The sequence below is a fragment of the Thamnophis elegans genome, chromosome 1, assembly GCF_009769535.1.
Source record: "Thamnophis elegans isolate rThaEle1 chromosome 1, rThaEle1.pri, whole genome shotgun sequence".
NCBI lineage: Eukaryota > Metazoa > Chordata > Lepidosauria > Squamata > Colubridae > Thamnophis > Thamnophis elegans.
The window spans coordinates 184,545,521-184,617,609 of record NC_045541.1 but is presented as its reverse complement, the minus strand read 5'-3'; the positions used below and the strand labels follow the sequence as shown (position 1 = coordinate 184,617,609).

Sequence of the window (72,089 nt, the reverse complement as noted above, 5' to 3'; positions counted from 1 at the left end):
AAGCATCTTCGTTGCTCTTTCTCTGCACTTTTCTAGGGTCTTGACATCAGTTTATATCATGACAACAGGAACTGGATGTAATATTCTAAATGTAGCCTTACCAAGACATTATAGAGTGCTACTATTATTTCTCGTGATTCTATCCCTCTATTAATGCATCCCTAGGACTCAGTTACCTTTCTTGGCGCATATTTAATTAATTGTCCACTAGGACTCTCAAATCTCTCTCACAGTTACTGCTTTTGAGCAAAGTTTCACCTATTCTACATCTATGGGTTTATTTTTTCTTGCCTAAGTGTAGAATCTTACTTTTCTAACTTCTAAATATAATTTTGTTAAATAGGGTCACATGGACAAGTCTATCAAGATCCTTCTGTATCCTGATTCTCTCTTCTGGAGTGTTGGCACTTCCTGCCAGCTTGGTGTCATGTGCAAATTTGATGAATTTCTAGCATTAGCACTCAGCTTACATACTGCTCCATAGTGCTTTACAGCACGCTCCAAGTGGTTTGCAATGTCATCATATTGCCCACATCCACCTGGCTCCTCATTTTACTGACCTTGGAAGGATGGAAGGCTGAGTCAATCTTGAGCTCATCAAGATCAAACTCCAGACTATGGCCAGTCAGCCTGACATACTGTGTTCTAACCACCGCATCACCATGGCTCCTCAAGTAAATCACTTATTAAGGTATTGAAGAATACTTAAGACAGAGCCTTGAGCCACTGCGTGCTTGCCTCTATGGAGTTGCAGTTCCATTAAGGACCACCTGTTTAGTGTGGCTGGTCAGCCAGTTACTAATACATCTGGTGATGATGCTGTCTAATCCACATTTTTTCTATTTTAGCAAGTAGTAGATTGTGGTCTGCTTTATCAAATGCCTTACTAAAGTCCAAGTAAATTATGTCCACAGCTTTTGATTGGTTTACTAATTTAGTCACATTGTCAAAAAATGTGATAAGATCTGTCTAGCATGATCTCTTTGGGAAGCCAACAGAAAAGTTCAATATTGGTGATCACATCACTACTGAATGTCACAACCAATCGTAGTTATGATCTTGTTGGCAAAGTCCCAAATACTTTTCACTGATATAATGGTCAGACCTTTGTGGAATAATAAGAAGTCTTGTTATTCAGTGGAACCTTTAATTCCAAGTTGCTTTTCTCTTTGATTAATTTCCATCCTTGTTTCTTGTCCTGCCTACAGATGCTTTGATAAATAAGTTAACACCCTCCTCTTTATGGCAGCCTCTCAAATATTGGAATACTTCTATCATGTCCCCGCTAGTCCTTCTTTTCTGTAGACCGGTTGAACCCAGATTCTGCAGCCGTTCTTCATATGTATTAGTTTCCAGGCCTTTACCGTATTTTTCAGAGAATAAGACGCACCAAGATTTTGAAGAGGCAAATTTTTTAAAAAAGTTTTTGCACTCTGCAGACCTCCCCAAAATTGTTTGTTTTTCATGAAAATTTGTTTTTTTTCCCCAAAAAAAGGGCATAAGTAGCCTGATGTTCCTGATGTCCAGATTCACTCACTTGCACTTATCTCCTAAAATCATGGCCACTGTGGAATGCTAGAAGCCATCATTTCTCATTTCAACCACCCCAGTGTCAGGCGTGCAGGCATATTCCTTTTAGGATCTTTGGCCTGCCACACTTTCTATTATTTACTATGCTGTTTCATTAGTGGGAAATAGGGAGGGGGAAATAGTAGGGAGAAGAATGTGTTGTTGTCAAAATAAAACATTACTTTCTGGAAGCCCAAGGTCATTTTTTGTCTCCGCACCTGACAGGAACTAGATGGGTGGAAAAGCCAGCATGGGCAGATGAAGATTGGACCATGTGATGGACTTGTGGGTGTGGGGGCAAGGTTTTGACCTATCAACTGGGTGGAAACCAGTTGGCCTGCCACACTTTCTATTATTTTACTATGCTGTTTCATTAGTGGGAAATAGGGAGGGGGAAATAGTAGGGAGAAGAATGTGTTGTTGTCAAAATAAAACATTACTTTCTGGAAGCCCAAGGTCATTTTTTGTCTCCGCACCTGACAGGAACTAGATGGGTGGAAAAGCCAGCATGGCAGATGAAGATTGGACCATGTGATGGACTTGTGGGTGTGGGGGCAAGGTTTTGACCTATCAACTGGGTGGAAACCCAGGAAGCTTCCAGATTCGGGTTTCCACAGTTTGTACTAACATTTCTCTCTTATTAAATTGGAACTTTGATGGAAGCTATGCCTTGAACTCTGATTTAATTCTGGATGATATTTGGAATGCTGACACATGCTTGCACTTATCTCCTAAAATGATGGTCACTGTGGAATGCTAGAAGCCATAGTTTCTCATTTCCAATCACCCCAGTTGCTAAGGATCTATTTTTTTCTTTCAGCTTCTTGCCTGTTTGAAGAATGTCCGATTCAACAACAGCTTTGGAAATGAAGTCACAATTTCGGAAAATGGACTTGGAACAGTTCAGTATGACCTTCTCAACTGGCTTTTCCTCCACAATCAGTCTTTTGTCCCCGTGAAAGTTGGGCAAAAACATCCTAGGCTTCCCCCAGACAAGGATTTTACCATCAACTCTGGTGCAATCACCTGGGCCAAAAAGGTAGGCTAGAAGGAAATGTTATGAATTCAGGAAATGATTCATTCTCTCCTAGTGATGCAGAATTTTCTTTGCATTGGGCGGCGGGGGAATGGATTGAACCAGAAAAATTGACAGCCAAGTGATGAAAGATCATTCCATGAAGTGGATTCAAGTTTGATTTGTGCCACGGCCAAGGAGGGGTTGCATTAGGAAAAAGTAGCACTAGCACTTATATATTTGTATTTGTATTTATTAGTGCTTATAGGCCGCCCTTTTCCCTGAGGGGACTCAGGGCGGCTTACATAAAATAAAGGGGGGGGGGTATACAGACAATAGACACAACAATACATAGAAGTAAAATAGTAACAACATTCATTCATCATTCGGCTTCACAGTGCTTTCCAGCCTTCTGTAAGTGGTTTACAGAGTCAGCCTATTGCCCCCAACAATCTGGGTCCTCATTTTACTGACCTCGGAAAGATGGAAGGCTGAGTCAACCATGAGCCAGTCAGGATTGAACTCCTGGCTGTGGGCAGGGTCACCATTTGATAATGCATTTCAACCACTATGCCACCACAGCCTGCCCCCCCTCATTCCCTCCCTCCCTCCTTCCTTCCACCCTTCCTTCCTTCCTTCCTTCCTTCCTTCCCATTTAGCATTTAAACTTATATACCACTTCACAGTGCTTTACAACCCTGTCTAAGCGGTTTACAAAGTCAGCCTATTGCCCCCATCAATCTGAGTCCTTCTTTTACTGACTTTAGAAGGGCAGTCAGTCAGGATTGAGCTGCTGGCAGTGAGCAGAATCAGAATGCATTCTAGCCACTGAGCCACCACGGCCCTTCCTTCCTTCCATCCTTCCTTCCTCCCTGCCTGCCTGACTGCCTGCCTGCCTGCCTGCCTTCCTTCCCACATAGATTTATATACCTCTTCATGGTTCTTTACAGTCATCTCTAAGCAGTTTACAGAGTCAGCCTCTTGCCCCAACAATCTAGGTCCTCCTTTTAACAACCTCAGAAGGACGGAAGGCTGAGTCAACAATGAGCCAGTCATGATCGAACTCTGAACAGTGGAATGCAGAGTTTGCCTGCAATACTTCATACTAACAACTGTGGCACCATGGCTCTATCATAGTTGAAACGCTCTTGTATCCTAATTGAAATCCAGTATGTAATTCGAGAAGGCAACTGTGAACTCCCTGGATCATTCCTGTTCAGTTGGAACATTATGATTCTTTCTTTTAGAAAAAGCTGCAGCTCGGAGGCAGAGTGTGCTTTGCCACTTCCAGCTGACCTTCACCATCTTCTTCTTCCAGCTGCTGAGGATGCAAAAACCTGGCCTGCCTAAGTCGCTCATGGTGGTTCACTCAGGAGACCTTGGGAATGAGGACTTGGGTAGCTAACAGCTGCGTTGTGAAGGGCTAATCCTGACATGCATCATCAACAGCAGGAGGCAAAATATGGTGAAGGTCAGCAGAGGTGATGGAGTTCTGGATGGTAGCAGGTGAAGAGCAGGGCTGTGTCTGGGCCTACGTACCATGCTTCTGGACTGGGATAGCTGAGCCTTTATGCTGTATTGTTTGGTGCTTCTGGGTGCATTATGGCTCTGGGTCTGCTTGACATACTGTGGCAATAACAGTGCTTTCCCAGATGCATGGCACAAGGCAGCAGTTCTTAATTACATTAGAAAGCCCAGCATATGGGATGAAGAACATAATAATTTGCCCAGGAGAACAGGAAGGAAGGTCCATTGTGGCATTAGAACAATGAATCCGTGAAACAAGTTGCAGCCAGGAGTTGTGGGTGCTCCAACACTGGAAGTTTTTAAGATGAGATTGAAGAACCAGGGTTTCCTGCCTGAGCAGGGGGTTGGACTAGAAGATCTCCAAGATTCCTTCTAACTTTGATATTCTGTTATTTTGGAAATTGAATGATGCATGTTCATTGAATGGACCATCTCAAGCATTTCTCTTTTCTGTCTTAGAAGGTGCCCTTTGCCAGGTGTGGCAAGAAGAGGTGCCAGGCAGGAGAGAGAAAAAGTGTTCCAGAAGGCAAGGAGGTTTGCTGCTACCAATGTGCCCCCTGTCCAGAAGGGGCCATTTCTAATCAGACAGGTAGAGTATACATCATACCTAGATCTTCCAGGATCAAGGAATGAACCCAAATATGAAGAGGTTCTTGTTCATGTGTGGTAGATATAACCTGTTTCCCAATAGGGATGAAAATTATTCCGATCCCCTGTCTAATTGTCTATATCTGAGGAATGAGGATAGGCAGAGCTGCTCTCCTGATCCAATTCCACACAGGGTAAACAATCAAGGCAGACATTTTTCAGATTTCTTGCTGTCGTTTCCCGTCCTCCTGTCACATACCAGTGGGGAAAACAAACTCCTGATCACTTTTCTGAATGAATGACACAGAGCGGTGGTTGAGAATTCAAATGTTGTTTTAAGGACCCGCCTCACTCAGTCCCTCAGGAAAGCAAGACTCTTGAATCCATTAAGTGGAATCAAAAGAACTTTCACTGAGAGAAACTGATTGCACGAAAGCAAGGCAAGATCTGGAAAATCCTACACAAAGCACCCAGCATTCTTTCATTTCCCAAAACCCAGCCCCACTGACCAGTCCACTGGCAGCCAATGTGATATCGCAAGATTGTGATGGAAACTCTGAGGTGCTAAGGAGATAATGGTTCACTCTTAGGCCATGACAGCCTTGAAATCAGGCTGTAACTTATAATGAGCCACAGTGGCACAGTGGTTAAAGTGCAGTACTGCAGGCTACTTCTGCTATCTGCCGGCTGCCTGCAATTCGACAGTTTGAATCCCACCAGGCTCAAGATTGACTCAGCCTTGCCTCCTTCTGAGGTGGGTAAAATGAGGACTCAAATTGTCAGGGGCACATTAGGCTGACTCTGTAAACCACTTAGAGAGGACTGTAAAAGCACTATGAAGTGGTATATAAGTCTAAGTGGGAAGGAAGGAAGGAAGGAAGGAAGGAAGGAAGGAAGGAAGGAAGGAAGGAAGGAAGGAGCGATAGGCTAACTCTATAAACCACTTAGAAGGGGCTGTAAAGCACTGTGAAGTGGTATATAAGTCTAAGTGGGAATAAAGGAAAGAAGGAAGGAAGGAAGGAAGGAAGGAAGGAAGGAAGGAAGGAAGGAAGGAAGACGCCATAGACTAACTCTATAAACCGCTTAGAGGGGGCTGTAAAGCACTGTAAAGCAGTATATAAGCCTAAGTACTATTGCTGGGAGTGAATCTGCTCCATCTCCAAAGACAGTCCCTGTCAAGCCAGCCTCCCTCAGCAACCAAGAAAGAAACCACTTAACTCCATTTCGCAGAATTAAGAGTACTTTTACTGGTATGAAAAGATAGCAGCTAAGCAAAGCAAGATCTGAGGCAAAAGCGCACAAAATCATAGATATCAATATGTGACCCAAGCCCCTCCCCCTGGTAACCCCAACTACAGTCCAATCTGCAAATCCCTTAGGTGTCAAGTGAGTTCCATCTGCAAAAAGCATCACAGTTGGCCTTGGCGGCTCCCATCACTATCTCCAGCTTGTGCAGTAGATGGTGAGAACGAAACTCCCTTTACACAATCTCTCCTGTACTTAAAACTTCCCTTCCCAAATACCAGGCTTCCCCTTTCCCATTTCAATGGCAGCTGAAAGCAAGTAGCGAAACAGAGGCTGACAGTCCCTCTCCCTAATTCCGAAGCAGTTACAGTCAAAGCAAAAGCATGTGAAAATGCCAGCAAGCTTCCTCTCCCCCTCTTCCAGCAGAAGGGCAGGACACAACGGTGGACCTGACAGTTGTGTTACTTGTCATGTGCTGCTTCTCTCAGGACTATCAGTCTCCCTGGAAACTTTCAGGCCTGTCAGAGAGAGATTAATCTGCCTGTGTTTCCTATTTACTCCCTGCAAACGAAGAATCTGACCGAATGATGGGAGAAACTGATTTCAATTTGAGGAATTGGCTTGGCTCTCCCACCTATTGCAGATCTCTCCCCCCCCTCTCTCTCTCCCTCCCTCCCTCTCTCTCTCTCTCTCTCTCTCTCTCTCCCCTCTCTCTGTCTCTCTGTCTCTCTGTCCCTCTGTCTCTGTCTCTGTCTCTCTGTCTGTCTCTCACTCTGTGTGTGTGTGTGTGTGTGTGTGTGTGTGTGTGTGTGTTGCACATATTTGCATCAACTTATGATCTTATAACACACAAATGACAATGTAATGAAGCCGAGTTCCTGACTGGCAGGTCAATCTTCTTCAACGTCCACTATAAAGGGGAACAAAAGGTGCCTATCTTTTTCTGACAAAAAGGCCAAAATAACAAGTGTCCAGAGATTGGAGTGGGAGAGATGACAATCTATGACAAATGCTGCCCAGGCTTATTTTCTACCAGGATGATTTGCCCTTTTCAGGGACCTATGTTGACCAGGGGCCCTTCCACCACTTTCCTTTTGAGTTGGCCCCTATAGATGGGAGTCACACCTGAGAAACTAAGTGGGAGCGATAAAACTCACTGTGGATGCCCATGAAATACTGAACCAAAGAGTCTTCATTTCAGATGCTGTTCGCTGTGACCTTGCCCAGAAGACCAATATCCCATCAAGGACAAGGACCAATGCATTGCCAAGAAGATGCACTTCCTCTCCTATCAAGAGACCCTGGGATACACTTTAACTTCTCTGGCTCTCTTCCTTTCTCTGATGACATTAGCCATATTGGCAATTTTCCTTAAGCAACGCGATACACCGATTGTCAAGGCCAACAACCGAGATCTCTCCTACATCCTCCTGGTCTCCCTCCTACTCTGCTTCCTCTGCTCCTTCCTCTTCATTGGTCGACCTGGGAAGTTCACCTGTCTCTTCCGACAAACCACCTTTACCATTCTTTTTTCCCTTGCAGTTTCCTCTGTCTTGGCAAAAACTCTCATGGTGGTTCTGGCTTTCATGGCTACCAAACCAGGGAACAAGGCAAGGAAGCTCTTAGGAAAACCACTGACCAACTCCATTGTCTTAGTCTGTCCTTTGATACAAGGAATTCTTTGTGTCACCTGGCTGATAACCTCTCCCCCATTTCCCAACTTGGACTTCCACTCCTTGGAAGGAGAGACCATCTTGGAATGTAATGAAGGCTCAACTTCAATGTTTTATACTGTTCTTGCCTACCTGGGTTTCCTGGTTTTTATCAGTTTCACGGTGGCCTTTCTGGCTAGGAAATTGCCTGACAGCTTTAATGAAGCCAAATTCATTACTTTCAGCATGTTGGTATTTTGCAGTGTTTGGATCAGTTTCCTCCCCACCTACCTGAGCACCAAAGGGAAGTCTATGGTGGCCGTGGAAATCTTCTCCATCTTGGCCTCTGGGGCTGGTCTCTTGGCTTGCATCTTTTTCCCCAAATGCTTCATTATTCTATTGAGACCCCATTTGAATTGTAGGGAAAATATGATAAGGAACAAAAATCTCTAACTGATGCACGCATGGAAGACATTTAAATTTATCTTTGAGGCACATTTAGTATCCTATGAGTTTTCTAAAACATGCTGACCATGAAACAGGAACATATCCATTAAATAATGCCTTATCAACTATGATAACTGGTTACAAAAGTGTTGCTTGCTTGAGGTGCACAGATATGAAGATTGAATGAATAAGTAAATGAATAAGTAAACAAAAAAACCTGCTATCAACAGCAATAATGCAGACATATATTTGTTTCCATAGTTTTCTGACTCTTTGTATCATTTCCTGCTTGTATTCCTTTTCTTAAGATATAGATTAAATTTTAATGAAGCCAAATTCATTAGTTTCAGCATGCTGGTCTTTTGCAGTCCTGGTACCTTCCTCCCCACCTACCTGAGCACCAAAGGGAAGTCCATGGTGGCCGTGGATATCTTCTCCATCTTGGCCTCTGAGGCTGGTCTCTTGGCTTGCATCTTTCCCCCCAAATGTTACATTATCCTACTGAGGCCCCATCTTGACTTTAGAGAAAATATGATAAGGAATAAACATCTCTAATGCAAGAATAGGAAACATGTATATTTATATTGAGTCATGTTTAATATACGGAGATATTTCTAAAAGATAATGACAGAGAAGGAGGAACATGTTGATTAAATAATACCTTATCAAATGCTAAAACTGGTCACATTATATCTGATGTCAGCAACCATCACCTAGCCTTCCCCCCTCCCCATGTCTTCCCATTGTCCCCACTGAGACCAAGTGCCCTATGTGGAAATAATGCTTGGAGTTAAATATATGTTAGTTATATTAAGGAGGATATTTTGTTACTTTATTCATTTAATTTGTATTTTTACTACAGTGTTTTAAAAGGTTAAGATTTGGTGTCAGTGGTTTTAAGCATATATATATTTATTTGCATAGTTTCTTGAGGCTTTGAGAATTCTCTGCTAGTGTCTATGAATATTCTCAGTCATCCAGGTCTTGGCTGTCCCAAAAGTGCTTTTTAAAGAGAAAACTGGACTTTCTTGTTTGTGTTTGAAGAGGTTTCGCTTCTCATCAAAGAAGCTTCTTTAGCTCTGACTGGATGGTGGGGAGGGGAAGGAAGAAGAAAGATAATGGCCAGTCTTTGAAAACAGCAACACCCACATTTTGGATAGTTAGGACTACTGGTTTGAACATGTCAAAATTGATCAGTCCTCTCTCAACAGAGGGGGGAGGATATGACATCATATATTTCCTGTCCACAACACAGTCCTTTAAGCAGTTCTAAGAAGGCCCAACCCCCATTTGCACCACTCAGGTGACTCTGAGGACAAGGATAAACCTACAGGTGGCCTCAATGACTCTCTAAAAGAACGCAAATGACCAGCTGTCTACAAGGAGTATAAATCCTTCCATTCCCCACCATCCAGTCAGAGCTGAAGAAGCTTCTTGGAAGCTTCAAAAAACATCTTCAAAAAACAACAACAACAAGGAAGTCCAGTTGCCTCTTGAAAAAGCATTTTTGGGAAACCTGCTGATCAGCAACAAACACTTCCTATTTTACTTTTCATGGATGTCAGTTGTCCCCAGTGAGTATTTTTGACCCAGGAACTGGTCTTTTGGCTTATATCTGGTCCCCCAAATGTTCTGTTTTCTGCTAAAGTTCAAATAGAATCACAGACAATGTAACAAAGAACAAAAATATCTGACTAATGCAGGGATTGGAAACTTTTGTTTTGACATTGGGGCTTGCTTAGAATTAAAAAAAATTGGACAAGGGAGGAAAAGAGGGTGAGACTTGCTCATTTCACAACTGACATTCAACCGATATGACTGATCGCAATACATTTGTTAGCCACCCAGAGTCACCTTGTGTAAAGCAACATAAAAATTTAATAAATAAAGAGTCTGCAAGAGTCACCCACCCTTTAATTTTTCATGAAAGCCACTTGTTCCCAATGAGGTTGTCTTTCCCAACTTGGTAATATAGGTTGACTTTGAACAAATGGATGTTGATTTCCAGCAGGAACTTTTGTCCTTTTATTTGTTTTAATGAAGAATCTTTGAAAAGAAGAGTCAAGTTGTTTTACCATGGCAAAGAAAATTCACACAGAAATAATAAAACTAATATTGAGAGCATATGTGTACACATGGATACTTGGGGCTATGCAGAATTCTCTATTCATTTCTTCATTCAAGTATTTTTTAGTGTATAGTTTGAATGCACAGGGTCCTAAAAGACCCTCAATGGAGTTTCAGGAGATGACTGTTTCATGGGGGAGGTGTCAGCCCAGAGCAGGATGAAAATCTGGGTGTGTTTGTGGAGGAAGCTTCAATGGGGCAGCTTAAGTCCTTGTGGGGACATTTCCAGAACCACCTCAGTTTCTCTCAGTATGTTTGCTGAATCCAACCTGTTCCAGTCTAAAATTCATCAGGCTTTTTTCCATCAATGGATAAATTGTGGACCTTTATGTGAAGGGGCAACCCAGGGCATCCAATTCTGTCCACATGGCCCCACTTAGTTAGATAGCAATAGCACTTAGACTTTTATAACACTTCTCAGCCCTTTCTAAATTGATGACAGAGTCATCCACAGAAGGATGGAAGGCAGAGTTGACCTTGAACCAGTCAAGATCAAACTCATGGCAGCAGACAGAGTTTGCCTGCAATATAGCATTCTAACCATTGTGCCACTATGGATCTGATTTCTGCATTCTCCTCTGTTTGTTTATGATAGAAAATCAGGGGAATTACACACCATTTTGAAAGAAAATTCCCTCCCTCTCTTTTACTGGGGTGGAGTCAGGGCAACTGAATAGAGCTGAGCATTTGCTGGCCGGATGCCCTTTCTGATGCCTATGCAGAGTTCACAGCAGATATTTTCTGTTAGTGCCCTGATAGAGAAATATCTGTCGCTGCCTAGGATTGAACCAAGCATCTTCACCTCTAGGCCACTATACCACTCTCTTTTTAAAGTAATCATTGAATCATTCCTAAAATGTATTTGTCAGTTGTAAGACAAATTTACATGCAAAGACTTCAGAATCAAGTAAAACATGGAGAAAACCAAACAATGAAATTTGGAGTTTGGCATTAAAATCCTTATGCGTAGATACTATTTCATAAAAGAGGAGCTGAAGAAACCATGATACAAATTCCCAGTCTCAAGGGCAGTTGCACTTGGTGTTAACCCTGATTGCTTAAATCTCTCCCAATGTTGCTGTAGACCTTCTCAGACTTAAACCCATCTGCTAGAATGAGGGCCATGATAGAATGATAGGAGCCATGTTGTCTCATGTGTGGCTTTCAGCCAATTGCTCCAATTTCAGAAGGTCCCTTTTGTTTCAGCTTCTTCCCTATTTGAGAAATGTCCGGTTCAACAACAGTGCTGGAGAAGAAGTCTCCTTCTCAGAAAATGGGCTGGGATCTGCTCGTTATGAACTTCTCAACTAGGTTTCCATTCACAATAAATCAATGGTTCTTGTGAAAGTCAGGCACATTGATCCTGGGGCTCCACCAGGCCAGGTTTTCACCATTAACTCTGATGCAATCATCTGGGCCACAAATGTGATTTGAAAGGCAACATTATAAAATCAAGGAAAGTTTCATTCTCTCCTCTCCAAGGGAGGCAGAACGTCCTTCTAACTGGAAAAACGGCTTTATTGGATCATAAAATATGGCAGCCATTTGGTGCAAAGCCTGATTTGCACATAACACATTTTAGGTTTGATTTGTGGCAGGTTAAGAAATGGTTGAGATTGGGAAAAACTTCTTGAAGGTCAGGATGCTATTAGGGTGGGAAAAAGTGATTTCAATGGAGAGAAGGAGGAGCCACGTCACAATGTTACAACATGCAGTCAAGATACTCAGAGACCGCCGTTGATACTTTTGCTGCTGGGGGAGTCCATTGAGACCTATAGAGATGGTGATCAGAAAGACGAAGCCTTGCTGGTCTCAAGGATATGGCAAAATCCCTGATAGACCCAAGGGAAGTGCTTCAAGCCCGCTGTAAAAGGCAGCCCCTAGGCTGATGAAATCAGGACGCTCCGGAAGGAAGGAAGAGAGAAAGTGAGTCCATCTGGTGAGGTATTTTTTCTATTTTGCTAAAGACTGCCCAAAGAAATGTTTCTTTAAAGCCAAATTAGATCCTGAAACAAAAGAACTGAGCGGCAAAAATAATCCTAATGGGATCGTTGTGGAAAGATTTTTTCCCCTTTGTCATTCTAAGTATTTTTTGTGGATTGAAATGCTCGTCACATTCTCCATTTTTCCTCTTAAAGTGAACAGATTTATTTTTTTTCTTCTGCTTCTTGTTGCTTTATTTTTTGACTTCTGGATTCAATCCTTCCTTTTTATTTTAACAATTCTTCCTAATACTTGTTATTAAACCACACTAAAAGAAATCTAAAGAACTTTGTTTCCTACAGAAGGTGAAAATTAACTGCGACTCAGAGTTTTTTTGAAACAACCTATCACTCTTCTTACTTGACTTCATTAACTTTGCAACTGAAGGGTTTACAACTTGTTTACAAAAACTGATAAAGAACCAAGGGCAGGAACGGTTTTCACAGGTGCCTCTGAGAATTATTTTGGCAGGGAAAGAAAGAAAGGAAGGAAGGAAGAAGGAAGGAAGGAAGGAAGGAAGGAAGGAAGGAAGGAAGGAAGGAAGGAAAGGGGGAACAGAACCCTTTCCTTTTGAAGAGCATAAAAGAACTTTTGTTCAAGTCAATTTAAAATAAAAGTAGAGAGGCCTGGAAGACTAGAGTGGCAGTCATTATTAGTTTTTTTTCTCTCTTCTGTTTTGGAAACATGGATCAATATTCAGATGAGGAAACCTTAACATTCCAAAATATCTTGGCTGGAATTCAAAATCTATTGGAAGGATATGGGAGAATTGAGAAAAAGTTGGAAAGAGAAGTCTTCCTCACAGGAAAAGATGATGGGGTTGGAGCCCAAAAAATTAAAAGGGAGAATGAATATATAGAAGATAAAGATAAGACAATAGATGAATTTATTAATGGAGCAAATGTGGGTGAAAGTGGAAAGAAGGGATTATGGAAAAGGGAATTCGGAGAATTGGAGCTGTACCCCAGATTACAGGACACATAAGAAAAAAAATAGTAATAATGATGGACTTAAGAAGAAAAAAATTTTCAGAAGCAAGATTGACAACCAAAGACAAACTAATTTTAGTAGCAGCTGGTGGGCAATGAGATTACCTGAGAGATCCTTCAGGCAACAAATTGCGGAGAGAAGTCTATAAAAACCTTATAAAGGAGATAAAAAGAAGACTGACACCACAATTGGCAAGAGAGATAAAACTGTTTTGTTACTGGAAAGATACAGGTTGACAATGAAAGTTGATAATAAAAAAAATAGTTGATTAATAAGTAGGAATTTTGTAACTCTTAGATTGTTTTAGATTGTTATCAAATGTTTATTCGCTAACAATTAATTAACTATAATAACAACAATGAAATGATAATGGATACAGTGTAATGATATATACATGTATTGGCAATCTAGTAAAAGAAATTTTATTAACAACATTTTATTTAGATCTTGTTATAAAGGTGGAAGGTTTTTTTTGGGGGGGGGGTTTGATGAGAGGAGATGGGACATAAATAGTAAATGATTTTTAGCCAATTATAACAACAAGGAAATGTCAATGGACATTGTTTAATAATATATACATGCTATGGTATTGGCAAAAGTAACTTGGATATAAATTCTAAACTGTGAGTTGGCGGGAAAGGGGGGGGGGGAAGGTTTAGAAACTTTATTAATTGACTTTTACTTAAAATATGTCATAAAGGTGTAATGTTATTGGAGGATTTTTTGAAATAGCTAATGTGGTTGTGTCTTTAAGTATGAATGATTTGAGGTAAAATCATGTTCAAATAATTGTAGTCAAATGACAATTGTGGTACATTGATAGTAAGATATTTATTTATTTATTTATTTATTTATTATTAAAATTTATATGCCGCCCAATCCCGAAGGACTCCGGGCGGCTTACAAAAAAGAAGAAAAAAGAGAAAAAAAAAGAAAGAAAAGAAAGACAGTTTAAAATCACAAAACTACATGCATTCATTCTAATCGGGGCTGGACCTCAACAATGAGGTCAACAGCCCCAGGCCTGCCGGAACAGCCAGGTTTGAACAGCTTTCCTGAAGGCCATGAGAGTGGGTATGGTCCAGATCTCTGGGGGTAGCTGATTCCAAAGTGTCGGAGCAGCCACAGAGAAGGCTCTCCTCCGGGGGCCCGCCAGCCAACACTGTCTGGCTGACGGCATCTGAAGGAGGCCCAGTCTGTGGGATCTTACTGGCCGCTGGGAGGTATGTGGCAGTAGGCGGTCTCAAAGGTATAAAAAGATTTTTGATTTAAAGTGTATCATCTAATATGAACTATATGTAATGACTGTGGAAGAAATGCACGAAAGTTATCTGTAACCAATCCACACACTTTCTACAAGATGTAATGAAGGATTATTCTTTTTTGTGTTTTTGTTCAATTAAAATAAAAATAAAGAATAAAAAAAATTGGAAGACTGCTGTCATCTCATCCCTAGTCTTTTTCATCAAACTAGAGATACCCAGATCCTGCAACTGTTCTTCATTTTTCATATGTTTTAGCCTCCAGTCCCTAATCATCTTTGCGAAATAAAATCACTGTTGTTGACTCCACCTGAAACTTCATCTTCGGTGGAACTCCAGCATTTTCCGCAACACTCCACAAACAGCAAGAGGGAAGCAGAATGAATGACCTTGTCACACGGCCACATGGTGCAATTACAGAGGTGGCCACCATTTTCCATGTGACACCAGCTGAATGACGCCATTTGTCCAGCCCGTATTTGACATATGTGTAGCCATTTTATTTAGCTCTCTATATACTCATTTATTCCTTTTCTTTCTCTTTACTATGTAAGGGGGATTTTCAGGCTCACCACATTCTTAAGGTGGGGGAGGGACGAATAGATAGTGAGGATTGTTTTGACTAGGTAACCTTCTTTTCTGTGGGAACAGAGGCTGCTCCTGGTGAGAATGGAAGGTGGAGTTTGAAGACACCGGTCAATGTGGATGGAGTGTTTATTGGGGATTTTCTAACTTTCAATATTATGTAGTGTAATTCCAGTTTGTCTCAGATCCGGAATTACAACCGATTTTGCCAATTTGATGTCTACCTAAATTTAAAAAAAAAATGTTTTCAACTTTGCACATTTCTTCTTGGAATGGGTTTCATCACTTGGAAACCTGACACCATTGGTGGCTGCTACCAAAATCATGCTGGAAGTGCTTGCTAAGCACATCTGTCCCAACACTTATGGAACAACATCAGTTCTTTATGCTTTGTTGACCTGTGAACATTGTCAATGTGTAGTTTAGGACAATTGGCTATAGTCACTTCGTGCCAGCCCCCTCATCCCAGCTGTCCCATGGCATTCTTCTCTCTCTAGCTGCTATGGTTCATACACCCCTCTTTGCAAAGTGAAGATGAAAAAAATGGGGAATGGTCTCCAATTCCAGGTGTCAGTAGAGGAGGAGGAGGTTGTTGCAGAGGGAAAGACCTTCTGAGAATGGTTTTGATCTGGGAACAGTTGAGACACGCAGGACTAATTGTCCCATATTGCAAATCTGCCAGGGCAATTTGTACTGCAGTCAACCGGCCAGAATGAGACAGTGATTGGAGGGTGGCTGGGGACCAGTGGTTAGGGAGAATCAGTTGGGGGAATGATTGGGAGGGGATAACAGGAAGGGACTGATGGGGAGGGCTGGCCACGGTGCATTAGCTGAAATGGGGAGGTTGGGGTGAGGTGCTTGGGGCAAGGCGACTGCAGCCAATTGTTACATCCTCATCAATGTGATGGGTTGTGAAGTTACTATTTCATCATTGTTGCTAAAAAAGGACTATCTGTAATGTTTATGTAGCTATCACAACTGCTTAATCCTTCAGGCTTCAAATGCAGGACCAAAAACCAATAATCAAGTCTCACAGCAGTATTGCTTGTTAAGAGTGTGCTTGGGATACATTTTCTCCAGAGAATAGTGGGAGGAACGCTTGAAGATCAAAGGATGCAGCCATATTCATGCATTTGAGAAGGGAGGAAGAAATGATATACTGTATACATAAGGAATAGATGATGTAATCATGCATATTCATAATTAACAAACTATCAATTATGTTGCCACTCTTCTATTGTTACTAACTTCAGTAGAGAAATATTACCTTAATAAAAAAAAGTATGTTGGTTACGTTGCCATAGACATTTTAATAAAGTTTATTGAAAACCAGAGAATTTGAGCTTGCTATTTTATGATGATAATTCGCACACATTCCTCCTATGTTTCTGTTTCTCACAGGAAAGGCTGTCTGATGAAAATGGAGATGTTATCCTCAACATACCAATTCTGTACGACCCAGGATTAAATGACCACTCTGTGATTTGTAGCTGCCTCCTGACTTTGGTGACTATCATACCTAGTCATAACTTGAATGACATTAGTGGGAACTTGTCCTCATTGAAGACATTTGATTGTGATGTTGGGCATAGATAGAGCGATTCCTGTGGAGAACTTCTGTGCACACAGATCTCACAGAATAGCGTGATTTACCAGGGAAGTCCACAAGATGAAATGTTACAAGAGATGATTAACATGCTACATACAAATATGACATTTATTACTCATTCCTCTCAGGGAACTTCTGCCCAACATTGATGAGGCCGTACTGCAGATCTGGAAGTGAGGGGGATTTAAACTCTGCTATTTCAAGAACAACTGAATAGTGATAGGCAAGTTCTATAAAGCCTCAAACACCTGAGGAAACAGCCACATATGTATAAAAACACTGACATTGAATTCTTTAAAACATTACCTTAATAATAAACTAAATAAAGTAAGGAACAAAGTAAGAAAATTTCATCCTTAAAATAATAAACACATCTTTTTTCCAATTTCACATTTTTATTAGGTTATAAGATAAAATACAAAATACAAAAGTAAGTAAGAAGAAAATGGAGAGAGAAAAGTGAGGAGAAATTGGGGAAAAGAAAAGAAGAAACATTGACTTTTGACTCCCTCTATTAAAGTAAAAATAAAGCATTAACATCAAGGTACAACTTTTTGTTTTTCTCTAATAATGTTAGCTAGCCATTTCTATAAAAACATATAAATCTAATCGGTAAAACCTAAAATCAAATTTTCATTTTTTTCCCCACCTCGAGTACAAAGTTCAGAAACGGTCCCCATGTGGAAACAAAGGTACTTATATTCTTTCCTTTAACCAAAACGATCAATTTTGCCACTTCTTCCAACTCCATCAGCTTCTGTAGCCATTCATCCATAGTGGGAATCCAAGTCTCCTTCCATTTGTGGGTCTATAATAGTCTTGCTGCTGTCAATAATATCAAAATTTTTCTCCACATTTTTTCCATTAAACCCAAAAGAAAACTTTCTGTTTTCATTTTTATTTTAATTTGAAGAATATTCTGTATTATAATATGAATCTTACTCCAAAATGTCTTTGCTTTATCACATGTCCACCACAAATGGTAAAAGTTCCTTCTTTCTTTTACACTTCCAACAACATTCATTTGAAATACCTTTATACATTCTGGATAACTTATCCAGTGTTAAATGCCAGTGATACATCTTATAAAATTTTTATTTTATAGTTTAGTGTAAATTTTAAACCTTTCATCCACATATTTTCCCATTGTTCAAGCATCACATAATGTCAAAAATTCCTTGTCCATTGAATCATACAATGTTTATTTATTATGCCATAAATAACCATGTCATCCAAACCTTAATTTGTGACCCTCTAATTCAGGTAGCCTCTTATTATGGAGGTTCACCAGCTCATTTAACCAGGCCAGACAACATGCCTCAAAATACAATTTCAACTCAGATAAACACAGCCCCCATTTTTCCTTAGCATCTTGCAGTAGTTTGAATCTAATTTTTGTTTTTTTCCCCTTTACCATATAAACTTGGAAATATCAGAAATAATAAACATATATTTAATAACAGGTTTTCCATCTATACAGGGCATTGGACCTCATTAAGGTGCTTTGAAAACATGGAAAACAAAGAACTGACCACAGGAATATTCTAAGCAGTTGCAGAACTTGATAAGAAATTCTTTTTGGAGAAATTCCTCCTTCACGTCATCATTTATTAGAAATCTTATCGCATTCTAAACATGCCATAAAGAAAAATATAAATGAGGAAACTCCTTGCATTAGTTAGAAATTTTTGTTTCTTACTATATTTTCTCTACAATTCAGATCAGGCCTCACCAGAATAATGTAGCATTTGGGGGAAAAGATACAAGCCAAGAGAGCAGTTCCAGAGGCAACAATGGAGAAGATCTCCACAGCCACCATGGACTTCCCTTTGGTGCTCAGGTAGGTGGGGAGGAAGGAGATCCAAACACTGCAAAAGACCAGCATGCTAAAAGTAATGAACTTGGCTTCATTAAAGCTGTCAGGCAATTTCCTAGCTAGAAATGCCACTGTGAAACTGACAAGGGCCAAAAGTCCTAGGTAAGAGAGGACACCATAAAACATTACAGCTGAGCCTTGCTTACATTCCAAGATGATCTCTCCAAACAAGGAGTGGAAGTCCAAGTTAAGAAATGGGGGAGAGGTTCCCAGCCATGTGGCACAAAGAAGGGCTTGGACCAGGGGACAGGCTATGACAATGGAGTTGGTCAGTGGTTTTCCTAAGAGCTTTCTTGTCTTGTTCCCTGGCTTGGTGGCCATGAAGGCCAGAACCACCATGACAGTCTTTGCCAAAACAGAAGAAACTGCAAGGGAAAAGAGAATGGCAAAGGCAGATTGTTGGAAGAGACAGGTGAACTTCACTGGCTGACCAATGAAGAGGAAGGAGCAAAGGAAGCAGAGCAAGAGAGAGACCAGGAGGATGTAAGTGAGATTTCGATTGTTGGCCTTCACAATTGGGGTGTCATGATGCTTATAGAAAATCACCAGGACTGCAGAAGTGATCCCAGAGATAAAAAGAGCAAGAAAAACTAAAATGCATCCCAAGGTATTTTCATAGGAAAGGAAGTGGATCTTCTTGGCAATGCATTGGTCCTTGTCCTTGTTGGGAAATTGGTCTTCTGTGCAAGGTTCACAGTGAGCTGCATCTGGAATCAAAAGTCTTTGTCTAAGGATTATTTCAGCAACTATCATACACATTATTCTTCCTGAATAAATCACATGAGTGATGCCTTTCGGTTGTTGACCTGTGTTACATACTGTGAATGTATATAGTTTTCACCAAGGTCCACTGCTACCAGCGGGAACACATTTGAATCTGGTTGGCCAAAGGCCCTTCTGGAGCCCTATAAAAGGACTGCTGTCGGACAAGACCTTCACTGGATTGTAAATAGCAATCACTGAATAAAGAGCTGTTTGTTACTGACCCTGAGTGTGCCTCATCTGTTCACCCTATCTAACATTGATGACGAGGATGGGATCAGAAGGCAACAAGGCACCGAAAGAGCAAAAACAATCCAGCAAGTAATCCAGCCCGGAGCGAAGCATGGCAGCAAGCAGCCATCTTAAAGCGGCAAATTTGAATCAGCTTCACCCAAGACAAGATGACTATGCACACCTCACCAGCACCGTATGACCCAGCCGCCGAGCACTGGGATTCCTACATGATGAGGTTCAACTGTTTCCTTGAAGCTAACGACATCTTGGGCCTGTCCGAAGGCTGGAAGAAGGCAATGTTCCTAAGCTACTGCAGACCAGAGGTGTTAGAGATGGTGAAGGACCAACAGCATTGCATTCAGTCACTTGTTTGGTGCTAAAACAGATGCTGTGAACACACTACACTCTCAGACCATCTAAATATGTGCGGAGGCATGACTTCAACCTCTGGAACCAGAAGGAAGGTGAAACAATCAACCAATATGTTGCCGTACTTCAAAAGACTGCTGCATACTGTGAATTCAGAGATCTCGACGAGCTCCTCCTAGACTGCATTATATGTGGTGTTTGGGACATTAACTTACAGAGGAGGCTGCTCGCCAAAACTAATGTTACTTTCCAGATCGCCCTAGACAAAGCCAGGGCTACCGAGTCCTCGACCAAATCAACAGAAACACTGCAGAGACAAAGCAGACCAAAGAGCGCACACAAAACCACAGGCATGCATCATGAGACCACGGGGCCAGAAGTATCAGACAGCGATGATAACATCTACCACATGCACACTGATCGAATGAATTGGTGCAGAAATTTGAATCGCAATTCCTGCCCTGCGCAAGCTGTGGAGGAAACCACCAGAGATCAACTTGCCATTTCCAGGACGCCATCTGCCAGGGTTGCGAACGAAAGGGACACATTGCCAGGATCTGTAGGAGTGGATTCCTCATAGCAGCCAGACAGCCAAGAAACCAACCGGCATACCTGAAACCACCATGATGAGGGACATGGCAACCATGACCAAGGCAGCCAGAGGGAACTACTGGAGCAACGTTCCAGATAACCATCAGCCAGACCTGCATAACGCGAGCCAAAAAGCTGAGAATCACAGTCCTCCTTGAGGGATCCCCATGTTCCATGGAGATTGACACAGGGTCATCACTAACAATCATGCCCTGGGTTACACTTAAGAAGATTGTCCCCAACTTAAAGAGGCACAAGCTGTGGGTTCCAGACATACGCCTGAGCAACTACCAGGAGAACTGAGTCCTGGTTCTTGGACAAGGCACTTTCTGAGTGCAATACAAGTCATTCAACAGACTGCTTCCTGTGATGGTAGTCAGCAGCATCCAGCAGAGCCTCCTAGGGCTGGACTGGTTCAAACCCCTGGGCCTTGAGGTGACCGGAATCAATGCCATTTGAGACAACACCACCAAAGAACTACTTAAGGAGTTCAAGGACATCGTTGGCACCGGTCTTGGTAAGTATGTGGGGACCCCCATATCTTTTTTTTTTTATAGTACAAATCTTTTTTATTTCCATTTCATTCTATACAATCACATGTTTACTGTGCAACCGAGACATATAACATTAAGTAATAAACACAGCCCTCGCTTTTATAGAGAATGCCCCCTACAATACAAACCCAATATACCGCCTTAGCCCACCATACACCCTCTTTCATCCCCCTCCAACTTTCATTCTTCCTTCTCTCATACCCCTCTACACCTACTTCCCCTCCCCCTCTGTCTAACCCTAACCCTATCACTCCCTCTCTTAATCCATTCCCTCCCTTCCTTCTCCTCCTCCTCTCTCTCACTCTCTCTGCTCTCCTTCTTCTTTCATTCAGCTCCTCCCTTCGGTATCTCTTACTTTCCGATATATTCAGTTTGTTCTGTTTTAACACTAACATTAATAAAAACCACAGTATACAAGTGCAATCATGCTTTAGAATTTAACACATATTATATTTCCCCCCTCCCCCCTCCCCCTAGATCCCCGCCTCCCTTCCCTCCCCCCGACTTCCCAGAGCCCATACATGGTATAACTTTTTGACAATCACAGTCTAAAATATCTCTACATTGAACTCAGCTTCTTACTGTTACCCAAATTTTTAACAATTTACGTTATTACTAATTTTAAGCATAAGCTATCTGGAATTTCCTAGTCCCATATTTGCTTTGTATATAATCAATCCATTTTTTCCAGTCTCGTTTATACTTCTCATTTGAATGTTCTTTAAGATATGCTGAAATTTTTGCCATTTCGGCTAAGTTTGTAACCTTTAAAGTCCATTCTTGAATTGTAGGCAGGTCTTTCTTCTTCCAGTATTGCGCCACCAAGAGTCTTGCTGCCGTTATTAAGTACAGAACCAAATTAATCTCTACTGCTACGAAGTCAGTACATATACCTAGTAAAAACAGTTTGGGAGTGAATTTTATCCTTTTTTTGAAGATATTTTGCAGGATCCACCAAATTTTTATCCAAAATGCCTTAACATTACGACATGTCCACCATATATGAAAATATGTAGCATCGAAAGAACCACATCTCCAACATTTAGGCTGAACATTTGAATACATAGAAGCAAGCTTTTTGGGATCTAAGTGCCATCTATAAAGCATCTTATAAAAATTTTCTCTCAAATTTTGTGCTTGTGTAAATTTTACATTTCTTACCCATATTTTTTCCCATGTGTCCAGCATTATAGGTTCTTCAATATTCTGAGCCCAAGGACCCCCATATCTTTTAACTTGGACCTGAACATAGCCCCGATTAGGCTGAAGCCCAGGAGAGTGCCTTTCGCTCTCCGCCCCCAAATTGATCTGGAATTGGACAAGCTCATTGGCCAGGAATCCTAGAGCCAGTAGAACATGCACGCTGGGAGGCCTCTATAGTGACCCCGGTCAAGCCAGATGGGTCAGTCCGCATCTGTGTGGATTACAAATGTACAATAAATAAAGCTTTACAACAAAGTGCTTATCCTGTACCCATTGTACAGCACTTACTACATTTGCTAGACCCTGGAAAAGTTTTCACTAAATTGAATATGGCACAGGCAAGTATTCATGGTAGTTGTGGACACATACTCGAAATGGTTAGAGATAGTCCTCATGTTCACTACCATGGCAGAAGTGGTCATCAAAGCACTACGGAGACTTTTCTCCACCCATGGCCTACCCGATGTCTTGGTCTCTGACAATGGGCCCCAATTTGAGACCTTCTTAGCAGTGCAGGGAATCAGGCATGCCCTGGTCGCTCCATTCCATCCGGCCAGTAATGGACAGGAAGAGAGAATGGTGCAATCCGCTAAAGAAGCCCTAGCCAGGAGATTGGAAAACACAGGTGGATCAATTCCTCCTTATTCAGCATATCACACCAAGTGCTACCACTGGGAGTACCAATGTGGAGGCAGCACATTGACCAACTCCGTAGCCGCCTCTCCGAATCCAATCTCAGGAAGCCAGACGTAACTCCTGCACGAGTTAGTCAAAGCCCTGCCCAAATGGAGCACAATACAAATACAAAAATACAAATACACGAATTCACTCCTTACACAGAGATCTCAATCCTGAAGGTACCGGGGGACTTATCTGTTGAGGTTGCAGGGTCGCAACGAGTTCTGAGAGAGCCAGCTCTAGGAACAACAGCCGTGCCCTGTGAAAAATTCCAGGAGCTTCCACCAGGCAAAGCAACAGGTCTGTCTAACCTGACTGAAGATCTGGCGCCAACTGAATGTGCAGGTCTGGGCGAGCCAACAAAAAACCCACCTACCTGCATGACTACAACACAAGCTGGATGAACCTAACTAAGAGGAGAGGGGTGTTACATACTGTGAATGTATATAGTTTACACCAAGGTCCGCTGATACCAGCGGGAACACATTTGAATCTGATTGGCCAAAGGCCCTGCCGGAGCCCTAGAAAAAGGTTGCTGCTGGACAAGACCTTCACTGGATTGTAGATAGCAGTCGTTGAATAAAGAGCTGGTTGTTACTGACCCTAAGTCTGCCTCATCCGTCCACCCTACCTAACAACCTGCAAAGGGAGCAATGAAATAATCCCCTGTGCTATTTATGGGACATCAACAAGAGAAAATCCTCATTCATTTAGGATGATCCTGATTAGTTAGTGATGAGGATTTGTTCAGTTCCAGCTAGCCATTCTATGTGCACTTCCATGAGTAATGTGGCTTTCAGTTTGATGTTGCTGCCTGTTTTTTCTCCTATTTTATAATGGGACCCACAGAAGATTGATAGATTGCTGGATGTTGAATGTTCCTGTTTTGTTTTTGAGTACATTATCCCTGCCTTAACCTCTCTGCTTTGATCCTCAAATCTGGTCATTCAGACATTTTTTGCTCCCTCCGTCTCCATCAAAGAGACATAAATAGGTGGATCTCCTCTTTCTCTGGCAGGTCTATTTCTTCAGAGGTTGAACTGCTGGAAGAAGCACACCTTAAATGATCAAATAAAAACTTGGACCACATACCCCACTTCCTCAGGAAAAGACTGGAAGTTGGTTTCCCAATTGGAGGTGAAAGTAGAAGCAGAAATGGAAGTTGGGGACTCATAAATTGTGCCCTCAAACTATCCTTGCTGAGAGTTAGGAAAGGGGACCTCTCTGCCCAGGGCAGTTTACATCTTTAAACTGAAAAGTTCTTTTGAAACATATGAGTACATGTCAATTTAAAAAAAATGACACAATAACAAAAATATATTGATTTAATGAATGGCTGATTCTTGATCCTGGAATATTTAAATTTGATGTCTGCTCTATCTGTCTGGTTAGAAATGGTCCCTTCTGGACAAGCATCACACTGGTAGCAGCAAACAGGATTTTCCTCTGGAACTCTTCTCCACTCTCCTGCCTGGCACCTCTTCCTGCCACACCTGGCAATGGGTATCGTCTAAAAGATAAGTATTTGAAATTACTTAAGGAATGAACCTGCTGTATCCATTCTTTTCCCCATTCCTACTTCTATGTTCAGATTCTCTTCTAAAGAGATACATTGCCACCGTCTATCAGAAATATGGAAGACCTCCTGAGGGATTCAGGCCACTGGCATTCCTGAGACATCCATAGATGCTGGAGATTGGAACTGGGGTTTCATCCTGCAGAGGAAGGCTTGTGACTGAACCAGAGCATTTCTAAAAGAAAAAACTGAGTGATGATGGTCCATGGAAATCACTGTTGCTTGCTGTACTTGCATCCTGCATTTCAAGCAGAAGTCGTTCGCAAGCCTTAGCTCTCTCTGTGTGTGTATGTCTCTCTCTGTGTGTGTGTGTGTGTGTGTGTGTGTGTGTGTATGTATGTATGTATGTATGTATATATATATATATATATATATATATATATATATATATATATATATATGTATGTATATACACACACACACACACACACATATACATATATACACATACATACATACATACATACGTGTGTGTGTGTGTGTGTGTGTGTGTAATATGTATATAAATTATATATACTTTATATGTGTATGTGTGTGTGTGCCTATACACAAACACATGACTTGAATTGTAAACTTTATCTTTGGATGGTTACCAGTCAAGAACTATTACTTTATTCTTAGCACAATTATCTAAGTACAATAAATAAATGATTTCATCAGTTTACATTGAAGCTTTTGTTCTGGTTTATATTATCTTTCTCAGCTGTTTTTGTGTCTAATGGCCTTTGAACGACCATGCACTCATCTCCTTGCTTTTCAGCAAGTTTAAGGTTTAAGGTTTATTAAGGTTTATTAACATTTATAGGCCGCCCTTTTCCCTGAGGGGACTCAGGGCGGCTTACATAAGATCGGGGAAGGGAAGATACAAACAGTGACGTAGACAAACATAGAATAAAATAATGAGCAACATTCATTCATCATTCGGGAGGGGCGATTATCTTTGTCCCCAGGCCTGATGGGCTAGCCAGGTCTTAAGGGCTATGCGGAAGGCCTGGACGGTGGTGAGAGTACGAATCTCCACGGGGAGCTCGTTCCAAAGGGTCGGAGCTACTACCGAAAAGGCTCTCCTCCTTGTAGTTGCCAGCCGGCACTGGCTGGCAGATGGAATTCGGAGGAGGCCCAGTCTGTGAGATCTAATTGGTCGCAGGGAGGTAATTGGCAGAAGGCGGTCTCTCAAGTACGCAGATCCACTACCATGAAGGGCTTTATGGGTGACTAGTAGCACCTTGAAGCGCACCCGGAGATCGACAGGTAGCCAGCGCAGCTCGCGGAGGATAGGTGTTATGTGGGTGAACCGAGGTGCACCCACGATCACTCGCGCGGCCGCGTTCTGGACTAGCTGAAGTCGCCGGATGCTCTTCAAGGGCAGCCCCATGTAGAGCACATTGCAGTATTCCAGCCTAGAGGTCACAAGGGCCCGAGTGACTGTTGTGAGAGCCTCCCGATTCAGGTAGGGTCGCAACTGGCGCACCAGGCGAACCTGGGCAAATGCGCCCCTGGTCACAGCCGTCAGGTGGTGGTCAAAGGATAGCTGTGGGTCCAGGAGGACTCCCAAGTTGCGAACCCTCTCTGAGGGGTGTAGAATTTGACCCCCCAGCCTGAGTGATGGAGTATTGGTCGAATTGTTGGGAGGGAAGCACAGCAGCCACTCGGTCTTTTCCGGGTTGAGTACAAGCTTGTTAGCCCTCATCCAGTCCATAACGGCCTCAAGGCCTCGGCTCATCACGTCCGCCGCTTCATTGAGTTTGCACGGGGTGGACAGATACAACTGGGTATCGTCCGCATATTGATGGTATCTTATCCCGTGCCTGCGAATGATCTCTCCCAGCGGTTTCATGTAGATGTTGAATAGTAGGGGGGATAAGACCGAACCCTGAGGCACCCCATATGTTAGGGGCCTAGGGGTAGATCTCTGCCCCCCCACTAACACCGACTGCGACCTGTCCGAGAGGTAGGAGGAGAACCACCGCAGCACGGTGCCTCCCACTCCCACCTCCCGCAGTCGTCGCAGAAGGATACCATGGTCGATGGTATCGAAAGCCGCTGAGAGGTCAAGGAGAACCAGGATGGAGGGATGTCCTCCATCTCTGGCTCTCCAAAGATCATCAGTCAATGCGACCAAAGCGGTTTCTGTGCTGTAACCGGTCTGAAGCCTGACTGGAAGGGGTCAAGATAGTTTGCTTCCTCCAAGGACCGCTGGAGCTGGAAGGCCACCACCTTTTCAACAACCTTCCCAAGAAAGGGAAGGTTGGAGACTGGACGATAGTTATTAAGAACAGCTGGATCCAAGGATGGCTTCTTCAGGAGGGGTCTCACCACCGCCGCTTTTAGCGTGGCGGGGAAGTTCCCCTCCCGAAGAGAGGCGGTAACAACCGCCTGGATCCAGCCTCGTGTCACCTCACTGCTGTTAGTAACCAGCCATGAGGGACACGGGTCCAGTACACAGGTGGAGGCACTTACAGCCCTCATGGCCTTGTCCACATCCCCAGGGGCAAAATCCTGAAACTCAACCCAGAGGTGGTCTACTTCATCCTCTTGTGCCTCGGCTGGAAATGCAGAGATGGAGTCCAAGTCCGACCGAAATCGAGCAATTTTGTCCGCTAAGAATTGGGCATAATCCTCAGCTCTGCCCTGCAGGGGTTCCCCCGTTTCCCTCCTATTCAGTAGGGAGCGTGTTATCCTAAACAGGGCAGCTGGGCGGGACTCAGCGGACGCAACCAAGGTGGCTATATAAGATCTTTTCGCTGCCCTAAGTGCCCTGGTGTATTCCTTGGTGCTGGTGGTTACCATTGCTCGGTTCGATTCGGACTTATCGGACCTCCATAGGTGCTCTAGGCGTCTCCTCCGGCGCTTCATCTCCTGGAGTTCCTCGGTGAACCAAGGAGGTCTCCGGGATCCGCCGCCTCGGAGGGGCCGTAGTGGCGCAATCCGGTCGAGGGTCTCCGATGCTGCCGAGTGCCAAGCAGCAACCAGAGTCTCTACCGGACTGTGGGCGAAAGTATCAGGAATGACCCCAAGCTCCGTCTGGAACCTTAACGGCTCCATAAGTCGCCTGGGGCGGAACCACCTGGTCGGTTCCTCCTCCCTACAGTGGGGGTTTGGTCTCCGGAAGTCAAGCCTCAGTAGGCAGTGGTCTGACCACGACAGGGGTATGATCTCGTTACCCCTCAGACCAAGATCACAAATCCACTGCTCCGAGAGGAATACGAGGTCGAGCATGTGTCCCGCTGAATGGGTTGGGCCCCGGATTACTTGGGTCAAGCCCATGGCTGTCATGGAAGCCATGAACTCCTGCGCCCCATCAGAGTGTTCACCGAGCGACGGCAAATTAAAGTCCCCCAGGACCATCAGACTAGGGAACTCAATTGCCAGCTCGGCTACCGACTCGAGGAGCGAGGGGAGGGCTGCTGCAACGCTGTTGGGAGGCAGGTACGTTAACAGCAGACCCACTTGACCCTTGAGGTCCAACTTTATCAGCAGAGACTCACACCCGACAAGCTCCAGAGCAGGGACCCTACGAGGAGCTAATGACTCCCGGATAACAATAGCCACACCCCCACCCCTTCCCTGGGCTCTCGGCTGGTGCAGCACCTGAAATCCTTCTGGGCACAGCTCTACGAGGGGGACTCCTCCCTCTGGGCCCAGCCAGGTTTCAATAATACATGCCAGGTCTGCCCTCTCGTCTAAAATTAAGTCCCGGACGAGAGGAGCTTTATGTACCACAGACCTGGCATTTAGCGACAACAGCCTGAGACCAGGGTCCTGACTACTCGCACCATCTGGTCTCAGAGTGGGACTCCTTTTTAAAAGCAGTTGTTTGTTTTCTGGCATCCATAAATATGATCTAAAGGCAGTGATGGTGCCGTCTAAAGCCTCTGATATTGGGGGTCTAATTTCAAATCCGGCATAAAAGTCCCAGTTGCCAATCTGGCATTAACCACACCCATTAGGGAAGGCTATTTCTAATTCACGTGGCTCTCCCATCCCTCTCCTGCAGCTCCCTGTCGCCAGTCGACTCTACAATTGATAGGATAATCAGTTAGGACAGGTACAGGAAAAAGGATGCTTCCCTAGGAGGAGACTCTATGGTGGGGGAACCAGACGTCCAGTCAGCTCCAGAAATGAACGGGTGTGTATGTGTGTGTTTCCGGTTAAGACCTTTGTGGCACTTTGAGTGTTTAAGGTTGTCAACCCCTGACCTGGTCTAATGTGAAGTAGCCTTGGCTAGGAAATATTTTTGTGCCAATACTGGCACAAAATAACAAACTCCCTTGGTTTGTTAATTGTATTTCCATTTTAAGTGTTTATTTTTCAATTAAATAATTGTATTTATGAAAATATTTACCATTCTTTTATATATACAGTGTAACATCTTTGTCACTTTCAAACACTGTCACTTTCAAATCCACTTTCAGCTCAGTCTCAGTCTTGTCTGGTGAAACTTGTTCCTCTTCCGTAATATTTTTCAAACATTAACTAACTATAGTGTCAGACACTCTTCAAAGTAACTGAATATTACTGCTCTCTGCTCCTCCTCACTCGCTTTCTTCGCTTGCCAGCCTTCACCAGCCACTCCCTTAATTTTTGGTAAATTGCTCTGTCCAGGGACTGTGTGACTCCCGCCCTCCCACCCTGCTCTGACAGGGAGAACAATCCACCCATGGAACAGAAGTTGCCTTCAGTCGTTGTGGGAGCTTCTTCAATGGAGGCTTTCAAGAAGAGACTGGACTGCCATTGGTCAGAAATGATGTAGGGTCTCCTGCTTGGACGGGGCAGGGGTTGGACTAGATGACCTACAAGGTCCTTTTGCTCATCTCTTAAAATAAGGAAAGGGGAGGAAACCGGAGCTTATACAGGCTGACCTGGTATCAGGACAGCTGGGCGTCTCACACCCCCATGACCCCTCCCCCCTTCGGACAGAGTCCACTTGACAGGTGGAAATTGGTCCAGGGAAGAAAATTTGCCTGGATTATTTTAAAATAGCTGAAATTCAGATATTTTCTCTTCCCAGGTAAAGTGATTTATAGCTGGTCCTCGCATTTAGGAGCGGTCCTCACACCTATGATTGGTCCTCACATTTATAACAATCACAGCATTCTTAACAACCATGTCACTCATTTCACAACTACTGTGCTTCACTTCACCACGGTGACAAGATAGGTCGTAAAACAGGGGCAACACTCTCTTTGAAAAAACGTCTCACTTAAGCAACAGGAATTTTGGGCTGAGTTGTGGTCGTGAGTCAAAGACTAGGTGAGTTTTATTTCCGTACACATAGGGACTATTCAGAGGGCTGAAAAACGTGAGTTATGACCGATGCTTCTACTTATGACTAGTCCTCAGATTTACAACAGTTTCTCACACCTATGACCATCACAGTATTCTTAACAACCATGCCACTCATTTCACATGCCTTGCCCAGACAGTCACATGACCACCTAGCCACACCCACCCAGTCACATGACCACCTAGCCATGTCCACCCAGTTATTTGACCACATAGCAATAGCAGTTAGACTTATATACCACTTCATAGGGCTTTCAGCCCTCTCTAAGCAGTTTACAGAGTCAGCATATTGCCCCCAACAACAATCAGGGTCCTCATTTTACCCACCTCGGAAGGATGGAAGGCTGAGTCAACCCTGAGCCAGTGAGATGCCCCAGACATGCCCCAAACCACGCCCACAGAACCGGTTGTTAAAACATTGAATCCCACCATTGTCTCAAAAGTGTTACAGGCAAAGCAGATTTTTCACCAAATGACTGCCATAATTTCTGAGTCAGTTGGTTATTTTTCAAGTTAGGAAGATGTTCTGCATCTCAGGAAGAGAATGAATCTTTCCCTGAACTTACAACATTTCCTTGCAGCTCACCTTTGTGGCCCAGATGATTCCATCAGAGTTAATGGTGAAATCCTGGCCTTGGGGAGCCTCAGGATTTACTTGCCCAACCTTCATGGGGACAAAAGATTGATTTGGGAGGAAAAGCCAATTGAGAAGATCAAAACGACCAGATCCCAGTCCATCTTCTGAGAAGGAGACTTCATCTCCAGCACTGTTGTTGAACTGCACATTCCTCAAATAGGGAAGAATCTGAAAGAAAGGAGACCTCCAGAAATTGGTGCAATTTTTGCTAGAGCTACAAATTAGACATTGTGGCTTCCATCATCACATGATGGCCATCTTGAGAAGATGGTTTTTTATTTGAGAATCTAGTTCCATCTCTTGGTGGCGATCTGAGGAATCAGGTGTATTTAATACTAAAACTAAAAGCTTCCCCTTTATCACCAGGCATGATTTCCATCTCCAATTTCACCAAAACACAAGAATTTTACTTCCACAATCTAAATTTAATCTTAGAAATTTCCTCTTGTGATACTTTGCTACATGAACTTTCAAGTTGGCATGGTTTTGTTAACTGATAAATGAATGTTTGAAATGAATAAATCATTTCTATCAGAACCAAGGAAAATTCCACTGGTTTTCTCTGGTTCATTGTGAAAGGCAGAAGAATGCAGGAATCAGGTTTGATCCACTGGGCCATGAGGGAGGAAGCGTCTGACCTGATTGGTCACTTCATTATTCAGAGAGACCAAACATTTTAACCTTTGATGCAGGAAATTCTGATGAATCTCAGACCAGGAACCCATTAGGACCACTTTGAATCTTGTTCTGTGTGGTGGTTGTTAAAGAAACAGAATCACAGTATTGGAAGGAACCATTTAAGACAAGTGGCTTCCCTGTCTCTTCTTAAATGACTCCAGCAATGAGGTACCCACAAATTCTAATGGTGAACCGTTTGTTATGAAATTTCTCCTTAGTTCTAGGTTGCTTCTCTCCTTGCTTGGTTTCATTCCTTATTAATCAGAAGCTGTTTTCACACAGCAAGCTGAGTAGCACAACAAATGATAAACTAAAAACTAGGGCAGGGTCTCAGATAAATTGGTATGGCAGAATGCATACATTTAATCAAGAAGTGAAGAAATTCATATGGGGAGCTTCCAATCTAAGCCTCTGTGGACTGAGTCAAAAGCCCCAGGAATTACCTGCCATGACTGGACATCTGAGATCCTCTTTTCAACTCTCATCATGGTCGGTCGGACTCTGGATCCATACATTGCATGCAAAGCGTGTGCCAGGGCATAAACAGCATTGTAGATATTGTAACTTTCTCCTGTCATCCTCCTTTCAAAAGTGTAATTGGGCAGATTCTGCAGATTCTCCTTTCCTGTACATTGTTTTTTCCCCTTTCCTGATTCATGGATCTTGCAGCCAAAGACCAATCCCCACCATAGAGGGAGAAAGACATCTCCTTGGGGGCTCAAGGGGTCTAAAGACAGGATGAAATGGCTGAAGTCTGAGACATCCCCAGAGTGGTCCCTAAAATGTAGGACCCCATGGTAAGGCTTTATAACTTCCAATATTCTTCCAAATTTTCCAAACCCAATTTTCCAATGGGAAGTGAAGATACAAACTTTCTTCAATGATGCTTTTCTGTCTACCACCCCTGTTACATGCATAGTAACAGTTGGGTCTGCAAACAGAATAAACACTTCTATTTTAGACCAGGTGAGGAAATTGAGAACTAACTTCCTCAGACTGATAAGAATATTATCCAATTCCAACATTAGAGTGAAGGCCAGGCAGATCTCCTTCTCCTGGAGCATTGGAGTCACAGTTGAGATGAAACGTTCTCCTCTCTCATCTTCAGGGGCGAAAAGCCCAACCCAGTTCCACTGGAAATGTAGGAGCAGCTGGACTAAACCCACATACTGAGGAGATTCCTTGGGATTAATCCAGAAGAAAGAAGGATAAACTCTTCTCTCTTCTTTAGAGAACTCAAAGCCAACACCAAGCTGAAGAAAAAGAGATTCTTTTTTTTAAAGACAAAGTCAAAGTTTTATGCTGACTTTAGTAGTGACCATTGTGTGTTTGATGGCCCTCACAGTCAGGCTGACTCTCTTTGACTGGCAAACTTTCTCTTCTTCCCTTCTTAGCCATTTTTGTTGGTTGTCAGAAGACAAGAGAAGAAACCAACAACCTGATTCAGAGAATAAATGGCACTAAAATGATGGCTACCCTTTAATGAAGAATAAATTATTAAGAGTCACAAGCTCATTATTTATTTATTAGACTTATATACCGCTTCATAGGGCTTTCAGCCCTCTCTAAGCGGTTTACAGATTTTTAGCAAATTGAGTCAGCAAATTATATATCCCCACCCACAAAAAACTACTTTTAGTCATTTTTTTTTTTTAGTCATTTTATTAAGATTTATAGGCCGCCCTTTTCCCTGAGAGGACTCAGGGCGGCTTACAATCATAGGGAAGGGGGTGCAATATCAAAAGACAAACAATGTGCGAACAAAAAAAATAATAAAACACAACTTTCATTCAACAATCAACACTCGGGCGGGTAAATTGGAAACCTATCCCCAGGCCTGATGGGAGAGCCAGGTCTTGAGGGCTGCGCGGAAGGTCTGGATGGTGGTGAGGGTATGGATCTCGATGGGGAGGTCATTCCACAGGGTCGGAGCTGCAACAGAAAAGGCTCTCCTCCGTGTAGTCGCCAGTCGACATTGACTGGCGGATGGGATTCGGAGGAGGCCCAGTCTGTGCGATCTAATCGGTCGGAGGGAGGTAATCGGCAGAAGGCGGTCTCTCAAGTACCCAGATCCACTACCATGGAGTGCTTTAAAAGTGGTCATCAGTACCCTGAAGCGCACCCGGAGATCGACAGGTAGCCAGTGCAGCTCGCGGAGGATGGGTGTAACGTGGGCGAACCGCGGTGCGCCCACTATCACTCGCACGGCTGCATTCTGGACTAACTGCAGTCGCCGGATGCACTTCAAGGGCAACCCCATGTAGAGCCCATTGCAGTATTCCAGCCTAGAGATCACAAGGGCTCGAGTGACTGTTGCGAGAGCCTCCCGGTTTAGGTAGGGCCGCAACTGACGGACCAGGCGAACCTGGGCAAATGCCCCCCTGGTCACAGCTGACAACTGGTGGTCAAAAGTCAGCTGTGGATCCAGGAGGACTCCTAGGTTGCGGACCCTATCTGAGGGGTATAAAATTTGACTCCCCAGCCTAAGTGTTGGAACATTGGCCAAATTGTTGGGAGGGAAACACAACAGCCACTCGGTCTTGTCCGGGTTGAGTACCAGTTTGTTAGCGCTCATCCAGTTCTTAACGGCCTCAAGACCGTTTTAGTATCATCTTTGGCTTCTGTGTGTGCTTTTGATCTTTGCCTATTCCATACTGTATCCAAGAGAGCTCTCTTACCTGTGGGACCTTAAAAATACTGAAAATGGAAGCCATCAGCCTTGAGAATTTGGCATTGAGACCACCAATGACGGAGAGCAGAGTGTCCTTCAGGTGACATTTGTAACCTGGAACCATTTGGCCTCGTGAGGAGAGAATGGAGAGGCTGTCTAAGGAAATATCAATCTCCCTCTGGAAATGGCCATAGATGTGGAAGCCAAGGGTGATGTTGAGGAGCAGAAGAAAATCCTTATTGACCTCAGAGACAGCAAACATCAATGCAAGGAACTGCTGGTAGTAATTGGTGTAGAATCTGTAGTAAGAAAATCATTGGAGGACATTACAGGAAAGCTTGTGCATGTCTGCAGAATTTGCTTCACTGTTTGTGGGGTCTTTTGGGGGCAAAAACTCACAAATTTCATTGGGTTTGGGCTTTCCCCCCAAAGGATTTCCCTTGGCTAAACTTGGATGACTTTGCGAGAAAGGAGACAAGCCTTTCCATAGATATCATGGCCTGTTGCATACCCTCTATCATCCTGAAATAACCAATTTTGTTGTATTTATTTTGTACAATGGCAATAAAGGCTATATATATACCTGCCATATTTTATTTGGCTGCAGTGGCCGTAATCCTTTCCAACTGCTGCCCTTTCATTGTAATTATTTAAGGTCTCTCTTGGAGCAGCTTTTGCATGTGTGGTAAGGATTGCTAAGCACAGGACCACAGTGGGAGAGTCACCTCATAAATTGATTGAAAGGCATTATTCACCAGCAGCGCTGATTCCAAAACTAAGAGAGATTTTTGGAACTCCTGAACACTTGAAATTGTTGAGGTTTATATTTGAATTTTCTACCACTACCAGTTTCTGTTCAGATTAATATTATAATTTGAGTTCTTCACTGAGCCAGCACAGCTTCCCTTTTCATTTCTGTTCTTTATCATCTTCCCAATGAAGAGATGGAGAATTCCATCCTATTTAAAGAGCTTGCTATTTTGTTGAGAAAAGCACAAAATGTGCACTACACCAGGACAGTTCAAAGCACGAGAAGTATTTCTGATAAGGGTCCCAGAATTTAAAGCAAAGAAACAATTTATCTGCATGTTTCTCTTTCAGTTGAAACTTACGCAGTATTGACAAGACGATTCACTGCTGTAAAGTCTAAGGCAGGAGATTTTGAAATGGTTCCGAAGGGCAAATTCCCACCAATAATGAGATCACCAGGCCTATAGTAGTTTTCATCCAGCGCAAGATAATCCTCGAGCACACATATGTTTTGCAGCCTCTTTGCTGTAGTTGGAGCCAGGAGCCAGAAGAGCATCAGCAGAAGCATGACTCCTGCCTGTCATTCCTATCACCTTCCCTCCTAGAACAGAAATCAAAATTTATGCAGAAACTGATGTGAAGGTTGCTCCTGAAATCTCACTGGAACTTTAGCAGATCAGAAACCACCTGTGCCACCTGGACGGCACCAAGACTAATTTATAGCAACAATATTTCCTCTTACCTGTCTTTGGGCTTTGACCATAGAGAGAACAAAGGCATGTGAGTCTCTTCAAACCCTGGAGTGAGCTCTTTGCAAGTGACATGCTCTTCTCTCCATCTGGTGAACTCAGAGATATTTTTTAAAGCAAGTTTTATCTTGGGAGATCTTTGTGTTTAGAAATCCACAGGGAATACATTGAGAATGACTGTTCTGATAATTGCAGGGAAAAGCCAATGTCCTTTCTCCTTAGCAACAGCTTTCCTTCACACGGCAGAATGGAAAACATGTTTGTGTCTCTTCTTGTAATTCACAGAGCAGATGGAGTCCTGGGGAAGTTGTCTAGTTGACCTACATGAAAGTGACCCCTGCATACAACATGGATTTTGGCTTATGCCCTGGTTTGCTCCCATAATAGGAGTCCTACTTGGGATTTGTGGCACAAGGCAGAAATGTAATTTGAGGAAGTACCTCAGGATATTAACTGCAACTAGGGCCATATCAGGATTGTGGTTGCCCTTTGGGGGGATCCAGTGGAAGTTGGGCTGTGGGGTTTCAGCTGTTTGCATGGTTGTGGCCAGAGGGGCATGGTCAGCTTGCTATTCCAAATCGGGGGTGGGAGCAGAGTGAGAGCCAGGCCCTGATCCACTGGAGGAGCTTCGCCAATCCTTTTGGACCATGTGAGGGGGGTGCCGATGGCAGCATAGGCCACATGGGGCCCTGGGGGAACAAGGACCCCTGAGTTACCAGGGGACCAGGATGCCACAGCCAAGTCCCACTTTCCTGAGGGGATGCCTGGGCCTGCTTGCCTCCTGATCCAGGCTGTTGCTTCTGTGCTCATTCTCCTTGCCTGGGCTGGGCTTCCTGGGCTGGGGGGATGAGGGTGTCAGCTTCTGCTTTGCTATCGCTTCAGCTGCCATGAAACGGGGAGGGAGGGCATGGTATTTGGGAGGGGTTACTCATTGTGCTGGTGGAAGGTTCTGGAGTTCACCGACTGATTGGACTATGCATGCGTGGGTGTTTCCCGCGAGGTCTAACGGCATCGACATTCCATCTTCGTGATGCTTTTTGAAATTATCTTGCACCTGACACTTGGAAGACTTATGATTGGACTGGGATTATGATGCCAAGGGGTGGGGAATGGGCTATTCTATATATCAATTGCTTTCGCGCCTAATTAATCAGACTTCGCTATGCTTTGCCTTTTAACCATTCTTAATTAGTAAAAGTACATTTGATTTTCCACACATGGAGTCTCGTGGTCTTTCTTTCCTAGTTAATTAATGGAGAGGAGCTGACAGTTAGCGAAGTCTCAACAACACCCTACCAGGAGAATACAATCTACCGTGGAGGGTGAAACCTACAAGAAGACAAAACAGAGAAAATGTCTTCGCAAGCCAGCGATGGGGAAAGGGAAAAAGAACCCACTGATATCTTATTTCCCGAAGAGTTGGCTCAGCTGGAAATAACGAGCCCTGCGAGTCCCCCCCCCCGTTGGTCCTTGTCGGTGGGACAAAGAGAAGATGCGGCCGTTACCAGAAGGAAACATCAGGAAAGGCCGTTTGAGGCGGGGGCCAAACGAAGACCCCAGGAAAGAGGTCAACCTGATTACTTGGAACAGAGGTACTCTGGGCAAAGATTTGGGGAGGGAGAAGAGGCCGAGAGGGGGTGGGAGCAAGAAAACCCACGGGCAGCTTCACCCCCCCCAGCCAGGGGTGCTGCCAGACCAGGGACCCCACCCCCCAGAAGACGCAGAATGGCTAAAGTCCCCCCCTTAACTGTAAAGTATTATGGAAATCCTAAGAAGCTGGGGTCTTTCATCATGCAGGTTTATAATTACATGGAAATCTATGGGCCCGATTTTGAATCAGATACCATGAAAGTGCGCATGATTTTGCTTGCTTTGGATGATGAGGCCTCTGACTGGGGAACAGGCTTGCACCAGACCAATTCCCCCCTCCTGAGGAATTTTAATGCGTTTATGGGAGCGTTCAAGAGATGATTTGACGACCCCTTGACTGAGAAACGGGGCAAACTGAAATTTATGGACTCCCGCAGGCGGCGTAATTGCGTTCAATACTTAGTGGCTTGGAAACATTTTCCCCCCTCTCATACGGAATGGGTTGACAAGTCCCATGTTCGTGCCCCCCGACTACTTCGGAAGTTTTATGCTGCTTATCCTAACAAACCTTAATTTTCTCCTCCCCCCCCCCGTCTCTCTTCTGTTTTTTGTTGTTTGTCTGTTTGTTTGTGCTTTCTCGTTTTCCAGGCCTGATCGCCTTTCTCCGGGGGACGGCCGGATGTCAGCTTCTGCTTTGCTGTCGCTTCAGCTGCCATGAAACGGGGAGGGAGGGCATGGTATTTGGGAGGGGTTACTCATTGTGCTGGTGGAAGGTTCTGGAGTTCACCGACTGATCGGACTATGCATGCGTGGGTGTTTCCCGCCAGGTCTAACAGCATCGACATTCCATCTTCGTGATGCCTTTTGAAGTTATCTTGCACCTGACACTTGGAAGACTTATGATTGGACTGGGACTATGATGCCAAGGGGTGGGGAATGGGCTATTCTATATATCAATTGCTTTCGCGCCTAATTAATCAGACTTCGCTATGCTTTGCCTTTTAACCATTCTTAATTAGTAAAAGTACATTTGATTTTCCACACATGGAGTCTCGTGGTCTTTCTTTCCTAGTTAATTAATGGAGAGGAGCTGACAGAGGGGCTCCTGCTGGCTGGGGCTGCTGCTGCTGGTGGTGCCACTGCTGCACTGCAAGGCAGGGGGTGAGGCGGAGGTGGACTGGTTGTGGGGTTCCTAGATACACAGTTGCTGGGCATGTCCGTCAGTTCTGGGGCTGAGCTAGTGTGGGGCAGAGTGAGGAGGGGAGTCCCAGCTGCTTCTTGAGGATGGGGGCAATCTGCCTTTCTCCTAAACTGGGGCCATTGCAAGGGTAGCAGTGGGCGGGAGGCTTGTGCCACGTGTCCAGCAGAGCTGGAGGAGGAGGAGCCTTGGATAGCACGGGCTGAGTCTCAATGTGGCAGCAACAGGTGGAAGCAGACACATGTACGGAGGAATGAGATTTGGCCTGCAAGGGGTCACGTGGCCACCTGCCCTGTAACAGCCGGGATGGTCACGTGCAAAGCGAAAACAAAGGGTGGGAGAGTGTGGTGGGTGAGTGCGTGGCCCCCTGGTGCATTCAGTAGGACAGATCACGTGCTTCTCCCCACGGCTCTGCCTCCACAGGCTGCTTGGAGGGATGGCCTGGTGGTCCCAGTGATTGGATCCACCTGCACAGCACTGGCTGTGGAGCACCAGTGGGCCCCAGAAGGCTGCAGGTACTGCCAGATCATTGGCCCCTTCACCCCTGCCTTCTCCTGTGCGTGGACTGGGGTGGGATGGGCCTTGTGTTTGACATATCTGAGCTAGAGCTTCTATTACAGACTACCTCATGGCAGTACAAGCCTCAAAATGTCAATATTTGTCCATTTTATTGGATTTCTTATAGCACTGAGTGACACCCTATGGACTTTGTAAAGATGATCTGGAACCTTCTCAGTAAGGGCCACATGTAGGTTTTCCTTCAGGCCTCACAGAGGAATTCTCCACGAATCTGGTTGATAAAATTGCTTGGATCTGTTCCCAGTTGGAGGCCAAGCATGGTGTAGATCCTATGGAGATGGAAATGGAAAGGACTTACCCGTTATCTAGGGACAGTTTGACACTGTTGAGCCCAAGGAAGCCATCATTGGGATGTAAATGTGACCACATGTGAGGTAGATCCATGTCCCTCTTGGCTGGTCAAGGCCACCTGGAAAGTGCTATGTAGGTGGGTCCTAATGATGGTTAATTTATCCTTGAGGAAGAGGGTCTTCTCAGCATCCTTTAAAGAGTTTCTGGTATGGCCTCTCCTCAAGAAACCTTTGCTAGACTCCATCACGCTGATTATTTCATCAAGTCTCCCACCTGCTCTTTTAAGAGAAGGGGATTGAGAAAGTGGTAGGGGTGCACCTTGAGAGGATCCAGGATTAAGTGGATTATCTAGATTTCATCTGGTCAGGTTTCAGGCCTGAAATGGGACAGCAACACCATTACTCATGCTTTTGTATGATCTCTGGTGGAAGCAGTATGAAGGTCATGAATCCATTCTTGTTTTTGTGGTCTTTTCCGTGGCTTTTGATATGATTGACCATGTATACTTTTGAGTTGGTTCCAGGACTTAAGGAAGTGGAGTAGAATTTTGTGCTGGTTCATCTCCTTCATGGCCAGTCCCAATTGATCTTGAGGGGGAATGAAAGGTCCACCATGCAGCCCCTGATTTGTGGGATGCCAGAGGACTTGGTGCTCTCTCTGTTCCCATTTAACATCTACATGTTACAATAGAATGATATATATCTGTATGCAGATGATACCCCGTTGTATGTTGGTGTTTCAGGTGAACTTACAGGTACTTTGCATGCTCCTTCATGGTGCCTGGATGCTGTGGGAACCTGGATACAGAAGAATAGACTTCAACTGAACCTTGGCAGGAGAGAGTGGTTGTGGGTGGGTGGGGGCTCTTCACCTTTGGCTTTAAGGGTTTGCAATGCCTCAGACTGAGCTGGTGTGTAATCTGGTCTCACAACTCTTCCTTGAGGAACAGGTGACAGTTGTGATTAGGCAGTCCTTTGTGTAACTTCTTATAATGTGCCAGTTAGACCTTTCCCTGAATCATGAGTCCCTGTGCTCAGTCACTCATGCCCTGGTCATCTCTTCTTTGAATTAATGGAATGTGCTCTACATAGGGCTCCCTTTGAAGAGCATTAGGAAGTTACAGCTGGTGCTGAATGAAGAAGGGGAACAATGTCATCTGCCCCTACAATGGCCCATGTAATAGCCCTGTTACACAAGCTCCATTCATTTCTAGTTTGCATCCGGATCCAATTCAAGGCTTGGGTTATCACATTGAAAGTGTGGAATTGGGCCAGAAAAACTAAATTACCATATTGGATGATACAAAAATATGGTGAGACCCTAGAAAGAGTCCAGAGAAAAGCCACAGAGATGATAAGTAGTCCAGATCTGTATTGGTACAATAAATGGCTAAGGGGATTATGTATGTCTACACTAACAAAGAAAAGGATTAGGGTTGAAATGATAGCAAAAAGGTAAAGGTTTCCTTTTCAGTTGTGTCTGGCTCTTGGGCATGGTGTTCCTCTCTGGTTCTTGGCCAAGAAAACCAGTATTGTCTAAAAACAATTTCTCTGGTGATATCGCCAGCGTGACTATGCACCAAAGGTGCATAGATATCACTCTTCCAAAATTTGAGGTGCTGTCCCACCAAGGAAAAGGTCCGTTTATTTTCCAAATCACTTGAGGAAGGAGAAGAAGTAATGGTTGGAAACTTATCCAAGACAGACCCAACCTAGAATGGGAGAGAAATGTCCTGATACAGAGAGCAATTAATCAATGGAGTAGGTTGCCTCAAGAAGTTGTGAGTGCTCCATCACTGGAGGTTTCTAAGAAGAGATTCCACAGTCATTGGTTCAGAATGTATAAGGACTCCTGCCTTGGGAAAGGGGTTGGATTACGACACCTTCAAGGTCCATTCCAGCTCTATGATTGTATCTGAGGAAGCATCTCACCCAATGCTTTTGGCCCATTCCTCTCAATTCGGCAGAAGAGCCATACTGCAGGCCCTTGTGGTCAGAGCTTCAGCTGGCAGGGTCTAGAAGGAGAATCTTTTCTATCATGGAATATCCCGCCACCAGAGATGAGATCTGTCCCCTCCCATCATGATTCATGTGGCCTGTCCCCCTTTCCCTGGGCAGGAGGTGTCATGACTCCATATGGCAGAATCAAGTTCAGATGCCTCCTCCAGTCTCAAGTCAGCTGAGGACACTCATAGCCACTTGCTTTGCTCCAGGTAGTCCTGGGGCTGGTCAGTAGAGTCTTGGCCCCCTGGGAACTCAAGTGTCAGGTGCCTTCTGCCCAGGGCCCCAGGTAGCCCTTGCTGCCATCCAGGAACTGCCATAGTGGGCTGAGAGGGTCGGTGAGGCTCTTCCAGTGGATCAAGGCCTGGCGCCCACCCTGGTCCCAACCCCTGACATGAGGGACATCGAACATGCTACGCCCACTCTGGCCATGCCCACTCTGGCCATACCTGCCCAGATAGCCACAACCACACAGTAACACACTCACATCCTCCTTGTTCCCCTGAGGACAACAACAATCCTGATATGGCCCTCAATGAAATCGATTCGGACTCCCCTGCTCTAGCTCATGTTCAGTCAGATTCTTCCTTTGTGTTCCTTCAGCAGAACTCTGAATGTCCCTTGACCCTTTTCAGCTCCCTCAATTGAATCATGGGGCATGTTGGGAACCATGGACCAAGAGAGGTTGCATGCAGTGATCCCATCCAAGGCCTCAGTAGCTTTCCTATTCCAGGTAGTGGCCAAGTCTTGCCCTGGGGATGGCAAATGAATCTCTCTCAAGACCAGAAGTCTGGGGAACCCCTCAGTCAACTGTGAAATGCCCTCCAGAGGCTCAGACACAGAGGTTGCTGTGCAGTAGGAAGGCTTGTGTAGCAGTAATGATCCCAACTGGACCTGTGAATGAATTTTCAAGAAAAGAATTTCAGACCTAGAAATTTGGGGAGCAGCACCCCAAAAGGCCAAAAGAGACACCTGGATGACAATTCCTATCCTTAGGCTACAGCAATGGAAATTTGCAACTCTTGCCAAAAAATTGCAGTTAATATCTTGAGATTCTTCCTCAAATTACATTTCTGCCTTGTGCCACTATACCCAAGTTGCACTCCTATTATCTGACCAAACTGGGGCAAAAGCCCAAATCCATCTTGTATGCAGGGGTCACTTTCATGTAGGTCAACTACACAGCTTCCCCAGGACTCCATCTGCTCTGGGCATTACAAGAAGAGACACAAACATGTTTTCCATTCTGTTGCATGAAGAGAGGCTGTTGCTAAGGATAGAGGACCATGGCTTTTCCTTGCAATTATCACAAGTACAGTCATTCTTCATGTATCCCCATGGGATTTCTACACACAAACATCTTCCAGGATAAAACATGCTTCAAAGAAATGTCTCTGAGTTCACCAGAGAGAAGAACGTGTCACCTTTGGCTGTCTCGCAAAGAGTTCACACCTGGGTTGGAAGAGACTCATGTTCCTTTGTTTCCTCTATGGTCACAGCCCAAACACAGGTAAGAGGAAGCATGGTTGATATAAATTTGTCCTGTTGCCATCCAGGTGGCACAGTTGGTGTCTGCTGTGCTAAAGTTCCAGTGAGATTTCAAGAACAATCCTAAAATCAGTTTCTGCATAAACCTTGATTTCTGTTCTAGGAGAGAAGGTGATAAGAACGACAGGGCAGGAGTCATGCTGCTTCTGATGCTGATGCTCTTCTGGCTCCAGGCTCCAACTACAGAGAAGAGGCTGAAAAACATATGTGTACTCACGGATTATATGGGAGTAGATGAAAGCTACTATAGGCCTGGTGATCTCATTATTGGTGGGAATTTGCCCTTGGGAACCATTGGACAGTCTCCTCTCTGTGACTTTAATACAGTGGCTCTTCATTTCAGAATTGTGTAAATTTCAGCTGGAGGGGAAACATGCAGATAAATTTTTACTTTGCTTTAAATTCTGGGACCCCTTTCAGAACTCCTTTTTCTGGTGTATTGAACTTTCCTGGTGTACTGGACATTTTGTGCTTTCCTTGATAAATTAGCAAGCTCTTAAAATAGAATGGAAAATGAAATTCCCAATCTCTTCGTCAGGAAGATGATAAATAACAAAAATGAAGAGGGAAGCTATGCTAGCCTAGTGGAGAAGTCAAATTATAATATTAATCTAACCAGTAACTTATGCTAGAAAATTCAAATAAAAGTTCAAAACTCTTCAAGTGTTCCCGAGTTACAAAAATCCCTCTCAGTTTTGGAAGCAGCATTGCTGATGAATAATGGTCTTCAGTAAATCTATGAGGTGACACCCCCCCCACTGTAGTCCTGTGCTCAGCATTTTTACCCCACCTGAAGAATCTGCTCCAACAGAGACCTTAAATAATTACAGTGAAAGGGGGGCATTTGGAAAGGATTACAGCCACTGCAGCAAAGTGAATATGGCAGGGGTGATAGACAGTATAAAACAGTCCATGATATCTGTGGAAAGGCTTGTCTCCTTTCTCACAAAGTCATCCAAGTTTAGCCAAGGGAAATCCTTTGGGGGGAAAAAACAACCCTAGATCAAAACTAGATTAGAATTGGCATCACAAGGGGTACAAGTAGAGTGGTGGTCCTACTTACAGATACAATCAAGGTTTGCGCAGGATAGGAACAAAGAAGGTATTGCCAAAGACTACACAATATTAGATAAACTTTTGATACAGACAGAAAACAGGCTGATCAAAGTGTTGTATAGATTTTTGTTGAAATACAAGCTAGAGGAGGAACATGTCAAAGAAATTATGGTCGCCTGGGTAAAAAAATTTCGGTTATAATGTGGAATTGGCTAAGTGGGAAAAACTTTGGATACTTAATCAGAAATTAACAATGACTACGGCGTATAAAGAAAATCTTTATAAGATGTTCTAGAGATGGCATCTTCCCCCAGCACAGCTCTCCAAAATGTTTAAAAATCTGGCCCCAAATTGTTGAAAGTATAAAAAAACAACAGGCACTTTTTATCATATGTGGTGGACGTGCAATGAGGCAAAAAAAGATTGGAAAATGATTCAATCATGGTTAGCACAAATGGTGGGAGACCAAATCTTGTTTAAACCAGAAATTTTTCTCCTAGGTATAATACCGGAGGGGCTTAAGAAAGATACACTTTATCTAATTATAAATGTACTAACTGCAGCGCGCATAACTTATGCACAATATTGGAAAAAAGGAAATACACCATCAGAGCTAGATACAATCAGAAAAGTGTTGGCCTGTGCGGAAGCAGATAGGCTCACTCTTGAACTTAAAAATAAAGGGGAATCAGAATATTTTGAAGACTGGAACATATTTTATGATTGGTATAAGACAAGGTGACAAGACTGGAACAAACTGTATATATTGTGATTGGACAGAAGGATAGACAATGTATTAAGTAGGCTAATAGTTAATGGTTGAGACTAGCTGTATATCATGTGAATATATGGTCACTTCAACTTCGCAATACTGCATTGTTTTAAATGTAAAAATAATAAAAATATATTCCAAAAAGAAAAAGAAGAAAACCCCAACCCTATGAATTTTGGGAGTTCCTGCCCCCAAAAGTTCCCCCAAACAGTGAAGCAAATTCTACAGTCATGCACAACCTTTCCTGTCATGTTCTCCAATATTTTTCTCACTACAGATACATCACCAGTTACTATCAGCAGTTCCTTGCATTGATGTTTGCTGTCTCCCAGGTCAATAAGGATTTTCTTCTGCTCCCCAACATCACCCTGGGCTTCCACATCTATGGCCATTTCCAGAGGGAGATGTTTATTTCCTTGAACAGCTTCTCCATGCTCTCCTCACGAGCCCAAGTGGTTCCAGGTTACAAATGTGTCCTGCAGGACACTCTGCTGTCCATCTTTGGTGGTCTCAGTGCCAAATCCTCAAGACTGATGGCCTCCATCTTCAGCATCTTTAAGGTCCCACAAGTAAGAGAGCTCTCTTGGATACAGTATGAAACAGACAAAGATCAAAAGCAAACACAGAAGCCAATGATGAAAGTAAAATTAGTTTTGTTATGGGGGATATAATGAGCTTGTGACTTTTAGTTTATTCTTTATTAAATGGTAGCCATCATTTTAGTGCCATTTATTATTTGTATCAGGTTGTTGGTTTCTTCTCTTGTCTTCTGACAACCAATAAAAATGGCTAAGTAGGGGAAGAAGATTAAGTTTACCAGTCAAAGAGTGTCAGCCTGAGTGCAAGGACCATAAATCACACAATGGTCACTACTAAAGTCAACATAAAACTTTTAGTTGATATAAGTTTGTGTTCACAACTGCAAGTACAATCAAGATATGAAAAAGATAAAAGAGAACATAGTTTTAACTTAGGAAGTTCGGAATTGGATAAGATACTTATGGGAACTGAAGAAAGAATAATTAAGGAACTATATAACTATGTTAGAAGAAGTGGTTAAAGATACAATGTTAACTTGGACAAAGAATTTTGGCCATACGATTGAACTAGAAAAGTGGCAACAACTATGGTAAAGGAATTATAAATTAACTATGTCAACAGCTTACAAAGAAAACTTATACAAAATGTTTTACAGATGGCACATGTCACCGGGAAAACTAACAAAGATGTTTAAAGACAAATCAGCGAAATGTTGGAAGTGTCAACAAGCAATAGGTTCAAACTATCATATGTGGTGGACATGTCCAGAAGCAAGGAAATATTGGACTAAGAAAATGTTACAAGAAATAGAATTTAGATCAGAGATATTTTTACTAGATGCTCTCCCAGAGAAATTCAAGAAAGAGGATACTAATTTTATTAGACATGTAACCACAGCAGCAAGAATTGTATTTGCCCAAAGTTGGAAATTAAATAAGCTACCAACAGACCAAGAGATAATAAAAAAGATATTAGATTGTGCAGAGATGAATAGGTTGACAATGAAAATAAAGGATAAAGAGGAATCGGGGTACTTCAAGACATGGGGAAGATTTGTGATTGGCTAGAGAAATCAAGCTAGAAAAGAAAATAGGGAGAAGATATAGAACCCAGATGATGTGCTATTAAATGGAAAAGGGGGGGAGAAGGGGAAAACAGAAAATAAAATATTAAATATATAAGTATAGATTCAAGAGTGAGATATAAAGGTGGGAAACATAACTAGGGTAGACTAGCGAAGGTAAGAGAATAAGAAATGATACTAAATTATATTTGGGTTGGCGGAAATACCATCCCAAGGAAACGTAAACTGAGTTTTGAAAGAGACACCAACAATAATAGAAAAAGAAAGGAAGAGAGGAGGAGAGAATGAAAGGAAGACTGGGGAAAGAAGAAAGAGGTAAGGAGAGGAGGAGGGAAGGGAGAGAAAGAGAAGGAGAGGGGGTAGAAAGGGGAAGAGGAAGAGCAGGAGTAGGAGAAAGAAGGGAAGAAGGAAGGGGAAGGAGAGGAGGAAGGAAGGAAGGAAGTAGAGGAGGAAGGGAGGGAGTAAAGAAAGGGAAAATAAGGTGGTGCTAAAACAGGAGGAAGGGATGGTAAACAAAGGAACCCAAACTGTACATTATAACTTATTAAATGAAATAATAAATTATAGGAATGATAAATGTAAAGAAGAGTAACCATTATGTGAATGTATACTTAAAATGGTATGTAAGAAAATAAAAAAATAAAAAAAAACTTTGAAAAAAAACTTTAACTTTGCCTTTGACAAAATAAACTCTTTTTCTCCAGCTTGGTGTTGGCTTTGAGTTCTCTCAAGGAGAGAGAAGAGTTTATCCTTCCTTCTTCCGGATTAATCCCAAGGAATCTCCTCAGTATGTGGGTTTAGTCCAGCTGCTCCTGTATTTCCAGTGGAACTGGGTCGGGCTGCTGGCCCCTGAAGATGACCAGGGAGAACGTTTCATCTCATCCCTGATGCCAATGCTGAAGGACAAGGAGATCTGCTCAGCCTTCACTCTAATGCTGGAATTAGATGATTTTGAAAGGACAAAGATTAAGTTTATTCGCAAATTGTGGTATAATGCCTGGTATAAAACAGAAGTGTTTATTCTGTTTGCAGACTCAACTGTTACTCTCAGTGTAACAGAGGCCATACATTCTTTTGAAAAATACAAACAAATATCGTTGAGGAAAGTTTGGATCTTCACTTCCCATTGGAAACTTGGCGTTGAAGAAAATGAAGACACATTGCAATTTGTAAAGTTTTATCATGGGGTCTTGCATTTTAGGGACCATTCTGGGGATGTTTCAGAATTCAGCCACTTCCTTCTGTCTTTAGACCCCTTGAACCACCAAGGAGATGTCTTTCTCCCTGAATGGTGGGAATTTGTCTTTAGCTGCAAGATCCATAAATCAGGGAAGATTCCTCTAAAGTGGGAAAAACGATGTACAGGAAAGGAGAATGTGCAGAATCTGCCCAATTACACGTTTGAAAAGAGAATGACAGGAGAAAGTTACAATATCTACAATGCCGTTTATGCTCTGGCACACGCTTTACATGCAATGTATGGATCCAGAGCCCAACAAACCATGATGAGGCTTGGAAAGGGGATCTCAAATGTCCAGTCATGGCAGGTAATTTCTGTGGCTTTTGACTCAATTCACTTAGATTGGAAGCTCCCTATATGAATTTCTTCAGTTGCTGATTAAATGTCTGTGTATTCCCATACCAATTCATCTGAGACCCTGTCCTATCTTTTTAGTTTTCCATTTGTTGTGCTACAATACTTTGATTCTGTTTCTATGACAACCACAGCACAGAGCAAGATTCAAAGTGGTCCTAATGGGTTCCTGGTCTGAAATTTGTCAGAATTGCCTGCACCAAAGGCTAAAATGTTGGACCTCTCTGAATAGTGAAGTGACCAACCAGGTCAGATGCTTCCTTCCACAGGGCCCAGTAGATCAAACCTTGTTTCTGCATTCTGCTGCCTTTGACAATAGGCCAGAGAAAATCAGTGGAATTTTACATGATTCTGATAGAAATGATTTATTCATTTCAAACATTCATTTATCAGTTAACAAGAACTTGGGCCAAAGGAACTATTGGGAAGTAGCCATGTATCACAAGAGGAAAATCCTAAAATTAAATTTAGATTGTTTAACTAAAATTCTTGAGTTTTGGTGATATTCGAGTTGGAAACAATGCCCTGTGATAAAGGGGAAATGTATAGTTTCAGAGTGAAATATTTGGTTTTACACATGATTTCTCAGATTGTGACCAAGAGATGGAACTAGCTTCTCAAAATATAAATCCATATTCTCAAGATAACCATTATGTGATAATAGAAGTCATGATGTCTTATTTTTAGATCTAACCCTAATACTCCTATTTCTGAAAGTCTCCTTTCTTTCAGATTCTTCGCTTTTTGAGCAATGTGCAATTCAACAACAGTGCTGGAGATGAGGTCTCCTTCTCAGAAAATGGACTGGGATCTTCTCGTTTTGATCTTCTCAACTGGGTTCACTTCCCCAATCAATCTTTAGTCCCCATAAAGGTTGGGCAAGTAAATCCTGAGACTCCCCCAGGCCAGAATTTCACCATTAATTCTGATGGAATCATCTGGGCCCCAAAGGTGAGCTATAAGGAAAAGTTGTAAGTTCAAAGTAAGATTCATTCTCTTCCTGAGATGCAGAACATCTTTCTAAATTGAAAAATAATCAATTGAGTCAGAAATTATGACAGTCATTTGGTGAAAAATCTGCTTTTTGTGTAACACATTCAAGGTGTCATTTGTGTCATTCTACAAAGGGTCAGGCTTGGGAACATCGTCTGAAATGCAGGATGCAATTACAGTCAGCAACTATGTTTTCCATGGACCTTTAATACTCAGTTGTATCCTCATGGTTCTTTCTTTTAGAAATACTGTAGTTCATTCAGAAGCCTTCCTCTGCAGGATGAAACCCCAGTTCTAATCTCCAGCATCTATTGGTGGGTCACGAATGCCATTGATCTGAATCCCTCAGGAGCTGTTCCATATTTCTGATAGAGAGAGGCAATGTATCTCTTTAGAAGAGATTATGAACATAGAAATAGGAATGGAGAAAAGAATGAATGCAGCAGTTTCATTCCTTAAATAATTTCTAATTCTTATATTTTAGACAATCCCCATTGCCAGGTGTGGAAGGAAGAGGTGCCATGCAGGAGAGAGGAGAAGAGTTCCAGAGGGAGAGCAGGTTTGCTGCTACCAGTGTGATGCTTGTCCAGAAGGGACCTTTTCTAATCATACAGGTAGACCATACTTCATATCTAAATCTTCAGGTATCAAGGAAGACATTCATTAAATCAATGTATTTTTGTTATTGTGTCATTCCTGATAGGATTGACATTCACTCATACTTTTAAATAGAACCTTTCTATTGATCTAAACTGCCCTGGCCACAGATGCCACCTTTCTCAATCTTTAGCAAGGGTAGTTTGAGGGCACAAATTATCAATCCCCAACTTCCATTTCTGCTTCTATTTTCATATCTAATTGGGAAACCAACTTCCAATCTTCTCCTGAGGAGGTGGGGCACGTATTCCAAACTTATATTTGATTATTTAAAGTGTGTTTCTTCTGGCATATCTATCAAACTCTGTGGAAATAGACCTGCCAGAGAAAGAGGAGATCCACCTATTTATGTCTCTTTGATAGAGCAAGAGGGAGGAATGAACGCATTTGACTTACAAAGCAGAGAGATTAAGGCAGGAATAATGTATACAGAAATAAAACTTTAGCATTCCTGGATAACAGATCTGTCAGTCTTCTCTGGGTTCTATTACAAAATGGGAGAAAAAATCTGGCAGCAATCTAAGACTGAAAGCTACATTAGTCATGGAAGTGCACATTGAATGGATAGCTGGAACTCAATCTTTGTCTCTGGCTAATCTATCCCTAGGATCAACATAAATGATGGATGATTTGTGATGCAAATCATATGATGGCCCATAAATAGCACATGGGATTATTTCATTACTCCCTTTGTTGGTAGGTCAACAGCAGAAAGGAAAGCTCAAATCATTTATGCGGGAGGAATAATGTGCATAGTAGTTGCTCAAAAAGCCTTAGATAAAGACTTTTGATTTCAGATGCAGCTCGCTGTGAACCCTGCCCAGAAGACCAATATCCCAACAAGGACAAGGACCACTGCATTGCCAAGAAGATCCACTTCCTTGCCTATCAAGACATCCTGGGATACATCTTAGTTTTTCTTGCTCTTTTTCTCTCAGTGACTACATCTGCAGTCCTGGTGATTTTCTATAAACATCATGACACATCAATTGTCAAGGCCAACAACCGAGATCTCACTTACATCCTCCTGTTCTCCCTCTTGTTCTGCTTCCTTTGCTCCTTCCTCTTTATTGGTCAACCAGGGAAGAACACCTGTCTCATACAACAATCTGCCTTTGCCATTTTCTTTGCCCTGGCAGTTTCCTCTGTGTTGGCAAAAACTGTCATGGTGGTTCTGGCCTTCATGTCCACCAAGCCAGGGAACAAGACAAGGAAACTCTTAGGAAAACCACTGACCAACTCCATTGTCATAGCCTGTCCTCTGGTCCAAGCAATTCTTTCTGCCACTTGGCTGATGACCTCTCCCCCATTTCTTTTCTTGGACTTCCACTCCTTGTTTGGAGAAATCATCTGGGAATGTAAGCAAGGCTCAGTTGTAATGTTTTACAGTGTCCTCGCTTACCTAGGACTTTTGGCCCTTGTGAGTTTCACAGTGGCCTTTCTGGCTAGGAAATTGCCTGATAGTTTTAATGAAGCCAAGTTCATTACTTTTAGCATGCTGGTCTTTTGCAGTGTTTGGATCAGCTTCCTCCCCACCTATCTGAGCACCAAAGGGAAGTCCATGGTGGCTGTGGAGGTCTTCTCCATTTTGGCCTCTGGAGCTGCTCTCTTGGCTTGTATCTTTTTCCCCAAATGCTTCATTATTCTGCTGAGATCTGATCTGAATTGCAGAGAAAATATAGTAAGAAACAAAAAATTCTAACAAATGCAAGCAGTGTCCGCATTTATATTTGTCTTTGTGTCGTGTTTAGAATGTGATAAAATTTCTAATAAATGCTAATGAGAAAGAAGACTTTGCCCATAAAAGAATTCATATCAAGTTCTGCAACTGCTTACAATATTCCTGCTGTCAGTTTTTTTTGTTTTTCATGTTTTCCAAGTGTCCTTAGTGAGGTCCAATGCCCTATATGGAAGGAAAACATGTTATTAAAAAAGTCTTTATTATTTCAGATATTTCTAAGTTCATATGGCAAGGAAGAAAACCCAAAATTGGATAAAAAACTACTGCAAGATGCTAAGGAAAAAAGGGAGGGTTGGGTTTACCAGACCTGAAATTGTATTTTGAGGCATGTTGTCTTGCCTGGTTAAATGTGTGGGTGAACCTCTGGAATAAGAGGCTACATGAATTAGAGGGCCATGAATTAAGGTTTGGATGGCAAAATTATTAATGAAAAAGTTAAAGTTGATTTTAATAATCACTTTGCTAGATGTGCCATACTAACAGTTTGGAATAAATATAAAACAAGGTTTTATAAGTAGTTTCCTCTTTGTATGTCCTCCCAAGAAGTTTATTTTTTTAGAAAAATGAAATGGTGGCAAAGCCAGACTGGTGGATGTATGGTAAAATATTATCTTCAAACTCTGATGAACCTACTTTAAAGTTGAGGCAAGAACGTGAATTATGTTTACCATTGATTTACATATGAAGAACCGAAAGAGTGGTTTAAATCAAATAAAAAGAGCTGTGGGTTTGATTTTGCGAAAAATGAATAGGAACTTTCACTGTGTGGTAGTGATGAGCATATTATTACTAAGATTTATAAAATGTTATTGAAATTGAATTTGGATAGTGAACATGTAAAAAATTGTATGATTCAATGACAAGGAATTTTGGATATAATGTGATTCTTCAACAATGGGAAAATATGTGGATGAAAGGTTTAAAATTTACACTAAACTATAAAATAAAAATTGTATAAGAGGATGTATCAGTGGCATTTAACACCAGCTAAGTTATGTATAAAGGTATTTCAAATGAATGTTGGAAAGAAGGAACTTTTTACCCTTTTATGGTGGACATGTGATAAAGCAAAGACATTTTGAAATAAAAATCATAGTATAATGCAGAGTATTCTTAAAATGAAAATTAACCAGAAACCTTTCCTTTGGGTTTAATGGGAAAAGACTTGGAGAAAAATTTGGATGTTATATATGTTGACAGCAGCAAGACTATTATAGGCACAGAAATGGAAGGACACTTGGATTTCCCCTATGGATGAATGGCTGCAGAAGCTGATGGAGTTGGCAGAAGTGGCAAAATTGATCATTTTGGTTAAAGGAAAAAAATATAAGTATTTTTGTTTCCACATGGGGACCACTTCTTAGGTGCTTGAGGTGGGGAAAAAATGAAACTTTGATTTTGGGTTTTACCAATTAGATTGATGTGTTTTTATAGAAATTGCTAGCTTATATTATTAGAAAAAAACAAAAAGTTGTGGTTTCGTTCGTTTCAAAAGTTTTATTTCTTTTAAGGCAAACATTTCATCATTCCTCAATCAGTAAAACATCGAAGTACAATTTCTTGTATATCAAAATAATTCTAGTTTACCACCAAATTCTTGTCTAGCCTAATATATACCCCTCCCTCCACCCTCTCCCCCAACCCCCCTCCACCTTCCCCCCCCCGACTTCCCTGAACCCGTACACGGTATGGATTTCTAACAAACACAGTCTAAAATCTATTGAGAAAAAAAAGAAATACAAAAATTAATAACATTGTTGTGGTTTGATGTCAATGTTTTATTTATACTTCAACAGAGGGAGTCGGAAGTCAATGTTTCTTCTTTTCTTTCCCCCAATTTCTCCTCACTTTTCTCTCCTCCTTCTCCCTCCACTGTATCTTCCTATTTACTTTTGTATTTTGTATTTTATCTTATAACCTAATAAAAAAACTTTCAACTGGATAAAAAAATGCATGTTTATTATTTCAATATTATTATTATTTTGTTCCTTATTTTATTTATTTCATTTTTAAGGTAGTGTTTTAAAGGATTGGGTTCAACATCAGTGTTTTTATACACATATGGCTGTTTCCTTAGATGTTTGAGGCTTTATAGAACTTTATAGAGCATTATTCAATTGTTGTTGAAATAGCAGAATTTAAATCCCCCTCACATCCAGATCTGCAGTACGGCCTCATCAAGGTTGGGCAGAATTTCCCTGAGATGAATGAGCAAAGAATGTCATCCTTGTATGCAGCATGTTAATCATCTCTTGTGACATTTCATCTCTTGGACTTCCCTGGTAAACTATGCTGTTCTATGAGATCTGTGTGCACAGAAGGTCTCCAGAGGAATCAATCTATCCATGCCCAACATCACAATCACATTTCTTTAATGAGGACAAGTTCCCAGCAATGTCATTCATGGAATGACAGTCATCAACGTCAGGAGGGAGCTACAAATCAGAGCCCTGTGACATGTGGTCATTTAATCCTGGGTAGAGCACAATTGGTATCTTGGTGATAACATCTCCATTTCCATCAGGTGGGCTCTCGTGTGAGAAATAGAAACATAGGAGGAATGTGTGTGTGAATTGTCACCATAAAATAGCAAACTCTGGTTCTCTGGTTTTCAATTAGCTTTATCAAAATTTCTATGGCAACATAACTGACATGCTTTTTTATTAAGAGACTATTTCTCTGTTGAACATAGTAACAATCTTCAGTTTTTAAGAAGAGATTGGACAACCATTTGTCTGAAGTGGTGTAGAGTTTCCTGCCTAAACAGGGGGTTGGGCTAGAAGACCTCCAAGGTCCCTTCCAACTCTGTTATTCTATTCTATTTTATTCTATTTATTTTATTTTTATTTATTTTATTATCTTACTTTAAAAGAAGAAAATAGGCTATTTTAAATTAGTAATTATTCTCTCTCTAAGCAAATTAATCCCCCATTCTAAGTGGGGTCTCTCATTGATACGTTTCCAGCCATCACTTCTTGTCATCCCTTCAAGCGCTCTGGAGAATAGGCTGATCCCTTCTTCTCTTTGACAATCCCTCCAATATTGGAAGACTAAAATCTATGCACCTTTAGCGTCTAGCCATAATGGTCACATCACCATGTGAATTGTTTTCAGGCATCACTGGATCACTGGGAATCTGTAAGAAGTTGTGCAAATGACCACCGAGTCACAACTAGAAAGAGGAAGACCCAGGAGTGACCCACGGGTGAAATGCTAAGGTTCACCAGAACCGGTAGTAAAAAAATGCTTAACAAAGTAAAAAAATAGTTCCAATGATCAGCTGTGCTACATAATGGTAGGAACTCCCACCCTCCTTTTTTTAGCAAAAAAAAAAAAAAAAAATAGATTCCACCCCTGGGAAGGCCCCATCGGAAGAAGCCGCTGGGACTCCCCTCCCTACTCTGCCCCACCCGAGCCCAGCCCCAGAGATGACCCACACACACCCCTGCACCCATGTATCTCGGGGGCTCAGCAGTCAGGCCACCCCCGCTTTGCTTCCTGCCTCCCTTGCAGCAGTGGCACCAGCAGCAGCAGCAGCAGCAGCAGCAGCCAGGATCAGCGGGAGGCAGACCTGGGCATCCCCTCAGGGAAGTGGGGCTGGGCAATAGAGTTCAGGTCCCTGGGAACTCAAGTCTCAGCTGCCTTCCTCCCAGGGCCTCAGGCAGCAAATTCTGCCATCCAGAAACTGACCTAGTGGCCTGAGAGGGCCGATGAGGCTTCTCAGGGGATGTCCCAACCCCTGACATGAGGGACATTGAACAGGCCAAGCCCACTCTGGCCATACCTGCCACAACCACACAGACACACACACACACACCTTCCCCTGAAGACAACAATAATCCTGCTATGGCCCTCAATAAAATCAGTTCAGACTCCCCTGCTCCAGCTCATGTTCAGTCAGATTCTTCCTTCATGTTCCTTCAGCAGAGCTCTGGACGTCCCTTGACCTTTTTCATCTCCCTCAATTGAATCATGGAGCATGTTGGGAACCATGGACCAAGAGAGGTTGCATGCAGTGATCCCATCCAAGGCCTCGGTAGCTTTCCTATTCCAGGTAGTGGCCAAGACCTCAGAAGCACCATGCAACAGAGCCTGGGGTATAGTCCCCAGTTCCCCTTGGAACCCCATCAGTCACTAAGAGTGGACTGGTCAAATAGATTCAGCCTCCCTGCAGAGAGGGGAAGCATAAGAGAATCTCAAAGTCATCAGGCCATGATCTGGGCAGGACAAAGGGGACAAGAATAGGTCCTCCTCAGATCACATTGGAAGTGGTCTCTTTTGAGTTGAGCCAAGATTGATGGGGGCCATGTTGAAATGCCTCTAAGGCCTGTCCTGGGGATGGCAAATGGACCTCTCTCAAGACCATCAGTCTGGGGAACCCCTCAGTCAACTGTGAAATGCCCTCCAGAGGCTCAGACACAGAGGTTGCTGTGCAGTAGGAAGGCTTGTGTAGCAGTAACGAGCCCAACTGGACCTGTGAATGAATTTTCAAGAAAAGAATTTCAGACCTAGAAATTTGGGAAACAGCACCCCAAAAGGCCAAAAGAAACACCTGGATGACAATTCCTATCCTTAGGCTACAGCAACAGAAATCTGCAACTCTTGCCCCCAAAAATGCAGTTAATATCCTGAGATTCTTTATCAAATTACATTTCTGCCTTGTGCCACTATACCCAATTAGCACTCCTATTATCTGACCAAACTGGGGCATAAGTCAAAATCTATATTGTGTGCAGGAGTCACTTTCATGTAGGTCAACTACACAGTTTCCCCATGACTTCATCTGCTCTGTGCATTACAAGAAGAGACACAAACATGTTTTCCATTCTGCTGTATGGAGAGAAGCTGTTGCTAAGGATAGAGGGCCATGGCTTTTCCCTGCAATTATCACAAGAACAGTCTTTTTTCATGTATCCCCTGAGAATTTCTAGACACAAAGACCTTCCAGGATAAACCTTTCTTTAAAAAGGTCTCTGAGTTCACCAACTGAGGGGCAGAACGTGCTACGTTAGTCTGTCTTGCAAAGAGCTGACTCCGGGGTTGGAAGAACCGCACATGCCTTTGTTTTCTCTATGGTCATGGCCCAAACACAGGTAAGAGGAAGCATGGTTGATATAAATTTGTCCTGCTGCCATCCAGCTGGCACAGGTGGTGTCTGATCTGCTAAGGTTCCAGTGAGATTTCAGGAGCAACCATCAAATCTGTTTCTGCATAAACATTGATTTCTGTTCTAGGAGGGAAGGTGATAAGAATGACCAGGCAGGAGTCATGTTGCTTCTGATGCTGATGCTCTTCTGGCTCCTGGCTCCAACTACAGTGAAGAGGCTGCAAACCATATGTGTGTGCAGAAGTTATGTCGACTTAGAGGGAAGATACTATTGGCCTGGTGATCTCATTATTGGTGGGAATTTGCCCTTGGGAGTCATTGAAACATCTCCTGTCTTTAACTTTAGCACAGTTAAGCTTCTTTCACTTAATACGTAAGTTTCACATGGAGGGGAAACATGCAGATAATTGTTCTCTTTGTTTTAAATTCAGGGAGTTTTTTCAGAAATACTTCTTCTAGTGCTTTGAACTATTTTGGTGTAGTGCACATTTTGTGCTTTTCTCCACAAATTAGCAAGCTCTTAAAATAGGCTGGAATTCTCAATCTCTCCATGAGGAAAATGATAAACAACAAAAATGATGAAGGAAGCTGTGCTGGTCTAGTGAAGAAGTCAAATTATAATATTAATCTGATCAGAAACTGGTAGTGGTAGAGAATTCAATAAAAGCTCAACACTCTTCAAGTGTTCCAGAGTTAGAAAAATTACTCTTAGTTTTGGAATCAGCATTGCCGATGATTAACATCCATCAGTAAATCTATGAGGTGATTCCCATTGTAGTCCTGTGCTCAGCAATCCTTACCCCACCTGAGGAATCTGCTCCAAGAGAGACCTTAAATGATTATGGTGAAAGGGGAGCAGTTGGAAAGGATTACAGCCACTGCAGCAAAGCGAATGTGGCAGGAATGACAGAGAGTATAAAACAGCCCATGATATCTATGGAACGGCTTGTCTCCTTTCTCACAAAGTCATCCAAGATTTCAAGGGAAATCCTTTGAAAAAACCCAAACCCAATAAAATGTGGGAGTTTCTGCCCCCAAAAGTTCCCCCAAACGATGAAGCAAATTCTACAGACATGCACAAACTTTCCTGTAATGTTCTCCAATGCTTCTCGCACTACAGATACATCACCAGTTACTACCAGCAGTTCCTTGCATTGATGTTTGCTGTCTCCCAGGTCAATAAGGATTTTCTTCTGCTCCCCAACATCACCCTTGGTTTCCACATCTATAGCCATTTCCAGAGGGAAATGTATATTTCCTGGAACAGCCTCTCCATGCTCACCTCACAAGGCCAAGTGATTCCAGGTTACAAATGTGACCTGAAGAACACTCTGCTGTCCGTCATTGGTGGTCTCAGTGCCAAGTCCTCAAAGCAGATGATCTCCATCTTTAGCATCTTTAAGGTCCCACAGGTAAGAGAGCTCTCTTGGGTACAGTATGAAACAGATAAAGATCAAAAGACACACAGAAGCCAGAAGATGAAACTGAAGGTAGTTTTTTTGGGAGGGGGGAATATAATGACCGTGTCAATTTTAGTTTATTCTTTATTAAAGGGTAGCATCATTTTAATGCCATTTATTTTCTGTATCAGGTTGTTGGTTTCTTCTCTTGTCTTCTGACAACCAATAAAAATGGCTAAGAAGGGAAGAAGAGAAAGTTTGCCAGTCAAAGTGAGTCAGTCTGACTGTGAGGGCCATCAACCACACAATGGTCACTACTAAAGCCAGCATAAAACCTTTACTTTGTCTTTGAAAAAAGAATCTCTTTTTCTCCAGCTCGGTGTTGGCTTTGAGTTCTATCAAGGAGAGAGAAGAGTTTATCCTTCCTTCTTCCGGATTAATCCTAAGGAATCTCCTCAATATGTCGGTTTAGTCCAGCTGCTCCTGCATTTCCAGTGGAACTGGGTCGGGCTTCTCGCCCCTGAAGATGACAGGGGAGAACATTTCATCTCAACTCTGACACCAATGCTCCAGGAGAAGGAGATCTGCCTGGCCTTCACTAAAATGATGAAATTAGATAATCGTGAAAGCACTCTGGACCAGATAATTCTCAATTTGCAAACCTGGTCTAAAACAAAAGTGATTATTCTGTTTGCAGACGCAGCTGTTACTGGCAATGTAATACTGACACTACATTTTATTGAAAAATACAAAAAAGTATCATTGAGGAAAGTTTGTATCTTCACTTCCCATTGGAAACTTGGCTTGGAAGAATCTGAATACATATTACAATATGTAAAGCCTTTGCATGGGGCCTTGCATTTTAAGGACCATACCTGGGATGTCTCAGAATTCAGCCACTTCCTCCTGTCTTTAGACCCCTTGAACCCCCAAGGAGATGTCTTTCTCCCTCCATGGTGGGAATTTGTCTTTGTCTGCAAGATCTATAAATCAGGAAAGATCCCTAAAAAGGGGGGAAAACAATGTACAGGAAAGGAGAAGCTTCAGAATCTTGCAAATTACACTTTTGAAAGGAGGATGACAGGGCTAAGTTACAATATCTACAATGCCGTTTATGCTCTGGCACACGCTTTACATGCAGTGTATGGATCCAGAGTCCGACCAACCATGATGAGGCTTGGAAAGAGGATCTCAACTGTCCAGTCATGGCAGGTAATTTCTGGGGCTTTTGACTCAGTCCAGATGCTTAGATCAGAAACTCCCCATATGAATCTCTTCAGTTACTGATTAAATGACTGCAAATGGCCATACCAATTCATCTGAGTCCCTGCCCCTCTTTTTTTAGTTTACCATTTTTTGTGCTACTCAGCTTGTTGTGTGAAAACAGCTTCTGATTAATAATGGATGGAAATTAAACAAGGAGAGAAGCAACCTAGAACTAAGTAGATAAGAGACAGGATAGCCACTTTTCTAAAACAGTAGAACCTCTGTTGCTTTAGCAGGGGGTTGGACTAGAAGACCTCCAATGTTCCTTTCAATACTGTGATTCTTTTTCTATTACAACCACAGCACAGATCAAGATTCAAAGTGGTCCTAATGGGTTCCTGATCTGAAACTCATCAGAATTTCCTCTATCAAAGGACCTCTCTGAATAGTAAAGGGACCAACCATGTCAGATGCACATTGCCCAGTAGATCAAACCTGGTTCCTGTATTCTGTTGCCTTTGAGAATGAGCTAGAGAAAACCAGTGGAATTTTCTATGGTTTTGATAGAAATAATGTATTCATTTCAAACATTCATTTATTGGATAACAAGACCGTTTCAAGTTTCAAGTTTATTAGAATTTGTATGCCGCCCACTCCCGGGGGACTCTGGGTGGCTCAGAACAGACAAGAAACATTTCAATTTAAAAATAGAAATAAAAATAAAAAATACAGTATTAAAATTCACATCACCCATTCCATCTAAGCGGGGCTGGATATCAATCAACAGCCCCAGGCCTGCCGGAACAGCCAGGTCTTGACGGCTTTGCGGAAGACCGGGAGAGTGGTAAGGGTCCGGATCTCTGCAGGTAGATCGTTCCATAGGGCCGGCGCAGCAACAGAGAAGGCCCTCCCCTGGGGAGCCGCCAGCCGGCATTGTCCGGTTGACGGCACCCGGAGGAGGCCCAACCTGTGCGATCTTGTAGGTCGTTGGGAGGTAAGTGGCAGGAGGCAGTCTTTCAGGTAGCCAAAGGAACTATTTGACAGTGTGTGTAGTCAAGTATCACAAGAATATAGAAGCAATGATGTCGCATTTGTAATTCTAACCAAAATTTTCCAATTCCTTTCTTTCAGATTCTTGCCTCTTTCAGCAACGTGCAGTTCAACAACAGTGTTGGAGATGAAGTCTCCTTCTCAGAAGACGGACCTGGATATGCTCGTTATGATCTTCTCAACTGGGTTCTCCACCCCAATTTATCTTTAGTCCCCATGAAAGTTGGGCAAGTAAATCCCGAGGCTCCCTCAGGCCAGGATTTCACCATTAACTCTGATGGAATCGTCTGGGCCACAAAGGTGAACTGCATGGAACTGTTGTAAATTCTGGGAAAGATTCGTTCTCTTCCTGAGATGAACAACATCTTCCTAACTTGAAAAATAATCAATTGAGTCATAAATCATTTGGTGAAAAATCTGCTTTGCATGTAACACATTTGAGGTCTGATTTGTCTCGTTCCACCAAGGGTTAGACTTGGGAACATTGTTTCCTTGAAATGCAGGATGTAATTACATCAAGCAACAGTGGACCATTTTTGCTCAGTATCCTCATAGTTCTTTCTTTTAGCAACACTGTTGTTCAGTCACAATCCTTCCTCTTCAGGTTGTGATCCCAGTTCCAAATTCCCACATCCATTGGTTTGCCAGAAATGCCACTTGCCTGAATTGCTCAGGAGCTGTTCCTGATTCCTGATAGATGGTGGCAAACTTTCTTTAGAAGAGATTCTGAACAATGAAGTAGGAATAAGGGATGGAAATAGGAATGGGGAAAAGAATGAACGCAGCAGCTTCACTGCTTAGGTAATCTCAAGTATTTCTATTTTAGACTTTGCCAGGTTCAGCACCATGGTGAATCGGTTCTTCTGAAGATCTTTTGAAGATGGAGATGTCAATGTAGAGATGTAATGATACATGATCATTGAATAGACCTCGGGTATTTGTCTTTTCCCTTTTAGAAAGTGCCCTTTGCCAGGTGTGCCAAGAAGAGGTGCCATGCCGGAGAGAGGAGAAATGTTCCAGAGGGCAAGCAGGTTTGCTGTTACCAGTGTTTGGCTTGTCCAGAAGGGACATTTTCTAATCAGACAGGTAGACCACACTTCAAATCTAAATCTTCCATAATCAAGGAAGACATTCATTAAATCAATATATTTTTGTTATTCTTGATAAAATTGACATGCACTCATACTTTCTGGGGGAACTTTCAGTTTAAAGATGTAAACTGCCCTGGTAAAAGAAGCCACCTTTCCTGAATTCAGCAAGGATAGTTTGAGGGCACAATTTATGAGTCCCCAACTTCCATTTCTCCCCCTACTTTCACATCCAATTGGGAAACCAACTTCCAATTTTTTCCTGAGGAAGTGGGACATCTGGTCCAAGCTTTTATTTAATCATTTAGAGTGTGCTTCTTCTAGCAGCTCTATCAACTTTTGAGGAAATAGACCTGCCAGAGAAAGATGAGATCCATCTATTTATGTCTCTTTGATAGAGCAGGAGGGAGTCTGAATGAACAGATTTGAGATTAAGGCTATCAGGTTAAGGGATGATGTGTTGTCATTGTTAGTTGCAAAGTTATGTCCAATCCATCATGACCCCATGGACAATCTTCCTCCAGGCCTTCCTGTCCTCTACCATCCTCTGGAATCCATTTAAGCTCATGCCTACTGCTTCGGTGACTCCATCCAGCCACCTCATTCTCTGTCGTTCCCTTCTTCTTTTGCCCTCAATCTTTCCCAGCATTAGGCTCTTCTCCAGTGAGTCCTTCGTTCTCGTTAGGTGGCAAAAGTATTTGAGTTTCATCTTCAGGATCTGGTCTTCTAAAGGGCAGTCAGGGTCGATCTCCCCTATGACTGACTGGTTTGATCATCTTGCAGTCCAAGGGACTCGTAGGAATCTTCTCCAGCACCATAGATCAAAGGCCTCAATTCTTTGGCTCTCAGCTTTTCTTATGGACCAACTTTCACAGTCATACATTGCAACTGGGAAAACCATAGTCCTGACTATACGCACTTTTGTTGGCAGGGTGATGTCTCTGCTTTTTAGAATGCTGCATAGACATCTGCATATCTGAGGTCGTTGATATTTCTCCCGACAATCTTAATTCCAACTCTTGATTCATCTAGCTCCGCCTTTCTCATGATGTGCTCTCTATATATGTTAAATAGGCAAGGCGACAGTATACAGCCTTGCCAGGCCTTTTTCCCAATTTTGAACCAATCAGTGGTTCTTGTGTCCAGTTATCACTGTTGCTTCTTGACCCTCATAGCGAAGTCTCAAGAGACAAGTAAGATGGTCTGGTACTCCCATCTCTTTAAGAACTTGCCACAATTTGTTGTGATCCACATAATCAAAAGCTTTAGCATAGTCAATGAAGCAGAAGTAGAGGGTTTTTTTTCTGGAACTTCCTAGCTTTCTCCATGATCCAGCGTATGTTGGCAATTTGATGTCTAGTTCCTCTGCCTCTTCGAAATCCTGCCTGTGCTTCTGGTAGTTCTCAATCCATATACTGCTGGAGCCTAGCTTTTAGGATTTTGAGCATAACTTTACTAGCATGTGAAGTGAGTGCAATAGAGCGGTAGTTTGGACATTCTTTGGCATTGTCTTTCTTTGGAATTGGAATATAAACTTACCTTTTCCAATCCTGTGGCCACTGTTGAGTTTTCCAGGTTTGCTGGCAAATTGAGTGCAGCACTTTTACTGCATCATCTTTTAAGATTTTGAATAGCTCAGCTGGGATACTGTCACCTCCACTAGCTTTGTTGCTGCTCAAATTTCCTAAGGCCCATTTGACATCACATTCACGCTCGAGGTCAGTGATCATCCCATCTTGGTTATCAGGGACCTTAAGCTCATTTTTATATAGTTCTTCTGTATACTTTTGCCATCTCTTCTTAATCTCTGCTGCCTCTGTTAGATCCCTACCATTTTGGTCCTTTATCATGCCCAACTTTGCATGAAACATCCCTTCATATCTCCAATTTTCTTGAAGAGATCTATGTCCTCCCTATTCTATTGTTTTCTTATATTTGTTTGCACATTTCATTTAAAAAGGCATTCTTATCTCTTCTAGGTATTCTCTGGAATTCTGCATTCAATTGGGTATATCTTTCTCTTTCTCCCTTGCCTTTCGCTTCCCTTCTTTCCTCAGCTATTTGCAAGCTCCCTCAGATAGCCATTTTGCTTTCTTGCATTTCTTTTTCTTTGGGATGGTTTTAGTTGCTACCTCTTGTACAATGTTGCGAACCTCCGTCCATAGATCTTCAGGCACTCTTTCTATCAGATCTAATTCCTTAAAACTATTTGTCACATGTACTGATTTAGTTCATACCTGAGTGGCCTAGTGGTTTTCCCTACTTTCTTCAATTTAAGCCTAAATTTTGTGACGAGACGCTCATGATCTGAGCCGCAGTCATTTTCTGGTCTTGTTTTTATTGACCGTCACTCTGATTTATGTGTGATGTCTGGTGATGTCTGGTGATGTCCATGTGTAGAGTCGTCTCTTGGGTTGTTGGAAAAGAGTTTTTTCTATGACCATCGTTTTCTCTTGACAAAATTCTATCAGCCTGTCCCCTGCTTCATTTTGTACTCCAAGGCCGAACTTGCTTGTTATTCTAGTTATCTTTTGGCCTCCTACTTCAGCATTCCAATCCCTCCTGATGATAAAGACATCATTTTTGGTGTTGATTCTATAGGTGCCATAGGGCTTCATAGAACCAGTCAATTTCATCCTCTTCAGTACCAGAAGTTGGGGTATAGGCTTGGATTTCTGTGATGTTGAATGTTTTGGGATGATGTACACACAAACAAAACAGCACCATTCTTGGATAACAGATCTGTCTTCTGTGGGTTCTATTATAAAATGGGAGAAAAACGTTCAATCTAAGACTAAGAGCCACATTACTCATGAAGGTGCACAGTGAATGGATAGCTGGAACTGAACAAATCCTTGTTTCTGGCTAATCTCTCCCCAGGATCATCATAAATGAAGGATGATTTGCTCTTGTTGATGTCCCATAAATAGCACATGGGTTATTTCATTATTCCCTTTGTGGGTAGGTCAACAACAGAAAGGCAACATGTGCATCATCTCTGCAGGAGGGATAATGTGCATGGTAGTTGCTCAAGAAATCATTAGACAAAAACTTTTCATTTCAGATGCTGCTCACTGTGAACCCTGCCCAGAAGACCAATATCCCAACAAGGACAAGGACCAATTCATTGCCAAGAAGATCCATTTCCTTTCCTATCAAGACACCCTGGGATACACCTTAGTTTTTCTTGCTCTTTTTCTATCAGTGATCACATCTGCAGTCCTGCTTATTTTCTATAAACACCATGATACACCAATTGTCAAGGCCAACAACCGAGATCTCACCTACATCCTCCTGGTCTCCCTTCTGCTCTGCTTCTTCTGCTCCTTCCTCTTCATTGGTCAACCAGGGAAGATCACCTGTCTCTTCCAACAATCTGCCTTTGCCATTCTCTTTTCCCTTGCAGTTTCCTCTGTCTTGGCAAAGACTGTCATGGTGGTTCTGGCCTTCATGGCCACCAAGCCAGGGAACAAGACAAGGAAACTCTTAGGAAAACCACTGACCAACTCCATTGTCATAGCCTGTCCACTGGTCCAAGCCCTTCTTTGTGCCACCTGGCTGGGAACCTCTCCCCCGTTTCTTAACTTGGACTTTCACTCCTTGTTTGGAGAGACCATCTTGGAATGTAAGCAAGGCTCAGCTGTAATGTTCTACGGTGTGCTCTCTTACCTAGGACTTTTGGCCCTTGTCAGTTTCACAGTGGCATTTCTAGCTAGGAAATTGCCTGACAGCTTTAATGAAGCCAAGTTCATTACTTTTAGCATGCTGGTCTTTTGCAGTGTTTGGATCTCCTTCCTCCCTACCTATCTGAGCACCAAAGGGAAGTCCATGGTGGCTGTGGAGATCTTCTCCATTCTGGCCTCTGGAGCTGCTCTCTTGGCTTGTATCTTTTTCCCCAAATGCTACATTATTCTAATGAGGCCTGATCTGAATTGTAGAGAAAATATAGTAAGAAACAAAAAATTCTAACTAATGCAAGGAGTTTCCTCATTTATATTTGTATTTGTGGTGTGTTTAGAATGTAATAAGATTTCTAATAAATGCTGATGTGAAGGAGGAATTTGTCCATAAAAGAATTTCTTATCAAGTTCTCCAACTGCTTATAATATTCCTGTGGTCAGTTCTTTGTTTTCCATGTTTTCAAAGTGCCTTAGTGAGGTCCAATGCCCTGTATGGACCAAAAACTTGTTATTGAAGATATGCTTATTATTTCCAATACTTCTAAGTTTATATGGTAAAGGGAAAAAACCCAAAATTAGATTCAAACTATTGCAAGATGTTAAGGAAAAATGGGGGTTGGGTTTACCAAACTTGAAATTGTATTTTGATGCATGTTTGATGCCTGGTTAAAAGAGTGGGTGAACCTTCAGCATAAGAGGCTACTTGAATTAGAAGGTCACGGATTAAGGTTTTGATGGCATGGTTATTTATGGTATGATAAATGAAAATTTTATGATTCAGTGTGCAAGGAATTTTTGACATTATGTGACACTTGAACAATGGGAAAATATGTGGATGAAAGGTTTAAAATGTACACCAAACTATAAAAGAAAAATTGTATAAATGATGTATCGCTGGCATTTAACATCAGATAAATTATTCAGAACGTATAAAGGTATTTCAACTGAATGTTGAAAGTATAAAAGAAAGAAGGAACTTTTTACCATTTGTGGTGGACATGTGATAAAGCAAAGAAATTTTGGAGTAAGATCCATATTATAATACAGAATATACTTAATATGAAAATAAAAATGACACCAGAAACTTTCCCTTTGGGTTTAATGGAAAAATAACTTGGAGAAAAAAAATGATCTTATATATGTTGACAGTAGCAATATTATACAAACAAAAATGGAAGGAGACTTAGATTCCCACTATGGATGAATGGCTACAGAAGCTGATGGAGATGGCAGAAGTGGCAAAATTGATTATTTTGGTTAAAGGAAAGAATATAAGTACCTTTGTTTCCACATGGAGACCATTTCTGAACTTTGTGCTTGAGGTGGAAAAAAAATGAAACTTTGATTTTGGGGTTTAATGATTAGATTGATATGTTTTCATTGAAATGGCTAGATTATATTATTAGGAAAAACAAAAAGTTGTAGTTTGATGTTAATGCTTTATTTTTACTGCAACAGAGGGATCCTGAAGTCTATGTTTCTTCTTTTCTTTTCCTCAATTTCTCCTTCTCTCCCCCCTTCCCCCTCTACAGTGTCTTCCTATTTACCTTTTTATTTTGTATTTTATCTTATAACCTAATAAAAATGTGAAACTGGAAAAAAGATTCATGTTTATTATTTCAAGGAGGAAATTTTCTTATTTTGTTCCTTATTTTATTGAGTTTATTTTTAAGGTAGTGCATTAAATGATTGTGCTCAATATCAGTGTTTCTATTCATATATGGCTGTTTCCTTAGATGTTTGAGGCTTTATCGAACTTTATAGAACATTATTCAATTGTTGTTGAAATAGCAGAGTTTAAATCCCCCTCACATGCAGATCTGCATTGCTGCCTCTTCAAGGTTGGGCAGAATTTCCCTGAGAGGAATGAGCAAAGAATGTCGTCATTGTATGCAGTAGGTTAATCATCTCTTGTGACATTTCATCTCTTGGACTTCCCTGGTAAACTACACTGTTTTATGAGATCTGTGTGCACAGAAGGTCTCCACAGGAATCATTCTATCCATGCCCAACATCACAATCACATTTCTTTAATGAGGACAAGTTCCCAACAATGTCATTCAAGGTATGACAAGGAATGACAGTCATCAAAGTCAGGAGGGAGCTATCAATCAGAGTCCTGTGACATGTCATTTAATCCTGGGTAGGGCACAATTGGTATCTTGGTGATAACATCTCCATTTCCATCTGGTGGCCTCTCGTGTGAGAAAGAGAAGCACAGGAAGAATGTGTGCAAATTGTCCCATAAAATAGCAAAATCAAATTCTCTGGTTTTCAATAAAGCTTTATCAAAATTTCTATGGCAATTTAACTGAAATATTTCTTTTATTAAGAGAATATTTCTCTGTTGAAGATAGTAACAATAGGAGAGTGGCAACATAATTGGTAGTTTGTTAACTGTGAATATCTATGATTATATCATCTATTCCTTATGCATATATCATTTTCTGTTCCTTTTTCAAATGTACGAATATGGCTGCATCCTTTGATCTTCAAGAGTTCTTCCCACTATTCTCTGGAGAAAATTTATCCTGGGCAAACTCTTAATAAACAATACTGCTGTGAGGCTTGATTATTGGTTATTAGCCCTGCATTTGAAGCCTGAAGGCTGAAGCAATGTAATAGCTACATAAACATTGCAGATAGTCCTTGTTCAGTTACAATGATGAAATAGTTACTTTTCAACCTATCACATTGTTGGGAATGGGACAATTGGCTGCACTCGCCTTTCCCCAGCCACCTCAACCAGTCTCCCCATTTCAGCTAACCCACCATGGCCACCCATCCCCATAAGTCCCATTTCATTTCATTTTTCATTTTAATTTATTTGTATGCCGCCCTTTTCCCTAAGGGGACTCAGGGCGGCTCACAACTCAAAGGGAGGGAAAAACAAACAAAGTTACAGAAAACATAAAACCATACATAGTTAAAAAAAAGCACAACAATCATACCATTCGAAGTGGGGCAGCGAGTCTTTAGCCCCAGGCCTGTCGGAACAGCCAGGTTTTAAGGGCTGTGCGGAAGGCCTGGAGGGTGGTGAGGGTATGAATCTCCATGGGGAGTTTGTTCCAGAGGGTCGGAGTAGCCACAGAGAAGGCCCTCCTCCGGGTAGTCGCCAGTCGACACTGGCCGGCTGATGGAATTCGGAGGAGGCCTAGTCTGTGGGATCTAATTGGTCTAGTGGAGGTAATTGGCAGTAGGCGCTCTCTCAAGTACCCAGATCCAATACCATGAAGGGCTTTGTAGGTGACAACTAGCACCTTGAAGCGTACCCGGAGATCAACAGGCAGCCAGTGCAGCTAGCGGAGGATAGGTGTTATGTGGGTAAACCGAGGCGCACCCACGATCGCTCGCGCGGCTGCATTCTGGAAAAGCTGAAGTCGCCGAATATTCTTCAAGGGCAGCCCCATGTAGAGCACGTTGCAGTATTCCAGTCTAGAGGTCACAAGGGCATCTTGGTATCCCCTCCCTACCATCCCCCCCACTGATTCTCCCTAACAACCACTCCCCAGCCACCCTCCCATCACTGCCTCACTCTTGCCAATTCAATACAGTACAAATTGCCCTTGCAGATTTTTAACAAAGGACAATTAGCCCTGCTTGTCTCAACTGTTCCCAGGCTAAAGCCATTCCCAGAAGGTCCTTCTCACTGCAACAATCACCTCCTCCTCTACTGACTCCTGGAATTGGAGCCCATTCCCCATTTTTTCATCTCCTCCTATATGAGATTCACTCTCAGAGAAGAGGGACAGGGGCCATGTTAATTGCAAACAGTAAGAGACTCTATGTAAGATCTGCCATAAAGGATGAGAGCGGGGAGATAAGGAAGGGGGAATGACAGGAAAGAGAAGAGCCAATCAGAGGCAATGACTGAACGATCCAAGGACACAGGCATGGCAATCAATTGCAAAGGGCCACCACACAGGCTCCAAACTTTAGAAACCAGAACAGCTCATTTTAACCTCATTGGACACAAACAAGATGACCTATGGGGGAGGACCTGGGTGTCATCCAAAGTTAAATCAGAGTCCAAGGCAAAATATTGCTCAAAGGTCCAATTGATTAAGAGAGCCATGTTGACACATCTGGGAAAACCCGAATCTGAAATCTTCCTAGTTTTCCCCACCCAGTACTGGCAGTTCCACCCATCCAGTTCGAGTCAGGTGCAGAGGTGCAAAGACAAAGGATGACCTTGGATTCTAGAAAGGAATTGGATTTTGGCCACATAGCATTTAACTCCATATCACCCCCATCTCATTTTCCCACAATAGAAACGGCATAGTAAAATAAAAGTGTGGCAGGCCAAAGACCCAAAAGGAATATGGCTGCAGGCCTGACACTGGGATTATGGAAAATTACATGATTTATGTAAGAATCTTCAGATCTGGCTTTGCTTATGCTGTAATCACTTGACTTTTAGTAAAAGTATATCCAACTCTACAAATAGAGTCAAGGATTTTTCTTTCCTAAATGTCTAAGCTGGGACAGGCCTGCCATTCTGTCCACCATCAGAGCTAGCAAACATATTATAGAACCTTTGGTCCCAGCTGGAGACCCATAGATGATGCTTCCTAAATTGGAGGCTCTGTCACTCCAGGAGAGATTGGGAGTTTTCTTCCCACAGATGGTTGTACGGAGAGCACAGTTCTACTGTGCATTGACAGCAGGTTACAGCTTGTGAGAACCTTTTGCAAACTGGACACCCCAGGCCACGGAATGGATCACCAAACTGAAGCGCTGGATTGGCAGCTGCATGATGGGAACAGAAGCTGTCTGACCTACATGCTCACCAGTGGTGGGTTTCAAATTTTTTTAGAATCTCTTCTGTAGGTGTGGCCTACTTTGTGGGAGTGGCTTGCCGGCTATGTGACTGGGTGGGAGTGGCTTGCTAGCCATGTGACCAAGTGGGAGTGGCTTGGCAATCATGTGACTGGGTGGGCGTGGCCAACTTGTAAAATGTGGTGAAACTCACTTAACAATGCTCTTGCTTAGCAACCAAAATGTTGGCTCAGAAATTTTGGCATTTGAAGCACGCAAGTCTTAAAGCTGTCATGTCACAAGACCCTTGCACCCCTAACCCTTTAGAAAAAAAAACCCAGCTGTCAAGTTTGAACACCCCTGGGATTTTTTTTTCTAAAGGGTTAGGGGTGCAAGGGTCTTGTAACTTGACAGCTTTAAGACTTGTGGACTTCAACTCCCAGAATTCCTCCTCTCACTCTTCATCTTGATGATGTGTGGATGGATGGGGGAGGGAGCTGGATCCGGTTCTAAATGTCACTGTAGATTTGTTGAACCTCTTCTATAGAAGAGGTTAGAACTGGCAGGAACCTCTGATGCTCACCCTTCGCACTTCGGTCAAAGTGGGGCAGCTCGCAGGGAGTCAAAAGGCAAGCATGATCACTCCTGCCATGGCCTAGGTTGTCCACTTTGCAAAGAGAGGTACGTAAACCATGGCAGCTAGGGAGGGGTGAATGCCATGGGTCAGCTGGAGTGAGGGGGCTGGGATGAAGTGGCTGTAGCCAAGTGTCCTAAACTACACATTGACAATGTTTGCAGGTCTATAAAGCATAAAAGCTGACGTTGTTCCATAAGTGTTGGGACAGATTCACTTAGCAAGCACTTCCGGCATGATTTTGGTAGCAGCCACCAATGGTGTCAGGGTTCCAAGTGATGAAACCCATTCCAAGAAGAAATGTGCAAAGTCCATCTTCAAAAACAAATTTCTTTTATTTAGGTAGACATCAAATTGGCAAAGTCTGTTGTAATTCCAGATCCGAGACAAACCTGAATTACACCACATAATATTGTAAGTTAGAAACATCCCTCAAAAGTCACTCTCTCCAATAAACACTCCCTCCACATTGATCGGTGTCTTCAAACTCCACCTTCCATTCTCACCAGGAGCAGCCTCTGTTCCCACAGGAAGGAAGGTCACCTAGCCAAAACAATCCTCACTATCTATTTGTCCCTCCCCCATACTTTAAGAATGTGGAGAGCCTGAAAAAACCCCTTTCATAGTAAAGAAAAAGAAAAGGAATAAATGAGTATAATAGAGAGCTAAATAAAATGGCTACACATATGTCAAATTCAGGCTCGACAAATGGCCTCATTCAGCTGTGCCCACATGGAAAATGGGGGCCACTTCTGTAACTGCACAATGTGGCCATGTGAGAAAGTCGTTTGTTCTGCTTCCCTCTTGCTGTTTGTGGAGCATTGCAGAAAACTCTGGAGCTCCAGTGAATATGTAATTTCAGTTGGGGCAACAACAGTCATTTCATTTAACAAAGAAGATTAGGGGGCTGGAGGCTAAAACACATGAAGAATGAAGAATGGTTGTAGGAACTGGGTATCTCTAGTTTGATGAAAAGAAGGACTAGGGATGACATGACAGCAGTCTTCCAATATCTCAGGGGCTGTCCCAAAGAAGAGGGAGTCAAGCTATTCTCCAAAGCACCTGAGGGCAGAACAAGAAGCAATGGGTGGAAACTAATCAAGGAGAGACGCAACATAGAACTAAAGAGAAATTCCTGATCGTTAGAACAATTAATCAGTGGAACAAGTTGCTTCCAGAAGTTGTGAATGCTACAATACTGGAAGTTTTAAAGAAGATCTTGGATATCCATTTGTCTGAAGTGATGTAGGGTTTCCTGCCTAAGCAGGAAGTTGGACTAGAAGACCTCCAAGTCCCCCCCCCAACTCTGCTATTCTACTATATTCCAGTCCATTTTATTTATTTTATTTTCATTTATCTTATTATATTACATTAAAAGGAGAAAATATGCTATTTTAAATTAGTAATTATTCTCTCTCAAAAAATTAATCCCCCATTCTAAATTGGGTCTCTCTTTGATAGGTTTCCAGCCATTACTTCTTGTCATTCCTACAAGAGCTCTGGAGAAAGGGTGTTGGTACTTACCTGATATGCCTCTTCTAATAGAGCAGAGATAGCATCCATACATGGGTTGACATTGTCCGCCTTATGATTGAACTGAGTCCAATTAAACTTAATTAAGACATGCCCCTATTGCCAGGCTTACCCAGTGTCAGCCTCTGTTTCGCTATCTGCTTTCGGCTGCCATTGAAACAGGGAGTGGGGCCTGGTATTTGGGAAGGGAAGTTTTAAGTGCAGAGAGATTGTAAAAAGAGAGTTTTGTTCTCATCATCTACTGCGCATGCTGGAGATAGTGCTTGGTGTGGTCAAGGCCAACCGTCCTGCATACCAACCTGATGATGCTCCTTAAAGATGGAACCCACATGACACCTAAGGGATTTGCAGATTGGACTATGGATGGGGTTACCAGGGGGAGGGAGTTGGGTCACATATTGATATGTATGATTTCACACGCTTTTGCCTCAGATCTTGCTTTGCTTAGCTGCTATCTTTTCATAACCAGTAAAAGTACTCTTAATTCTGTGAAATGGAGTTAAGTGGTCTCTTTCTTGGTTGCTGAGGGAGGCTGGCTTGACATTAAGCAAGATCTCACTTTTGCACTCATCCTGGAGCTAACACCTTCCAAGGGGAGTGTAAATAAAACCAAAACCTTCAAAGGAATGTCCTACCCAGGCAGCGACCAGGAGGATGACCTGGGGGCAGCTGCATCCTCGTGTCCCTTGGAGACGGAGCGGATGACGGATCTGAATTTGGAGGAATGATCCATCTGCCCCAAGTTGTCATTGGGAGTGGGACAGAAGTATGACCCTG

At 42.7% G+C, this 72,089-nt stretch overlaps 2 protein-coding genes across 2 annotated transcripts; both read left to right on the top strand.

Annotated features, from left to right (window-relative positions):
* Window positions 1-7,167: 7,167 nt before the first annotated feature.
* On the top strand, window positions 7,168-8,049 carry LOC116507068 (vomeronasal type-2 receptor 26-like; the record flags this gene model as incomplete). Its single annotated transcript, XM_032215006.1, has 1 exon — window positions 7,168-8,049. A coding segment is annotated over one exon (882 nt), but the record flags the coding sequence as incomplete, so codon positions are not given.
* Window positions 8,050-41,265: 33,216 nt separating this feature from the next.
* LOC116507060 (vomeronasal type-2 receptor 26-like) lies at window positions 41,266-59,943 on the top strand. The gene is made up of 10 exons (XM_032214996.1): window positions 41,266-41,345; window positions 42,523-42,768; window positions 44,525-44,816; window positions 46,696-47,418; window positions 48,198-48,416; window positions 48,943-49,072; window positions 49,913-50,796; window positions 56,091-56,098; window positions 57,084-57,375; window positions 59,701-59,943. The coding sequence occupies exons 1-10, from the start codon at window positions 41,266-41,268 to the stop codon at window positions 59,941-59,943; spliced, it is 3,117 nt and encodes a 1,038-aa protein (XP_032070887.1).
* The last annotated feature ends 12,146 nt before the right edge of the window (window positions 59,944-72,089 follow it).

Bases quoted from the DNA above. Each gene is read 5' to 3' on its own strand.
- LOC116507060 (XM_032214996.1), top strand. From the start codon at position 41,266: ATGAGGGACATCGAACATGCTACGCCCACTCTGGCCATGCCCACTCTG. The intron at 47,419-48,197 runs GTAATTTCTGTG...CCTTTCTTTCAG, and splicing joins CAAATGTCCAGTCATGGCAG to ATTCTTCGCTTTTTGAGCAA. The intron at 57,376-59,700 runs GTAAGAGAGCTC...CCTTTCTTTCAG, and splicing joins GCATCTTTAAGGTCCCACAG to ATTCTTGCCTCTTTCAGCAA.